The 72,089-nt window shown below is 35.9% G+C and overlaps 1 protein-coding gene and 6 pseudogenes across 1 annotated transcript; 6 read left to right on the top strand and 1 right to left on the bottom strand.

Moving 5' to 3' along the window:
• Positions 1-7,688: 7,688 nt before the first annotated feature.
• On the top strand, positions 7,689-8,621 carry LOC140694384 (olfactory receptor 2G3-like; annotated as a pseudogene).
• Positions 8,622-16,135: 7,514 nt separating this feature from the next.
• LOC102532433 (olfactory receptor 5AR1-like) lies at positions 16,136-17,065 on the bottom strand (annotated as a pseudogene).
• Positions 17,066-30,888: 13,823 nt separating this feature from the next.
• Positions 30,889-31,845, top strand: LOC140694503 (olfactory receptor 5AP2-like). The gene has a single exon (XM_072957720.1). The coding sequence runs from the start codon at positions 30,889-30,891 to the stop codon at positions 31,843-31,845; it is 957 nt and encodes a 318-aa protein (XP_072813821.1).
• A 5,542-nt stretch (positions 31,846-37,387) lies between these two features.
• Positions 37,388-38,328, top strand: LOC102534157 (olfactory receptor 5AP2-like; annotated as a pseudogene).
• Positions 38,329-44,551: 6,223 nt separating this feature from the next.
• Positions 44,552-45,479, top strand: LOC140694543 (olfactory receptor 5M10-like; annotated as a pseudogene).
• Positions 45,480-54,827: 9,348 nt separating this feature from the next.
• Positions 54,828-55,759, top strand: LOC140694270 (olfactory receptor 5M10-like; annotated as a pseudogene).
• A 9,347-nt stretch (positions 55,760-65,106) lies between these two features.
• On the top strand, positions 65,107-66,038 carry LOC140694271 (olfactory receptor 5M10-like; annotated as a pseudogene).
• Positions 66,039-72,089: the final 6,051 nt, after the last annotated feature.

The following is a 72,089-nucleotide window of genomic DNA, read 5'->3' as shown; positions in this document are numbered from 1 at the left end:
ATTATGCCTCTATTTAGTGTTGTGGCTTACTAAGATTATTTATAAGCATATTTGTAATCTTTTTGTGTTTTAGTAATATTATTTGGACTTTCCCTGTAGTTGAGGTGAACTTACAAGATAAAAATGAGTAAAAATCTTCACAGGCTAGCAGTGATTTCTTATTTGGAAAATCAACCAGTTTTCCTAAAGTAAATAAAACAGGAGCAATGTATCAAATGGTTAATTTTTTTAAAATAAAATTTTAAAGTCAATCTAACTTTTATATCCACCATTTTAAACAAAATTTTGCTTTTTTGTACAATGATTTCTCCCACTGAAATTGTTTTTTAATTCTCAGCCAACATTAAGAAACCTGTTTTATGTTACTATTTTGTATTAATTTAATACATGAAAATTACTCATGAATAATTTAATCTTGTAATAACTTTATTATAATTGTAGAGCTTTATTCTAATAATTTATTAATTATTCTAATTAATTAATAAGTGTATTCCATCTTCATCTATTATATCAGAAATTGAGTCCACATAATTAGCTTTTATTTAGGAACTATTATCTAATAACTTTGTCTCAACTTGGCTCTTCTGTGTGACAACTGTTACTGATTACTATTAGTAGTATTAGTAGTAGCATTCATCAGTGCTGACTGTTCTTGTTTTTTGTAGAGCTTCCAGTTTTACTGGAACTGCTTGGAAAATGGGTCTTTATATTTATGATTTGCTGCTTATGCCAAAAAATTAACGTATCTGTATTTATTTGAATTTCTGTTTCTATGTACTATATATTTAGTCCAAACACACTTTTAAAATGCAATCAACAGGGAAATACATACAAGGTCTTGTGGTAGCTCACAGCGAAAAGAAAATGTGACAATGTTTATGTATAACTGAAAAATTGTGCTCTACACAGGAATTTGACACAACATTGTAAAATGATTATAACTCAATAAAAAATGTTTAAAAATGCAATCAAAATGAAATAATCTACCATATTTACCTTTCTTATATTGTCTGTGTACATTTTTCATTTTTTGAGAATCCTAGACATCCTTGGCTTTTTTTGGTTAATATATTACAACTGAAAATATCATTTTGGTTATTATCATGATTTTATGTATATATATATATATATACATATATATCTCCAGGACGTCACAACGTCACCAGCACGAGACTCTTGAAGTTAGTTTCTTTTGTTCCTGACTCTATCATTTGTAGAAGCATCCATGTTTTGTAGACACAACAGAATATTTAGGCACATACTACTTGTCCTCTCACACTAAAACACGATCTGAGCTGTCTTACAAGAATCTTTTATTCTTTTAGGTGAGTGGTATTAGGGATACAGATTAAGGACCCAAGTTTGCACTTGCATCACTTCATGGAGTGCCATGGGTCATCTCTGTTTAACACAGAAGAAGGGTAGTCTGAGATGTGCAGATGTTTTCTTAGTTTAAGGCAATCTCACCCATGTTTATGTGTTTTTCACATCATTTATGAATGACACAGAACAGGCCAATTGATCTGCCCCTTTGAGGATTCATCCTAGCGGAGCCCTCTCTGTTTCCCGGAGTCATGAGACTCACATGAGAAAGCATCTGCTAAAGGACGCCACATCTGCCACGTGCTGTTTCCCCTTTGCCCACTGAGCAGCTCCTACCACAGTACAGCCTCAGGGGGATGACACCCAGTGGGGATCCAGTCCTGGAGTCTCAAGCCTCGTGAAGAAGGCAAAGTGGAACTGGACGTTCCAAAAAGGCTTCAGCAGATGTTGTAAATTTTAGATTGTTTTCACACAACAGTTCTTAAAAGTTGGAATAATGTAGGGAAAAAATGGAAGTAACAACACGGAACTCCTTAAAAGAACACAGATTTGGGTCTTAGGTTTGTCTAAATCCACAATTGTGTCCTTTTCCAGTAGAAATATTGGGAAAATAAGGTTTCAAGGGCTCCCCTGGGGAGCTTTGGGAAAATACATATATCAGAGTTCTGTCTGCAGAGGTTCTAATTCAGGATAAGTCCTGGGTATTGATATTAAATAAATAAGGGACAGCAACCAACTCCATTGCATCCAGGATTTTAGAATATTGAGATTAAGTTACACTGTCATTTGGAGGCATTATTTGACTCAGCTGCCTCTTTGTACATTGAAAAGGCTTAATTAATATTAACCTTTTGCTTTTTATTCCCTTCCGTTCTTTCTCCTTTTCTTCCCTTGAGCTCCATGACAGGGGCACAATGCAGTGGTCTAGATACTTTAACACCCATTTGAAAAATGAATAAACCGAGGCTTATGAAAGTGACATGATATGTTTGAGCTCACCAAACTGGTAGTGCCCCTTCTGGCCTTACTGTTTCCTTATAAAAAGTTTGTGTTTGCTAGCTATGCAGTTGAAGATGGTTCCAGAGTTTGCTGTGATCTGGGAGAAGAGACCCTAGGGTTTGAATTTGCTATGTGGACAATTGAATGTATACAATGATCATAACCATCTCTACCTTCCAGGATGAGAACACTGAGGTCACCTGGAAGGCATGGTTTAATCATGGCGAAGGTTCACACTCAGGGGAGGGAGAAAAGAGGGAGCAAGTAACACCCACATCAGCCAGGAATCCCTCAGAACAACTCATTACATTTTAATTACTGGTCTGGGACATTGTCTCTCAACAATCTAAAACTCAGCCTAGCGTCCTAAAATGAAACCCAAGTGACTTAGGGATTTTACTGGGTATGCATTCATTAACTCTCTTTTTAATCTAGAAAAGGGCTGAGTTGTATTATAGCAGTATCTCATTTGTGGTTATTTTAGGAGATTTATTTGTATCTCTATGAAATTATATGTTTTTTGCATGTGGATATCATGTTTATTCTGTCTTTCATGGGCTTTTTTTTTTGCATGACTATGTGGTAAATACAGGTATGAAACAGATTATTTCTACACATCATTTATGACATTAGGGTATTTTTTATCTCTTGTGCCTATGATTACAATTGCTTACTAAAATATTACAAAAATAACAGTAATAGTAAAATAAAACTACCAGTTATTTAACTAAAGGACATTTTGAAAATATTTCAACTCAAGTAGAAATTATGGCTTTGCCATGTGTCCTGACTTTGGGACAGGTGTATAATCTCTAGGATCTTCAATTTTCTCATATTTAAAATGGATATACATACATTGGAGTCATTGTAAAGATGTGATTTACTACCAGCAAAGTATTTACACACCTTTGTCATGTAATAGAGAAATATAATAGGTAGCATTTAATTTCTTTTGGTGACTTTTTTTTTTCCTTTCCACAGAGAAAGGTTTTTTCTTGGGACAAGAGGGTGGAAAGGTGATTTTATTGTCTCTACTAAGCATCAGAATTGATTAACTTTTATCATGTTTTGCCACATGGCATTGTTGGCCTCTCTTAGAGCAGGGCCTTCCAGGAGCCCCTGCTGTCATAGTTTCCTTTTTCTGTCCCATGTGCTGTTAAAACCAGATCCCAATCTTTTATTCAAGAGGATTTGTGAAACTAATTCACAGTAAGTGGTACATTATCATCTACGGTGCAATTTAATTTTTTTTATTTAAGTACAGTCAGTTTATAATATTGTGTCAATTTCTGGTGTACAGAACAATGCTTCAGTCATACATGAACGTACATATATTCATTTTCATATTCTTTTTCACCATAAGTTTTTACAAGATATTGATTATAGTTCCTTGTTTTATACAATATAAAATTGTTATTTATCTTTTGTATATATATTAGTTAACATCTGCAAATCTTGAACTCCTAATTTATCCTTTCCCACCCTCTTCCAGTCTGGTAAACATAAACATAAGTTTGTTTTCTATGTCTGTGAATCTGTTTCTGTTTTGTAAATAAGTTTGGCTTTTTTTTTTTTTTAGATTCCACATATAAGTGATATTATATGATATTTTTTCTTTCTCTTTCTGGCTTAATTCACTTAGAATGACAATTTCCAGATCCGTCTATGTTGCTGCAAATGACATTATTTTATTTTATTATTTTTATGGCTGAGTTTATTCCATTATATAACTATACTACAGCTTCTTTATCCAATCATCTGTTGATGGATATTCAGGTTGTTTCCATGTCTTGGCTATTATAAACAGTGCTTCTATGAACATTGGCAATTTATAAACACTGTAAGTGGTATTTTTATTCAAATGATCATCCCTTTTCTAGAATATTTTCATAACTCAGAGGTGGATTCATTAGAAAAATATTTAGGGTCTTTCTGATAGTCTTACCAATTATTATTCCTTAGTAAGGGAGGGAGCAGAATCGTCCCTATGCTCTCTTTACTCTTAGTCCTTAAACTTCTTAGTCCTTATGTTGATTTTTTTTAACAATAAGTTTCATTGATTGATGAGCTGATAACCAATGAAATCACAAACTTTGGCAATACTAAACACATGTATGGAGTGTGTGAGTTTGTGCAGGCTCTGAACACCTCTGCAGTGATAAATCAAGTACTGCTGATGTATTGTGTCTAATATTCCTCTGCTCTTAGAGCACAAGTATATTTCTAGCAAACCGTGTAATGTGACATTTATGTAATATTGTTACTATAATATTTTCACTGTGTCAGATACTGTGGTGAATTACTAAATGTACTTTCTAGTGTAATCTTCAAGACAATTCTGTGGATTAAGTATTAGTATAGTTCCCATTTCACATGGGAGAAAATGAGGTTTAGAGAAGTTTGGAAACTTACAAACTGACCCAGCAAAGAAATGGTGAAGCCAGAATCATATTCTGATTGTCCTTGTCCAGAGTGTTTACTATGTACTAGGGAATGGAAAAAATATAAATAAGACTTACAGGATCCCTAGAAACCCAAAGTCAATTGGCAAGATCGACTAATACATTTTTACTCACACACACCCCCACATGTACAACAATGGAGTATGTTAAAGGGTGGAAGTGGTTCAGCAGAGGGGACTCTGATTAACTCTGGGTGAGTTAAATGAGGCAGAGTTTCAAAGAGGATGTCATGCATGCCTAGTATGTAAAATATTCAATAGGAGTTTTCCAGACAGACAAGAAGGCATGTGGCAACAGTGGCTTTCATCTTGTGAAGTGAAATGGAGGGTGTACAGTTTACTCAGTGATTCCTGTTTGATTGAGATGATTATATAGAATCTACTGGTAATTATAAATCATCCAGGGCTTCTGCAAGCCCATATTTAATTTGGTGGGCTTGCTTTGTACTATGGGCATTATATTTACTTACAAAAGTGTCTTTATTCCTCTTGTCTTTATGAGGGAGATGCAGTTCTGTGTGTTCTTATAGAAACAAAAACAGATTTATATCCTGAAAAACTGACAATTGAATAGAGTCAAGCTGACTTTGAGGAGTTTTAGCTGTAAAGTGACTAAAAATGTTCTTTGAGGAAACTGTGCATTTAGAGGAACCATGAGACTATCTTTTTGATTGAGTCATCAAACTACAGAGTGTTTAAATGTTGAATCAATATATTTATGTTCCTTCATGGGAACGTATTCTACATAAGCATGCATGCCTCTGGAACCAAGACTTTATTTTTGTCCTGGTTTTACTACTATTGAAATAAATATAGATATATTATATACATGTTTATTGTGGGTGCTTGCATATATATTCAGAAATTTTTTAAGTGATTTTGGACAAGTTGTTTACTGTCTTAAAGACTTAGTGTCTCCATCATTGGCCTGGGGAGGGGATGAGGAGTGCCAATAATTCCTGTTCTGCACACATAACAAAGATCCGCTAATGAAGGGGATCTTTATTTTTAGGTTATTGGACTTTACGTGTGTTACCTCATTTACCACATCCATCAGCTCTGTGTATGAGGATGTCACTCTTGCTCCCTTCCTGCAGGTAAATAAAGTTAAGCACAGACTGGCCATGTGACTTGTGCAAGAAAAGTCTCCCAGCTGGCACGTGATGGAACTAGGCATGTGATTTCGGCTCTTCAGATTCTGCGTGCTTCCCCACTAGTCCCATGATCTGATGGGACCTGATGGCGTGCCGCCTTGTTGTCAACTCAGAAATTCACTGTGGATATCCTTTGCTGTCATCATAATCACCCCTAAACATTACTGAAACAGCTTTTATTTTCAGCAGGACTTTCTAACCATTGTTTGGAGGTCCTGGAAGGGAGTTCCCTAACCACCCTTCCTTCCTACTCTTGATGTAAACAAGACTGTGACTTAACTCCTCTCTCCTCTCTCCAGGCCCATCCCTCCTTTACTCCTGGACTTCGTATTTTAGATTACTTAGTTCACCAGTTCATGATTTATTTGATTCAAAAATCCCTGTTTAAGTCAAAAGATAAGGAAGCGCTCTAAAATATATTGTATGCATATTAATAGTATTTGAAAAATGATGCTTTGCATGAAGTAGTCTTTTTCATGACCTGCACCTACTTGGTTCTTCAAATGTCTTCTTCCTAAGAGTCCCTGTTCCTTCAGGAATCAGAATGCTTCCTTCATCACAACTTTCCATGGACTGTGAGGTTTATGAGAGTATCAAAATGTCTGTTGTGTTTATCAGAAGAGCCCAGCATCTGGTACATACTAGATTACCAAAAATATAGTTTTTGAAAGGAAGAAAGAAAGAAAAAAGAAAGAAAGAAAGAAAAAGAATGGACAAATGAATGGATGAAAGATTGGCAGCTTCTTTTTGCTCTTACAGCTCTGACTGCCTCCAGGGCTCTTCCTCACCCCATGTCTTTCTAATTTCCTGCTTTCATCTGCTGAAAGCCAGTTAACCAAACACGTTAACTCTGCCCCTAAACTAAATAAGCAGGCACAGGGTGGGGTCTAAGACGTGCTCAATGACTAGACCTGGTAACTTGTCTGGATCTTTTTTAATGATCTTTTTTCTCTGAAATGGTTTTTATCAGAGAAGTGAATTCTGGCTAAGTGTAGCAATACTGTGTGTTACTAGGGCTATAATAATAGTTGTTATTTGTGGGTTGTTCCCTACGTGTAAGCATTGCCTTAAATTCTTTATACACACTATTCAATTTCACCCTCAAAAAATTGGTTCTATCATTATCCTTATTGTAAATATAATAAAATCATCAACGACCCCTATTGCATGGAAGTTGTGAAGCTGGGAGAATCGGCACTTAGTGTGACCCATCACGGGTTTTGCTGTTGGTGTGCACAGTCTTTGTTCTTAGGGTTTCAGCATGTCTAAATACTAGAAAGCAGAAAATTGCATCAGGGTGATACAGGAGCGCAAGCCTCTTCTGGCCTTTATTTTTAAGTTCATGAACAGCACATCAAACAGTGTCTTTTTTGGCTTTTACTTGAGTTGTTCTGTGTTGGGTGTCGAACAAAAACATAATCAGATCTTTCTGAATAGGTGAGCGTGAGCAAGGCTTTGAAGACTGCATATGATTTGAAAAGATTATGAGCAGCCAAGAGGGCCTCCCCTCAGAGTAAAGGCTAGAATATCTGTTTAACTTAATCAGTGTTTGAGTTTGAATATTCTTTTGGAATATCCCCTTCAATAGCAGAGAGAAAGCTTTCTGCTTGTAGTACAACTCAGATACTCAAGATATAATCTCCTTGCTATGTTATTTTTATCTTGAATTTTCAACACTGTGATGTATAGGGCATTTGATTTTTTTTTCTTTAGGTGAGTGAATGGTTCTATGAGAGGGAGGTGACCAAGAAATGAATCTGATAAAAACAAACTTCACTGTGACTGAATTTGTGTTACTGGGGCTCTCATTTCAGCCAACGATAAAGCTCATTCTTTTTATTATGTTATTGTTCTACTATTTGTTAACAGTGGTGGGGAATGTTATTATTATCATTATTATCCAGATAGAACCATTTCTCCAAACCCCCATGTACTTCTTCCTCACTAACTTATCCTTTCTGGACATCTGCTATACATCCACCAATGTCTTACAAATTCTGTCCAACATGGTGGGGAAAAGGACAATCCTCTTCTCCAGCTGTGATACTCAGATGTTCTTCTCCCTCTCCTTTGGAATGATTGAATGTGTTCTTCTTGGTGTCATGGCTTATGACAGATATGTAGCTATTTGTCATCCCCTTCATTATACTCTCATTATGGACCAGAGCACCTGCATCCAGTTGGCAGCCATTTCTTGGTCCAGTAGTTTCCTAAGTTCCATGGTCATCAACATCCTCACCTTGAGTTTGCCCTACTGTGGGCCCAATGTCCTGAATCAATTTTTTTGTGAAGTTCTTTCCATCCTGAGGTTGGCTTGCACTGACACCTCAGTTACTGAGATGGTTGTCTTTATCTTCAGTGTCATCATTGTCTTCATTCCTTTTCTCTTCATTGCTGTTTCCTATACCAGAATCCTTCAATCAGTCCTCAGGATTTGATCAGCCTCTGGGAGGCACAAGGCACTATCCACCTGTGCTTCTCATCTGACAGTGGTGGCCTTATTCTATGGAACTGCCATCTTCATGTACATGAGACCCCAGTCGAAGTCCTCCAGGACTGGGGGCAAGATCACCAAGGTGTTCTATACTGTGGTCACACCCATGCTCAACCCCTTGATCTACAGTCTAAAGAACCAAGATGTAAAAGGAGCTTTAAGGAGAGCTGTTGTAAAACAGAGGACATGAGACCTCTTAGTGTGATGCTGAGGTTAACTGTTAACCTAAGATAATGGACTTTCCAATATGAAATGATAGAATAAAAAGTGGCTGGGACAGTCAACATCTGCCCTATCATTCATAAAAGACACTTGGTTCCAGCTGCAGACTCAACAAGAAACATGTCTCCCCCAAGGGCAAACCATAAATTTCAGAAAAAGCATCCTTTATTGAGTGACTACTAATTTCTCACTCCTTGAGAAATCTTGGTTCTCTAAAATCACAGACTCTTTGAAATTAATTGCTCCAAATTATATCAGTAAGAAGAAACATCTTACTCCTGCTTGAAGGATGTAAAACACTTTGGTGGGGAGAAGCATTCTCAACTTTCAACTCAGGTGCAGAACTTCAGATAGGGGTCTTTGGTTGCAACATACTGCATCAATCTTAGTTTTGTAGTTTCCGAGGAGACAGGACCCTGCATCTACTTTGTGGTTTAAACCTAATTTTGACCCCTTTATACATAGCCCTGCTTTGCAATGAATCTCTCAAAATGTTGCTTCATTTAAATTTTATCTTAACTCCACCCTCCCCCCAAATCCTAGTGTGTGGTATTTTTCTTTGCAATGGATTAATAAATCTGATTTTATGTGACTTATAGGCTTATTCCTGGTGGTCTTAGGCTGATTGTATGGACGGGGGATAGCAATGATTAGAAATGGAAGATTTGGTCAAGGATTAATAGATTAACTAATTCATTCACTACATATTGTTGAAGGGCTATAGAATAGAACTTTAAATAAAATAGAAATAATTTCTTTATATATAGATATTTGTAATATACATATACTATACACACTTCCATTGACAAATTGTGATAATGGATTAAGGGACATGATTATCAAGGGGTGGTGACAGACAATAATAGGAAAGATGACCTTCTCTGAGGAGGCTGCACACAAAGGAAGGAGAGGTAGGAGTCAGATCGAGAAGAGCTTCTGTTTGGAGCATGGTTGTGGACAAAGACTGGAAATGTGAGATGGTTTGTTCATTTGAGGGAATAAAGGAAACTATTGAGAAACAGGAGATGTGGCTGGAGAGGCAGACATGAGACGGACTATGCAGGGCAAAGCTGCTTATGGTCAGGAGCAGGGATGTACTCTCCGCAAAGTGTAAGCGTTATAAAGAAGGGTGGTATGACACCACTTATGTTTTTGAGAGGTTTTCCTGGATGCTGTGTGGGAGACAGATATACATATATGTGTCACAAATGTGTGGAAAGAAATATGTCCTCTGTTTTGAAGCTTTTCAACCAGTGGTACCTTTAGTAAAGAGTTATTCTTCAAATTAAGAGAATAGCAAAATATAACTTGAGATTAGTCTACCTAATAAACTTAAATATGGCCTTTGACTAAATTATTACATAAGACATAAGCAATTCCTAAAATTTTCTCACTTGTTTATTTCATGATTTAGATAAAATAGAAATCATATTTCCCCTTTTGCAGATATCCAACAGTTAAATGCCACCATTTCTTCTAACTGCATACAAAGGTTGTATACAATCAGCAAATACATATGTGAAGTCTCCTTAATGAGATAAGTAATGTAGACATCACTGGTTTAGAATTGACTTAAAATGTAAAAAGCAAGCAATCAATCATCTATCTTTATCTAGACATCTCTATCCTCTCTAGAATAGAGTTATTATGAATTGATGATAAAGTTTATATATTATAAACCTGTCAGAATTTCTTCAGAAGTTGCTTTCACTTTTTGGACATGGCTGATTAATTTTAAGGACAATAATGCAATATTGAAACGTTGTAATGTCATCATTGTAGGTATAGAGGATATAAAAAACACTACAACCATACATTATGTTACCAGCTTTCCTAATGGGTGTCTTTCCCTTTAAAGTGAAAAACATTAATTCAGCATTCCAGTTAATAAGTATGAGGATTGTAAAATATTGAAAAGGAAGAAAGTCCTGGTGAAGCTAATTATTCCTCATTAGTACCATTCTTGCAGCATAATTGGAAAGCTGAACTGCTTCTTTGCTATCATCTGTTTTACCTCTTGCCTTCATTTATTCCTATAATAGTGCCTTTTTTAGGCTATTTGAACTTGCTGTGAATCAGCTCACCACAGTCACAGGCAATGTGAGTCTTCCATCAAGTGCTTCACAGCAAAACACCGTCTAAATTCTGACTAATCAAAACATCATGCTGAACACAGCCATGGGCCAGACACTTACAGAGCTTCCCTAATCACTTCCCCAGTTCTAGTTGTGCCTGCCACTTTCTACCATGTTGCACACTTCCCTGTTTTACAGAACACTGGACTAGGACTCAGCAGAAGTAAGCTATCATACTCATAAGGGGTGTATGTTTTAATGTTATAGTGGATTTACATGTGAATCTAGCCCAAAGGACAGCTGCCATTAATTAAGCCCCAAAGTGCTTAAATACACTCCTTAGGATTTTCTCATATTTTAATATCTGGATTAGAGCACTTTTGAGAGTGAAATGTAGCACTGCTGATACTTATCCCAGGACAATGGGCAAAAACTCCTGAGCAAGGGGGGCCATTGGCCATGGTAACACTCTTGCTTAGTTCTCACAGAAATCCCACACTGTAGGCATTACTGGTACCATTCTGCAGATGGGAAAACCCAGAAAGTGAGTTCAGGAATGATTTCTAGAAGTGATGGTTGATTTGTGACATAAAGCAGAAGCAAGTGTTTTCTAGGTGGGTTAGTGGTGTTTGAAGCATAGACTCATGTAAGCAAAAGTATGCAAAGAGAGGAAGTTTAAGGTGTACTTGAGCTCGACGTAACTTGAACTTCTGGGAGGTGGGATGTGGGAGGAAATGACTAAGATGAAGCTGAAAATGTAGAATTTCACATGTCATCCATGGGTGGCATTCATGGTGTTGATTTCATCATGGGCTCCCATTCCAGTCTCCAGAATAAGGCTCATTATTCTCACTAACTAACTTTGCTCTAACAGAGCTAAACACACAGATACCAACACACCTGCTTCCAAAGCCCCTCACTGGCTGCACATTTTTGGTGTCTGACTGTTTGAAGCAATCTGGACACCAAACATTTCATCTCACTTCTTTCTTTTCACAAACTTCTTTTAGTGTTCATTATGAGTTTGCTGTTGTGAGAGGGACACCAGGTACATCTCACACAGTGTCTGCATTTTAGGCATTTAGACGTGTATGTGCATAACTATAACATCCACACACAATCAAAAGAAAGTTACAAATGAAATGATTTTGCTGTTCAGAAGAGTAAGTTTTTTTACCAGCCCAGTAGGTCAGAGAAAGAGGGTGTCTGGAGGAGTAGTATTTAGCTGGTCCTTGAAGGAAGAGCCAAGTTTGGATGTTCTGAGACATGGAGTTGGGATAATCAGGGAAGCAGGGAGTAGAAAGAGGAGAGAACTGGTGAAAATACAGAGGTAGAAAAATGTCAGGGCCATTCAAGAAATAGCTTTATAGGAGAATTTGTTGCACAAAGAGATCAGGGAGAAATAATACCACGTGGTGTTTAAGGAAGAGGACTTGGAATGCCAAGCAAAGGACTTTGGCAATTTTATAGCTTCTGTGTTAGGGAATAGGGGTAACTGTGGAATAGGACAAGGAATCTTAGACCCTAATTATTCCAGGTAGCCTCTCTATGGCAGATACTGAAGGGAGAGACTTCAGCTTACATTCCTCCGCTGGGAGAAGACCACACATAATTATGGCTAAAGGTAAGAGTTTTATTCAAGTTTTATTAAGAAAAGCATACCATCTTATGCCACTAAACCTATCTGAAGTAGCCAATGTCTACTTGGATTTACCCACCTAAAGACTGTGTTGCTACACTGGTTTCTCCAAAGGTCTTTCTGTGGATGGATATGTGACAGGACTTCAGGGAGCAAAGAGGTATCTTCTCCAGAATTCATGAGTGATAAACTCCCTACACTCCAAGTTACAAATTCCCTTGTCCTTAAATTGGTGCCAGATCTTGAGCTACATTCCAGCTTTGCCATCAAACCTTCCCACTGGACAGCTGGCCAAAATGGCCCATGGAACAGTCCCATGGTTTCCAGCCTCTGTACCTTTCTTCACTATGTTTCTTCCTTCTGTCATTCCCTATTGGTTTGCTTTCCTGTTTAATTTCTGGATCTTTCTTCAAAAACAACTCACATGCCCCCTCCTCCATAAAATTCCCTGATCTCCCAAAAGGAGGTGCTGCCTTTAAGGTGTGACTTCCCACAGCACTTTGTCTGCAGTCCTCTTCTCGTATTTATTGTTTTGTTTTCCTGTAATACATGATATATGCATTTAATTTATCTCCCTATGCATGTCAACTCAGTAAAGACAGAACATCTATATCTGCATTGATATGTACATCTACATCTACAAATCTACCCACCAAGTCTTAAGTCTTAAACACAGATTGTTTAAAAAAAGTCACCTGAGATTTTTCTTGTGTGTGGAAGAAGCAGAATTTAATTTCAGCTTTTTCTCATTCTGATCCCTTCCATCTTAACCACATCTGCACTGATTTTTGCCTATTATAACTCCTAGTGCAGTAGTTACCAACTCGTTTCTGATTAGAGAAAACAGCAGTTCATAAGATTTTTGCAGTCTATTATAGAGAGTATGATTGAAATGTCTGCTTTTGCTATGTTTTTAGTACTTGCTAAAGTTTTTAATGTATAAAGGAGAATTCAGGCCTTTTCAAACATCAGACATTTATTTACCACTTATTTGAGCAAATCCAAAGGATAGATGAGGTGTAAATAATAGCCCTTAGTTCATTGATGAATAGATTAAAGTACAGAGACATTATGGGACTTATCCGACATGATTACTGGCAGGACTGGGACAAAGACTAACATGATCCAACTTCCATCCATTTTTTCTCTTGTCATTTCAAGTTGATATTTGTGCTTCTAAAACCAATTACATGGGGAAAAAATGGCTTCCTCATTTTATGACAACACATTGACCCAAGATGACAGATAGTTAAGATGTAAATGAAAGAAAAATAGAAGGAGCTACTGTTTATTAAATATCTCTTATGTGACAGATTCTTTACAAGGATTACAGCATATCATTTGAAAAATGTTAAAAAGTAAGTTATTCCCATTTGTAAGATGAAATTAAGGCTTATAGAGATTAAGTAACTTGCCCAAGGTCCTACAGAAAGAGAGACCAGAATCTGAGTGAGGGCTTCTTTCTAAATAGTCCAAAGCCTGAATTTTGTCATAAGTCAGAGTGGAGAGTGCAGCCCCTGGGTCAGTTTTTGGTTTTACTACTTAACTTTGACAAGTTTTTTGTTGACTTTTCTATATGTCAGTTTTATTATCTTTAAAATGAGAATAATACATACATCTAATGATTGTGGTAAGAACCTAAACAGATTTAAAGTGTTTTGTTTATTGACTGGATACAACAATAAATTAGGAAAAAAAAAGTAGTCCTTTAGCAACAAGGTCAGTGAGTAGAGATACAGAAGTGGGATTCAAAGATCTTCCTTATTCTGAGGCAACTGCTCTTTCAATTAAGACATAGACTACTTGGTTCATAGTTAATGAAAATGGAAAGTCCTACCCTAATTTCTTGTTTTTCACACAGCATATAGATTTACACATTAGATTATATTTTTAAAAAACCTGAAGGCTAAATCTCTGGACTGTTTCAGGACTGACCACTCCACACCTGTCTATTAAGCCCTTTACTTTCTCCATAATGTGACATCAGGGATGTTTTTAGGAATTCATAATATGACTGAGTGATTTTGAACCTGGTCAATTTCTACTCATATATGACACCCATTAGAAAGTGTGGTGAATCCTGAGTCTTTTATCTCTAAAACTCTTTAGTACCTTTCATGATGAATGAGGTTTCTCTTACACTTCAGGGCAACCACTGCATTTCCCTGACCTTTGACTATACTGTGTGAGAGGAAAGGCTGAGACAAAAACATTATTGTCAGTATTTGAAACAGATGGTGTGATGGAATTTCAGCACATCTGAGAAAACCTTAGCTCTCCTCAGTTCTCAGTCTGCTGCCTTTACCTGCTGCTGATACCTGGCAGTCCTGTTTTTTAATTCAAGATTTATAGCCTTGAGACCATGCAAAAAGGAGTTACATCCTCCTCTGTTGTCAGTCATTGCTACATCAAGGTTAATGAAACTATGCTTTGAGAAGGGCCTGGGGATGATGGTGGAAAGCATGAAGACACTTAACTGCCATGGAAAAGGCTAGGGTTTCATTGAGATTAGAAGAGGGGGAGAGAAAGGCATAGGGGAGATTGGGGATTGATCAGGACAATCAGTCCTGTATACATTACAGTCTTGCTAAAATTAGCCTTAGGGATGGATCTAAACTTTATCTTTCTTACAAAAAGTTCCAGAGTCCTAGAATCCTAGGGCTTCCCTGAGGGCTGCGAGGAGGTCAGTATGTGAGGTGGACAAAAATGAGATGACCACCCCTTTTGAATAGACCAAAGGGTCCAGTGATTATAAGGTGAAACCAACCACCTGACATAAGAGAAAACTGAGGACAGAAAAAAAGGGTGCTGTCAATACTCACATGCTTAGTTAGCAGAGCCTAATCTCAGCTCTTATTCTTGGACTTTGCGTGGCTATTGATTGTATTGGTGGCAGCAGCTTCCGAGAGATAACAGAGTAACTGGAAGCACATCAAATTCCTATTGTTGGCACAGGTGTGTCTTACATTTGTGTCCTCTGGAGGCACAAATCTAGCATTTGTAAGTTTTTGCTGAATACACACGTGATTGGATTCTGGGATACATTAAGTCACTACTCACACCAGCCCCATTCCCACGTGTTTAACTAAATTTTCTCCGACTCCATTTCATAGTAGATATCTTTTCAACATTTGGGTCTGTCATTCCTCATGACCCTGAAAACAAATACGCTTTAGAGTGAGTAGCTATTTATTGCCCTTCTCAAGTCCTGTCTCCATTTTTTATTGACATGTGAGCCAATTTTAAATAAAAAAAAAATAATTAATGCATCTCACTCAGCATGACTTTCAGAAATACTAATTTATATTTGCTTCACACCATAGAGTTAAATTTTCCTGAAAATCCTCAAGAATTTAAGATTGACTTGCAGGGTGTTATGCTTAGTGAAATAAGTCAGACAGAGAAAATGATTGTACGATATCACTTATATGTGGAACCTAAAAATACAACTAATGAATGTAACAAAGCAGAGTAAGTAAGCTATAAGGACATACTGCACAGCACAAGGAATATAGCCAGCATTTTATAATAACTATAAATGGAGTATAACCTTTAAAATTTTTGAATCACTATGCAGTATACTTAAGAATTATGCAATATGATACATCAACTCTACCTCAGTTAAGAAAAAATAAGATTGATGCAGCAGGTAGCTGGCACCTAAAGTAGTGTTTATTGGAAAGTTATTTGCATTTTCCACCTTCTGCCATCATTTTTCTACCACTAATTTTTACATGTGGTAATAACAGATTTTCCCCTTTTTTGTTTTTATTGAGGTTTTTTTCTAATTAGATTTTTGAAAGCAGCTTTCACATCCTTGTTTTGTAAACTGTAGATCAAAGGAATCAACATGGGGATGATAACAGTGTAGAACACAGAGGCCCACTTGTCTTGATCCAGGAAGTAGCTGGATGTTGGCCTCAGGTACATGAACATGACCGTGCCATAAAAAAGTGTGACACCAGTGAGGTGAGACCCACAGGTGGAGAAAGCCTTAAGGCGGCCTTCAGCAGAGCGCATTCTGATAATGGTGATGAGGATGAAGGCATAGGAGATGAAGATGAGGATGGTGCTGAATTCAATGAAGCCACACACACTGAAGAGCACGATCTCACTGATGTAGGTGTCTGAGCAAGAGAGGGCTAGAAGCAGTGGGATTTCACAGAAGTGGTTTATGATACTGGAACCACAGTAACTCAAACTGAAGGTGAGGGAAGTGTGGGCAACTAAAATCACCAGACCAGCCAGGTCAGAACCCAGCACGAGAGCCAAGCAGTCTTGCTTGCACATGAGAGTGCTGTAGTGGAGAGGTCAACAGATGGCCACGAAACGGTCATAGGTCATGGCAGCCAGGACATAGCACTCAGCATCCACAAAACCTACAAAGAAAGCAGACTGGGTGGCATAGCTGGAGAAGGAGATGATTTTGTGCTTTGCTAGGAAGTCAGCCAGCGTCCTGGGGGCAATGGCTGAGGAGTAGCCCAGGTCAACAAAGGAGAGGTTGCAGAGGAAGAAGTACATGGGTGTGTGAACCTGGGTGTCTGTTATGATCAGGGTAATCATACTAACATTCCCCACCGTGTTGACCAGGTAGACCAAGAGGAAGACCACAAAGAAGATGATCTGCAGCTGAGGGTCGTGAGTGATGCCCATAAAGATAAACTCAGTCACCACTGAGTGGTTTTCTTTATCCATCTTTCCAATTTTATGTGTGCCTGGGTTTGCTTTATCATTTGCAGTGATTCTTAAAAAGTTTCCCAGTAATTAGATTCTATGACCCATAGAGTAACTCAAATGACTTTGGTAAGAGCGACGGTCATTTGTCTTCTCCAGAAACCCAGTCAAATAGGAGAAGATGTTAGTGTCTTAGGGATGGCAAATTCTGCTTCTCTGAAGAAATTGGTGCCCTGTTGTCATTTATCACATGGTACCAAATGTTTGAGCTGATCTGTGCAAGTATCTCCCAATTAATTAGTAAAGAATAACAGATTTGAGTGTCTCTTCCTTCTTTCTAAAACAAAGCAGATAATGGATAAACACTAACTCTCACTACAGATAGGCACACATAAAAAAGGAAAGATCCAGTGGTCTTAACATGTAACATATCACTCACACACACATACACGCACACACACAGAGAAAGAGAAATACTTGGAGCAGAGGGTGATAAATATTAGAAAAAGTAGTGAATAATAATAATTTTTAAAAAGCCAGGAGTTAATGGAATATCAACTATATGGCAGAATTTTTAGTGCTTTCATACATTACATAATTTCATAGTCACTAGAACTATATTAAGTAAATGCCAGCATTATCTCCATTTTATATCTGAAATGAACAAGGCTAGATACTAAGTAACTTTAGCACAGTCAACAGGCAATAAACAGCAGAGCTGGGTCTGTCTGAGTGTCGAGTCTACTTCACTTTATTGTCTTCTGTGAATGTGTGATTTGATGGAGTTGATGTATCTTTATTTTTGTGTCTGTCCTTCTTTTTTCTGCCTTGCCTTTTATGCATGGACACAGAATTAGTCTCTGGTTTCCCTGATCTTTAGAAACACCCAGAAGTTTGGCCTGAAGCATAATCAGGGTGAAGACAGAGCTGTGTCTTTGGACAATCTTATTGCCTAGCCAACAGTTCATTGCACAGCTCAGTTTGGGGTTAAGACTCAAGGGTCCCTGTCTCAGGGGAAATAGAGAAAGTGTTATCCAACTCTGTGGGCAAAAGAAACATGGATTTGGTAAACTTTTTCTCTTTGATTGGAGGGATATCTGGTCCATTGAAGAATTCTAAGAAGGAAGTGGAAAACCAAACCAAACCCAATCAAACCAAACCCAAACATGAAGTAAGTTTGTAATAAGTAGCATCCTCTACCTAAACCTGAAAGGAGAAGTCATGCTGTCTCTTCTCTAATTGGTTTACTGCTTGAGAAAGACAAGAAAGCAGAGTAGTATAATGCATCTTTCATGGGGGTGTGGCTATCTTAAATCCTGGGATGATTGATAGTAGTGCCCCCATCCTTAAGTTTCTGCACAGAACACAAGCAGCTGCAACAGAGAAGCTGCTCTAAAAATGAGTAATCAAAACCATACATTTGTCTGAAAGTTTATAATTTGTAAAGTACTTATATTTATCCCTATTCAATTCTTTTTTAATATGTTGTGAATGTGTGCATCATTCCATCATACCTTAGGTCAATTAGGAAACAGAGAATGAAAAAACAAACCATGGAAAAATTATTTGAAAAAATACAGTTCTCATAAAGAACTTGTACCCACAATATAGAAAAAATTTAAAATTTAATAATAAGAAAATAACCCCAAAAGAATGGGCCAAATGTTTAAACAGACACTTCACCAAAGAAGATGTTTGAATGACTAATAAATGTATGAAAATGCTCTAGTCATTTGTATTAGGAGCACACAAATTAAATTTATTGTTACAATTTTATTAGAATGGTTATTGCTAACTGAGCTTTTCCTACACATTTATTAGAATGGTTAAAATTAAAAACATGTGGGTCATACTGATCGTTGACAAGAAAATGGAAGGACTGAAAATTTCATCCCTGTTAGTGGGAATGTAAAATAGTGCAAACACTTTGGAAACCTCTTGACAGTTGATACTTGCAACACAATGGATGAAACTCAAAACAGGAGTACCTTATGTGATTTCATTTCTAAAAATCTAGAAACTGCATGCTATTCATTAGTGATAAATAGTAGATCAATGATTGCCTGGGTACAGGTGTGTGGAAAGAGAAGGAGGAAGGGATTACCAAGGGGCATAAGGAAACTTTGAGGGAAGGTGGATTAGTTTACTATGTTGATTGTGATGATGGTTTCATGGGCATATATATGTATTAAAATATATTAAATTTTATTCTTTAAATATAAACGATGTATTGTACATCAGTTATACCTCAATAAAGCTGTTAGAAAAGAACAAACTACTTATCTCCACTTCATTTCAGCTCATTCTTACCACATGTGATTGCATACATTATTTCATAGGTCATATTAATGAGGAAACAAAAACAGGCTGAGATAACTCACAAAGTCACACAATGAGTTAGTTGCAGAACAAGCAATGGAATCAGAAGCTGCCAGTTTCATCTATAGCAAAGTGTTCTTCCCCACCATCCAACTGCTTCACATAGGAATATAAAAATAACTCACTATGAAAAAATATAAAAAGTATCTACCATAGTCCTTCCCCTATCAACTTGTACTTCCACTTTAGCAAGAAGGAAAATAATCCTGTTGTTGACACTGGAAATACTCCTTTAGTCCAGATTCATAGTTTTATAAATGAGGAAACAGATCTAGACATCAAGATTCAAAACACAAGGGTGATACCCGGCTATAGCAGTTACAGGAGGGTGAGATGCCTGGTAAGAACACAGCCCGGGGAGTTAGGACTGATCCAGGGCTGAGAATGTGCTGATCTATTCATTCCATTCAATTGGAAAATGTGATTAGAAAACCATTCTTTCCTCCCTTGTAGATTCAATGTTCCAGTTAAGTGAGGAAGTATGTGAGAAGGTGTTTCACCAATTGTAAAGCACCCAGCTCATTTTCTCTTATAGTGAACAAACAAATCCAGGTCTTGCTACTTTCTGCTATTAATTTCTAGCACACTACTTACCTTCTTGGGGTCTTGGTTTTTTTCATTTGTTAATTAAGGTTAATAACTTTATGAAAAATGGTTAGATTATACATACATATTTATTCTGTCTCTTTCTCTCTCTCTTTCTCTCTCTCTCTCCACACACACACACACACACACATATACACACATATATGGTGTGAAGTTAATGAGTTGTGTTCAGTGCTAATGCATTTGGCAGTTGTGTGTAAGTGAAAGTGATTTAATTCAGTAGATGAGTGTGTACTCATGACTCCCTGAAATAAAAAGATTCAATGCTTATTTCATAAAGGTGATGTTTCATGGACTGACTTAACCTTTAGGAAAGGTATGACCTTAATTCTGTAGCATTTCCATTGAATAATAAAACAAGTAGAGATGAGGCTAGAAAAATTCAAAATCAAAGCAGTTAAGACAAAAGAAGAGAAAATAAAACTTTCTGTATTTTTCTTTATAGTTTCATGTAACTAAAGTTCAACTGATACAACTCTTGAGGAAATGGTCAAACAGTGATTAAATAAGCATTCATGGTTAATAATAAACTCTAATATTTAAAAAAGACCAGCAAAAGCATTGTCTTACAGAAGCAAATATAGGCAAATATATTTTAGATTTCTATGTATTATCTGCTTTTGCATGTTTATATGAAAAGAATACTGGGATTATAAGAGTGTGGAATCCTGATTATAGTACCATTTTTCCTACAAATTAATTGTTCCAACTTGATGAACTGCTATGTGAGATGAAGCTTCCTTGTCTATGAAATGAATGGGACAATGAACACTCTATAATAATTTCCAATTCTAGCATTTTTTTGAATTTTGACTTATAATGAGACACCCAAAAGCCAAGCCCATGGTCAATGACTCTTTTTGAAATTTTAAGATGGTATGAGCCTGGTGCCAAGGAAATCCATGCCCAAAGGAGCACTGGGTAGTATAATGCTCCACTGCCAGTAGGTCATGTCTCTTTCTCTTTCTGGCCCAAATACTGACCTGTTTTTCACCTTTAGGGAGAGGTCAAATGTCTCCTCTTCTCTTAATGTGCTGTGCTGAACAAATATTCTGAGAAGAATCCAAAGACAGTCAATCACTCTAGTAGTTGTCTCTGAGCCACTTGCTCATCCCACCTTTGCTTCTGTTTGTGGGAGGCATTTAAGCTTCAGAGTCACAAATCATCCCCTGAGAAAATGTAATGAAATGACTTCTACACTCACAGGAGACTCAAGGATTTAATGAACTGTCATCCCCTAAGGAATTTCACTCTCACTTTCTTCAACATTAATGATAAAAGAAGGAAACACAAGGGAATTCTTTTCTCCCTCTCTAGTTGTGATGGTGGAGTCAGTAATGAGTGTTGCATGCATTATTTTCACAAGCCCAAATCTGCCTTCATGGTGTGATTTTAATGGCAGTTTAGAAAGGTCTGGTTGCTGATGCCTGAAGTCTTTTCAAAGAGGATGATGATACTTCCCATGTTATATGGAATGGCCACTCTATTTTTTTATTTGAAATACAGTCAATTATGATGTGTCAATTTCTGGTGTACAGCACATTGTCCCAGTCATGCATATACATACATATATCCATTTTCATATTTTTATTAAAGTTTATTACAAGATATTGAACATAGTTCCCTGTGTTATACAGAAGAAACTTTTAAAAAATCTATTTTTATATATAATGGCTAACATATGTAAATCTCAAACTCCCAAATTTATCCCTTCCCACCCCTTTTCCCCAGTAACCATAAGATAGTTTATTATGTCTGCAAGTCTGTTTCTGTTTTGTAGATGAGTTCATAGTATATATACATATATATATATTTTTTTATATTCCACATATGAGTGATATCATATGGTATTTTTCTTTCTCTTTCTGGCTTACTTCATTTAGAATGACAATCTCCAGGTCCATCCATGTTGCTGCAAATGGCATTGTTTTATCATTTTTTATGCTGAGCAGTATTCCATTTTATAAATATACCACAACTTCTTCATCCAGTCATCTGTTGATGGACATTTAAGTTAAATTCTGTTTTAACCGGAGAGAATCTGGCATAAGGGACTGAAACTTAACATAAAAAACTAGTGAGACTGATCTTTTTTGAGAGGCTGATTTGGTGGGCAGGAAAAGGAACAACTGGGGCTCCATGAAAATAACTTATTATTTTTTTAAAGGACATTTATTCACCAAAGGCTTTGTGGGGTACTTTCCACATGTGATCAACTGAGTCTTCTGATGATAACATTATTGCCTCTGGTTTCAGATGAAGTGAATGACTCATTGATTTATAGGTTAAGTGAATAAGTAATAATTGTTTAACTTTTCCAGGGCACACAACTTACATTAATAGTTTCAGAATGTAAACACTCATCTGTCTGAGTACAGTGCTCATGCTGCATTTCCTTTGATAAGAAGGGCGAGAAGACTGCCATTCATAAGGCAAAGATTCCTACCCAGGAATAGATCTAGGGCAGCTCTCCAGACACTTCCATTTTTTTACCCCTGGTATATATTCACAAACAAAACAAAGAAAGCAGGATGAAAGAAAGATAAGATTCAAATGCCAAAAACATGATTACATTCTTTAATTCTTTTTTAATTTCAAGAGATGGCATATAAATTTATTTCAGCTCTCCATTGTATAAAGAAAAAGGAAAATTAGTGGTTTTAAGAGTCTTATTGCCTACACAATTTTTTTAAAAGCCACTTAATTTGGAAATTCTATTTGACCTGAGATAAATTTTTATCCAAGGAGAAAACATTAAAAATAAAATCAAAATGCTAATAAAAAATCTTTGTAATACTTTTCCATTTCTTCACATTTAGCCTGTGTGTGTCCTTAAGGAACTCTTGTAGACAGTATATAGTTGAATCTTGTTTTCTAATATAGCTTCTTTAATTTTATTCTCAAATCTCATTTTATGATGAGAAATTAATTTCTAGTAATATTTACATATTTTCTTACTAATAAAATTTGTTTTAAGTCAAACTTTGATTTAAAATAAATATTATTGTCTCATATCTTCAGCTTCGTAGTAATCAATTGTGTGGCTGTACCATTGCCTATTTATCAAGCATCCTGTTGACAGACATTTGAGTTGGTTCTGATCTTTTGCTATTGGAAGAAAATAATGCAACAATAAATAGCCTAATGCATATGTTTTTTCCTGCTTTTACCAGCACATTAAGTGAGTGGGCTCTTAGAAGTGGGGTTGTTAGGTGAAAGGGAAATTTAATGTGCAATTTTAGTAATATTATAGTTTTCCCCTGGCAATGTATGAGAGTGCCCATTTCCCCACACTCTTCCATAAAGTTTGTTGCCAAATGTTTGTAATTATTTCTCATCTAAATTTATCTATCTATTCTCTCTCTAGTTCACTATCTATCTATATTTGCCAATCTAAGAGTTGGCAAAATAAATAAACTCAACATGACTTAAAGACATCAACATAAGACAAGACATCATAAACCTCCTAGAAGAGAATATAGGCAAAACATTCTCTTATATAAATCATAGCAGTGTTCTCCTCAGCCTACCAAGGCAATAGAGATAAAAGCAAAACTAAAGAAATGGTACTTAATCAAGCTTATAAATGTTTGCACAGCAAAGGAGACTATAAACAAAAGGAAAAGACAGTCTATGGAATGGGAGAAAATATTTGCAAGTGATGCAACTGACAAGGGCTTAATTTCCAGAATATACAAACAGCTCACACAACTTAATATCAACAAGAGCAAGAAAAAAAAAACATTCCAAAAATGGCCAGAAGACCTAAATAAACATTTCACCAGTTAAGACATACAAATGGCCAATAGGCACATGAAAAAATGCTCCATATTGCTAATTATCATGGAAATGCAAATCAAAACTACAATGAAGTATCACCTCACATCAGTCAGAATGGCCATCATTAAAAAGTCCACAAATGATAAATGCTTGGGGGGCTGTGGAAGCAAGGGAACCCTCCTACATTGTTGGTGGGAATGTCATTTGGTGTGGCCATTATGGAAAATAGTACAGAGATTCCTTAAAAACTAAAAAATAGACTTACCATATGATCTAGCAATCCTGGGCATATATCTGGAGAAAACTCAAATTTTTATAAAGGTACATGCACCCTAATTTTCATAGCAACACTATTTACAATAGCCAAGACATGGAAACAACCTAAATGTCCATTAACAAATGACTGGATAAAGAAGATATGAAATATTGGAATATTACTTGGCCATAAAATGGAATGTTTTTCCACAGTGGAAAATTATTCAGCCATAAAAAATGAAATAATGCCATTTTGCAGCAACATGGATGAGCCTAGAGATTATCATACTAAGTGAAGTAAGTCAGACAAAGACAAATACCAAATGATATCATTTATATGTGGAATTTAAAAAGTGAGACAAATGAACTTATTTACAAAACAGAAGCAGACTCACAGACATAGAAAACAAGCTTATGGTTATTGGGAGGAAGTGGGTGGGGAAGGATAAATTGGGAGTTTGGGATTTGCAGATATTAACTGCTATACGTAAAATAGAAAAACAACAACAACAAGGCCCTACTCTATAGTACAGGAAAGTATACTCAATACATTGTAATAGCATATAATGAAAAAGAATATGAAAAGGATTACATATGTATAATTGAATCACTATGCTATACACCAGAAATTAACACAACATTGAAATCAACTATACTTCAATTTAAAAAATCTTAGAAAGTATCCTCTCAGGGTAGTCATATTAATATTTTTTTCTTATTAGGAATAATATCATGCCAGCATAAATTTTTGGTCTCTCAGCTCCAAAACCATCCATCTCTGCTTTGCTTTGTTGATATTGGACCTCATACTATGAACATTTCCCCTTCTCCAGCTGGACAGTACTATGCTAGTCAGCAGAGAATGCTGGAGGAACTCTGCTGGATAAAAAGCCTCTCTTTTTGATACTGTTATGTTCTTTCCTGTGGCTGGATGATGTGTGGTAGCCAGCAGCATATGGGATACTCAGTGGTGTGCACCATTCATCAAGGTTGACCAGCACTCCCGCAAGTAGTTTCCCATCAAGTTTCATTAGCACCACAGGGGTGGATTTCCAGTAAGAGTTGGCGGGAAACCATTCACTGATAGTTTCAGTGTAAGCCTACTGAGATATTTCTTGATCAGTAGACCCAGCCAGAGAGTGTCTTGGCCACATAGTGAGCCATAGGCATACCCAGCACAACCATGTCCAAAGAAGCCTTGGAGATGGGGGCCTCTTCCAAGTCTGTTCCTATCTTCATGTGCTGCCTCAGCTCCAGAGGTAGTGGCTGCCCTTTGTATCCATTCTTCCTGTATACTTTAGACTTTTCTTGATCACTCAATAGTAGTTAATCCCATTACCAGGTAATAAATGTTTATGTTAAATTTTACCTGATATAATTACTGTGCGGTTTTTCTGTTTCCTGATTGGATCCTGGCTGATAGAAAGGGTGAACATATTTTCATATATTTAAGAGCCATTTGCATTTCTACTTTTGTGAAATGTTTATTCATGTCTTGTATCCATTTTTTCCCAGGGCATATCCCTTCTGTATTTTGATTTATTCACAGATTCTTTTATTTATTAGTTTTTAGATATTCTTTATATATTGGAGACATGTTCTGTTTGTCTAGTATATAAGGCGTGAGTTTTCCACAGTTTATCATTTGTCTTTTGATTTTGCTAAGAAATTTATTACCATGAAATAATTTTCTTTTTTTCTTTCTTCCTTCCTCCCTCCCTTCCTTTCTCATTCTTCCTCTCCTTTCCTCCTTCCTTCCCTCTCTTCTTCCCTCACTCCTTTCTTTACCTTCCTTCCCTTTATTTTTGTCAAATTTATCATTTTCAATTTTACTATTTCTAGATTTTGAGTCCTATTTATACTGTATTCAGATGCAATTAAATTTAAAAATCGGTGTATTTGACAAGATAAAATGAAAAATAACTGTTATGTATTGTTAAATTATGCTTCTGTTTACAAAGGACTGCACCATGTTTTCTCCTAGTTCTTGTGCTATTTAATGTTTTTAAATTTTTAAAATCATAACTCATTGAAATTTTACAGGGTCTAATAAGTAGAAAATATCAAGTTTTCTCTTTTTCTATAAGGCTATCAGCAATTGTTGTTAAAAAGTTTCCTTTCCCCACAGTTTTGAGATGCTATTATCATATATTGGGTTTTCATTTCATTTTATTGGGTCTATATCTGTATTTTTCTATTCTGTTCCTTGTCCTTTCACCAATTCTGTAAAATTGATTTATCAGTAATACACTGCTTTAATTATAAGCATCCTTACATACTTTGCACCAGTAAATCAGGGCCCACCCCAATTTGTTTCCTTTTTTACAGGGGTCTCATGGCTATAATAAGAATAATATCAGTTTGTTCCTATGTAACAACTAATTCACTCTTAATTGAGGAAGGATATTTATTTGCTTATTAAATAAAATTCACTATTTGCCAATCATGTTTCATACTCTGTGTTCAGAAGAGCCTAATGTATTTTCCCTCCAAAATACAAAAAAAAATTTTTTTTAATTTTAAAAAGCAAGTGGTTAAGCATTAAAATAATGTGAATTTTGTCTGAATTGCTAGAGACAAATCAAGCTTTTGTGTCCCCCAGAATTTAGTGCAAACTTATTACACTGTACTGAGAGACAAATCAGAGTGTCTTCTCAAAGTGGCACAGATAATACAAATGCTCATCAGATGATGATCAATTTGTCTCAGACCCTGTACCTCTTGAATGGAAGATGTATTTAGGCAACAGGAAAGCTTGTAAGTCTCCATCTAGACTTCATTGGCTGATGACTCTTCCTTACTCTGGACAGTATGGAGGAGACTCAGGGTGGAGGGAAGTCTTATTTATTAATCATCTATCTATACTCATTTGATGCAATGATGCATGTTCTTTGATTTACCTATGGAGTCACCCTGTGAAGCAGGTGTCAGTACTCTCACACAGAAATGAAGAACCTAAGGCACAAAGAGATTTAGTGCGCTATCTAAAGACACACAACCAGAGAGGCACGGAGCCAGGACTGAAGACCAAGTCTGTCCTTGTCCTTGCTACATCCCTGCATCCCCTCCAGTTTGCCCCTCACTGTGATTCAGGCAGCATAACTTCTCATCTGTACTCGAAGTCCTTAGAGAAGGCAAGACCAAAGGCTGAGCAAACCTGCTCTGCTTTTGATTCTTTCAATGCATCTAAGGGGACCAGGCCACCAACTATTAGAAGAGACAGAAAACGAACATTAAATAATTGTTTGGAATATGGGACTGAAAATTCATTTTTCCACTGGGCCCAGGTGTCCTGAGGGTAAAGGAGAGAAATATGGAAAGACATGTGTTTTCCTTAGATTCAGAGGGAAACAAAAACAAGTAGATCAAAATGAGGTGACGTGAGGGATGAAGTCCACAGAGACCAAAGAACAAGAAGTGCCTCCTACTTAAAATAAGTCAGGATGCCCACTCCAGACACTGGTCCAGAGCCTCTGCAACCGGAAATAACCACAAACAATATCACAGCTGTACCGCAGCAATGTTTTCTGTGTTTTGAATTGTGTTTACCATGACATAACAGATTGGGAAAGTTTGAGGAAAAATGAAGGAGAAAAAACTCAATCTCTGCTGAATGCAGGTGCAACTCTCTTATGACAGGGAAGGTATAAAGCATTTCAGTTTTCTTACCTCTGTAACAAATGATGTCTAAAGTCCATTCCAACTCTGCCTGTTGCTTAACCTGGGAGAATTAGAGTGACTGCCTCCTCTAAGAAAAACATTTGTTTTTCTTTTTCTGCTTTTTTTTTTTTTGATGAATTTAAGCCTTAGACAAGAACAAGCAAAAGGATCAAAGGTAAGAAGATGATATAAAAAGTCCTGTCCATGTAATTTACTGACCTGAGGAAAAATTTAATATCCTGTTAATTTCTGCAATCTACCCATAGACCCAAAGTTCCAAGAATACCAAATGGCTAAGAAAGTATGTTAAATATTCTGTCCATTTTTATTAATTAAATTTTATTTGTCATTAGGAAGATTATAAGGATCAATAAATAATATGATTTCAAGACCTTTTCAACACCAGCAATTCTCAGGAAATCTCACTAATATTTTCACAAACTCCTAGAAATTGACAACCCAGTTGAAGGATCTCTGGAGTAGAGGCTTGACTGCAAAGTCTCAGGCTGGGGAAGGGGAATGTTTCAGAGAAAACAGGAAATGCATTTGCTAGCATAGAGGAAAGATGAAAGCATGTAATCCACAGCACTAGATGTAAAACAAGTGGTGTTTTGCTAAAAATACTATCTAATGAATGTGAGTTCTGAGAAAGACAGTTTTCAACCACTGTAACTGTATTTTCTCTTCAGGAGGTGTATGGATTTCTCCCAGTGTAACTAAGTGTGTTCTAGTGCATCAATAAGGTTCTGAGAATTACAATATCCATTGCTCTGTGCATTAGTGCTCACATCCATCACTGATGGGGTCCTTATAAATCACCTCAAGTGTTGCATTGGCTGGCTATACATCTGTAGGTGATCTCTGGGACTTTGGGCAAAGGTCACCAATCTTTTGTGCCTCCCATCTCCCATGTGCACAAAGAGGACTACAACACTGCTTATCTCATAGGATTTAAATAAAACAGTGCAGGAAGAATACTTAACATGGTGATTATGGAACATGGGAAATGCTCAGCACAGTTCAGTACTTGTTATTGTTACCCATCTTCGCCTTTCTTTGTGTGTCTAGCACACACGCAATGTCTGGGGCATTTTATTCTTTTTACTATTTCTGAGAGAAAGGTACTCAGAGGGAAATTTTCTGGTTGAAGATGAGAGGAAAAGATCTATTTCTTTTTTCTAATTCTTTCTGCTCTTCTTTGAAATTCAAACAGCAAGCGTTTTCCAAGGAAGAGGACTAGGCTGCACCTCTGTCCAGGGAAATCTGAAGGGAGACAAGGTAGTGTTGGGGAACAAATAATGTGGCATCAAGACACCCAGGGTTCAAAATGTTATGGTAGCTCACAGAGAAAAAAATGTGACAATGAGTGTGTATATGTCCATGTATGACTGAGAAATTGTGCTGAACACTGGAATTTGACACAACATTGTAAAATGATTATAAATCAATAAAAAATGTTAAAAATAATAGACACCCAGGGTTCACCGCTGATTCGCTCCTCTACTTCATTGACCTCCCCTAACAGAAGGTCATCTTATTAACACTCCTGGACCCATGTGTATCCCCCTCACTGGTCTGTGGTGAGGCCTAGATTAGATAATGAGTGCAATGACACTTTGAAAAGTACTGTAACACTGTACAAACATGCCAGGTTCTGTTGCTGGTGAGGGCACTTAGCCCCTACCCAAGGGGGAAGCAGGTGGAGCAGAGTGCGGATAGGCACTTCTGTGTGTGGCAGTGTCTGTGAGCCTTCGCCCCAACTGTGCTCAGTAGATCCTTTAGCTCCGATGTTAGCCCACATAGTGGGTTACTTTGATCCCACATTTAAATTTGAGACAGTATCAAATAAATTCCTGCTGTAAATGATAAATGATTTAATACTTTAAGCTATAATTTGGCAGCTAGATTAGCACCATTTTATCTACTGTTTAATAATTTGAGGTCATTGAGGTAGGGAGTTAGGCTGGAAATGGAGAAGAACTCCCCTGGAGCTGTTGCCTAAATTTTACTTGAGAGATCTAAGCTGGACATCTATTTTGATTTTCCTTCCTTCCTTCCTTCCTTCCTTCCTTCCTTCCTTCCTTCCTTCCTTCCTTCCTTCCTTCCTTCCTTCCTTCTTTTCTCCCTCCTCCCTCCTTTCCTCCCTCCATCCTTTCTTTCTTTCATTCTTTCATCTTTTTCCTTGTATCTTTCTTTTTTCTTTAGTCCATGATTTCACTTCATTACACTCTGCAAGGGGTGAATTTTAGTTCCAGTTAGACAACCTAGTGTAAAATTATTCCCCAGAATGAATACAGTGGAATATTCCACATGCTGGTGGTGATGTGTTCTGGTTCTGTGGTGATTCTGTGAATCTGGGTGTTACGTAGGAGTTTTCATTGCTGTATCTGATCTATTACTTTCATGTGGGATGTCTACTCATTCTTACAACTTGATTCTCTAGATATTGAAGGCAACTATCCAAAATGCTCAATATTTATTTAACTTTTTTTTTTCTGTAAATGCTGATACTGGGAAATTAGGGTAGGGTCAGAGCCATGCTAGCTGTATGGGAACTGTCTTCTGGCTTGGACTTCAGTTTTTAAAATTTCTCCCAGGCCCAGGAAGTTCAAACTTCTTTATTATTATTATTATTATTATTATTATTATTATTATTATTATTATTATTATTTAGTTTAGTGACTTATTATTGTTTAGTGATGTTTATTAATTTTACTAACTTTCAATATTTTGTATACATTCCATTAGTAGTGTGGAGGAATAATCAGTGGCCTGAATACATTTTGATCTTTTTTTTTCTAGAAGTTGTGTCTAAATGGTATATTAATATATCACTTAATTTATTTATCATAAATAATGATGCATCTAAAGGATAAGTTCCTGCAATTACCCAATAAATAGTTAATGCCAGAAGTGACCTTGGTTAATGGATATTAAGTCACTCATGTCAAGGTCATTTCTTAGTGTGCAACAAACCTAGAACTCAACTGTCTTTTCATGTCTTTTGACTTGGCATCAAGTCCAACACACTTCATAGTAAGTTTTTCACTTTGCTCTCTTCTGTTAGAATTTGCATGTGTACATACCAGTAAAATGATGTTTATAGCTCTGTCATGTATCCATCTGACCAAATGCCATGTTCCATCTTCTCTCTTACTGCAGCTCAGATGATCAGGCATATGAAAGAGATCCAAGGTGAGAATCAAACAGAAGTGACAGAATTTATCCTCTTAGGACTCTCAGACAATCCAGATCTACAAGTTGTCCTCTTTGGATTGTTTCTGTTCATCTATACGGCAACCATGGTGGGTAATTTGGGGATGATTGTGCTAATTAAGATTGATCCCTGTCTCCACACCCCCATGTACTTCTTTCTCAGCAGCCTCTCCTTTGTTGATGCCTCTTACTCTTCTTCTGTTACTCCTAAGATGCTTGTGAACCTCATGTCTGAAAATAAGATCATTTCTTTTAATGGATGTGCTGCCCAGTTTTACTTCTTTGGCTCCTTCTTGGGGACTGAATGCTTCCTGTTAGCCATGATGGCATATGACCGCTATGCAGCCATTTGGAACCCTCTGCTGTATCCAGTTCTCATGTCTGGGAGAATCTGCTCCTTGCTAGTGACTACCTCATTCCTAGCAGGCTTTGGGAATGCAGCCATACACACGGGAATAACTTTTAGATTATCCTTTTGTGGCTCCAGTAAGATCAACCACTTCTACTGTGACTCTCCACCCCTGCTCAAACTCTCTTGCTCTGACACCCACATCAATGGCATCGTGACCATGGCTTTCTCCAGTTTTAATGTCATCAGTTGTGTTGTGATTGTCCTTGTTTCCTACCTGTGTATCCTCATTGCCATCTTGAGGATGCCCTCATTAGAGGGTAGGCAGAAAGCGGCCTTCTCCACCTGTGCCTCTCACCTCATGGCTGTCACCATATTCTTTGGGACAATTCTCTTCATGTACTTGCGCCCTACATCTAGCTACTCAATGGAGCAGGACAAGATTGTCTCTGTCTTTTATACAGTAGTGATCCCTATGCTAAATCCTCTAATCTACAGTTTGAAAAATAAGGATGTGAAAGGGGCCCTTCAGAAGATCTTACAGAAACAGATACTGTAAAGCCATATTACACATCACCTTGTTACGTAGAAGAAAATATGTTTTCATATTAATTGTATCGTCAGATTGCTTAAGCTGTTTTTCTGTGTTAAGGTAGATTGTTTAAAGTGAGGTATGCTTCTTAATCTCTTGGTGTCTTAAATGTGTATTCATGGACTTATAGGATGAATCAACATAGTGGGGGGCACGGTGTCTGGTAAAGTATCAATACTTGGAATTGGCTGACCTGGGCCTAAGTCTCAATGCCAATATTTGGCTTTTTTCACTCTCAGTTTTGTTATTTACAAATATTGGTGTCTTTGATTGGGACCTGGGCAAACAGACTGTGAGACAGATACTTGCATGCAGGGAGTTGATTGGAAAGTGTTCCCAGGAATAGTATGTGTAAGGGAGTAGGAAAATCAGGGTTGGGTAGAAGTTGAATTGTGATGAAGTCACAACAGAGTACCTAGCCAATTCCACATAGAACTCTGGGGTTGAGATGATCCTTTAGATATATTCCAAATTGTCAAAAAGGGGCCAGGTATTTGTAATGCCACAATGACCAGTTTTGGATACGGGTCCCCCACTGGAAGGGGGTACAGTCTTGGGCATGACAATTCCATGCAGCAAAGATTACTCCGAGTGGAACTCAGCTGTGAGATATCAGTTGCCAATACACTTAGAAGCTGGGGGAATAAATACTTCAACCCTGAAAGGCAAATCTGGACACTGTATCTCAGCATCCATTATAAATAGTGACACTATTCCCCTCACATGAATGTCAGGAGTACCAAACAATACACAAGAAAGAGTGTTACTGGGTCTTATAGTAACATGGATACCACACCAATAGCAGGGGAATATTTTACTGACTTTGTGAATTGGAATATTTTGAGGGTAGTGATCTCAAAGTTAAAGCACTTTAAAATTTTATGTCTAGCCTTGTCAAAGTTTAGATAGTTTTCAATAAACATTTATCAAATTAACTTATCTATCTATAGCTTATTATTATAAAGCTGGGGGCTGTCAATCTTACAGCAATGGGAAAAAAAAGACTTCTTTGATAGTATGGCATACTGAAGAAGGACTAAATAATGATTTGGAATCAGGTAAATGTCTATTTCCTATTTCTGTTCACCCCACTATCTACAGAAGACAAGAGCAGAGAACACTAGTGCGCCACATGCTCCAGGTAAGACCACCTCATCCCTGAAAAACTTCTGAGAGAATACAAAGGAAGAGATAACTCATCCTATTCACCCAGAACAGTTTTCTGGTCTCCCTACAGCTTCCTCTGTCAACTACTAACCATGGTTTCTCTCAAAGATATTCAAAACTATCATGGCTGGCACCTTCCTCCCTGCTCCCTTTTATTCTAACTCTTCCAGTATAATATCTATCCTTTAAATGTTTCTTATTCACCAATCTAAAAAAGGAAAAGGTGATATTTTGTCATTATTCCTATATCCACATTTCATTGATTGCCCAACTGAGATTCCATGGTCCATTATATAATGACTCATTCTCAATCTCTTTCCATTCCATGGTTCTACATTTTCTTCATGTATGTATCTGATTGAATCCCAACCAGTTAAACTTAATCGTTAACTTCTCCATGTCCTCCGCTTAAGCTACTTAGTGCAGTTAGAGAAAACCCTTAGTATTCCAATTTCTATTGCTGATCTTTGAGTGGGAGCCAGTGCTGGGTGGGGTTACCTGTGGGTGAGACAGGATGGGAGCCAAGAAGGGTGCTAGTACTGGATGGGGCTGCCTGCAAGCTGGGGTGGAACAGAAGCTGGATTAGAGAACCTGTCCATGGTAGGGGGCTTGAGTGAGCTGGTCCTCAGGAGAATGCTGGGGAAGGGTGTGTGTTGTTGGTTAGGTTGATGGAGAGTGACAGAAACAGTCCTGCCAGCACTGAGCCAGGTAGGTGGAGGGAGAGAAAAAAAATAGGTGCCAACTAGCACTTTCATTACTAGGGAAAGTTTCACTAGATCCCTGCCCCTCTGGCACATATTGTAAAATTAATCAATGGATCTTCTTCTCATGTGTCTCTGACACTTTTCAAGCTGCTGCCTCTGTACTGGGACTTAGTAGTGAGTTTGTTGCAAGCCCTTCAAGAATGAAATTTCAGTTTCCCACAGCTCTCTGGCTCTCCCAGACCTCAGCCCTGCTGGTTTTCAAAGACAGATGTTATGGTGGCTCATCTTCCTAGTGTAGGGCCCCCATGCTGGGGAGCCAGATGTAAGTCCCAGACCCCTCACCCCTCAGACTGGACCTTTGAGGTTGTGATGTCACTCCTGCTTCTGGGTCTCCACACCAGAGTGTGGGTTCTGACCAGACCATGACTCTGCCATTTCCACCCATCTCCATGTAGCCTTTTCTCCATATCCTTAGTTGTAGGCAGTCTGCTCTGTTGGTCTTCGGGTCGTTCTCAGAGACAGGTGTTTTGCTGTGGTTGTAGTTTTGGTGTGTCTGTGGAAGGATGTGAGCTCAGCATCTTCCTACTCTGCCACCTTGATCCAGACACCTCCCCACTCCACTCAACAACAACAACAACAACAAACTATTAGTGGAAAAATCAGCATGTAATACAAACTGAAGATATACAGGTGAGAAAACAAAGTTTCTCATTTCATGAAACCTGTATTCAAATGAGGAAGACATCATTGTACTTAATTTGTGTTTATGTGTGCATAGGCATTTATGTGTGTGTGTGTGTGTGACATGGATGTGAGTGGTGCTTTAAAGAAGTTAAAGCAGGCAAGAGAATAGGGACTGGTTGTGTCAGAGATGAGCTCACTGTGGAAATGATACTTGAGCAAGGCCTGAGTAGGGTGAGCATCACATGAATGTCTGTGGAAGAGCCTTACATGTATAATTACAGTGAATACAAAGGCCCTGAGGCAAGACCCTGTTTGGTTTACAAAAGGAATAATAAAGAAAGCTGATAAATAGGCCTTGGACTTTATTTTTTTCATATCACTTTGTAATAGCTGCTTTCCCCCACCCCAGACTGAAAACTGCATGAAGAAATAAACAAGATTGACTTTGTTGACTACTCTATCAATACCAAGGATGCTTCTGCTACATAAAACACATTCACTAAATATTTGTTGAATGAATTAATGAGTGCGATGTGAATTATATTCTAATAGAAAGGAGTAGACATTTTATTTTAAGTGCAATTCTGAAATTTAGAGGCAGGATCTAATCAATCCTGTACCATTTAATTCAATGTTGTGCACAATGGAGGTTCAAGACTGTAAAAGTGATTTTGTATTTCTCTCAATGCCTAAGTTACTCCCCAGAGTATAGATGGTTCATTGAGGAGAATGTAGTTCAATTATCTGAGTGAAAAATAAATGAATGTCTTAATTTTGGATTAGCACATTTCAAGCTTCAGACTTTTTCCTGTTTTGCAGAGATGATTAAATCTCAAGAGCATTGTCACAAACTTAATAGGCTGACCTTCTGCCTCAGATTCAGAAGCAGCATTGTTTCTACTCCTTTTACTCATGCTTAATTTCATAACTATGCCTTAATTCTACCACAGCTGAATATGTGATGCCACTTCCATTTTCATCAAAGCTATGAATTTCACATTGTAAGGAAGAAAACTTGTATTCCTCCAATACCCAAAAAATAAAACTAAACTAAATAGACACCACTACTTTGGGAATATTGTTTTAAGGACAAAAGGTAAGATGATTTAATTTATTTCAAAGTGTTGAGGTATAGAATTTTCCAGGAGGACTCAAAAAACATTCAAGTAATTAAGATTAAATATCTTAATTGCAATATGTTTGAAACACTGAATTTAATAGTATCAACTGAACTAACCTGGATTTTTTAGAAGAGAGAAATTTAGGATGACTAATAACAGATGATTTTTTTTCAAATATTCAACATGTGCATACACATACATATATGAATACATGCATATGTGTGCGAATATATGTATATGTGGTATGAATTTGTGTGTGTGTATAAAGCAGGAAAATTTAATTAATTTTGTGCGGAAGGAGCGCCAAAATACCTGGCATGTGTGCGTGTAAGAGCAAATTATTTTATGCTTTTTATGCACCCGTTGAGAAAATGACTGCAATTTTCAGCCTTTATCTACATATACACAAACACATATGTATACACATACACATACATATAGGATCATATATATCGTATAGGCTAATATTCCATTTATGTCAATTTATATGTTTGTTACATATAAAAATTGTATTTGTATATTATGCATAAAGTAGAGCTTTATAAAATGGTTGTAAATTTTTAAAAGTGGTATTTTACAGGATAATATTTTAGCCAAGTTTAGGGATAGAAAGATCAGTCAAAAGACTATTGTAGTTATGTAGGTGGAAGATGATGTTGGCTTGAGCCTTCACGATAGGAATGGAGGTGGTAGGAGGTTGTTGGATTCTTGATATAGATATCTTGAAGGTAGGGACAATATAATTATCTTAGAGACTGGTTATAGAGTGTGTGGGAAAGAAGAAAGAATGATTTCTCTAGTATTTATTTATTTATATTTAATTTTATTTGGACAAATATGAGTGGAGAGCTGTCACTGGCTTGAGACAGGGAATGCTATACTTGGAATACATTTAAGGAGGTCATGAGCAAATCAGATTTGGGTCATGTTGAGCCACTATTCAATATTAATGTGGAGACATTAGTAAGCAACTAAATTGTAAGTTGAGTTTGGAAAAGAGGTCAGGGTTAAATACGTACATTCAGGAGTTGTAAGTACGTAGGCAGAATTTAAAGTCATGAGACTGAGTAAGATCAACAAGGTAGAGTGTAAGCAGGACAGAGAAGAGGGTCAAGATGTGAGTTCTGAGTGACTCCAACCTTAAGAGTCAGAGAAAAGAAGAGGAATAAATGAAGACTGAGAAGGAACAACCACATGGTAAGAGGGACACTCAGAGTCTGGTGTCCTGGAAAAGAAGGAACTTTTTCAAGGTGTAGTTAGCCATCACCTCTGCCCAATGTTATGGATAGATCAAAATGATGGCTGAGAATTGACCACTGGGTTTGGCAACATAAAGACTCCTGATGACTTTGAAGAGATCAGTTTCTGTGGAGTGATGGGATGAAAGCCTGATTAGAGTGGGTTTAGGAGAAAACAGGAAAAATAGAACTGGATACAGCAGGTCTATTCAACTGTATCATACATTTAATTGCAAGAGGAATGCAGAGGAATTGGATGACAGGTAGTGAAGGTAGTATGATCAAGAGGGGAGGAGATAAAATTTGAGCAGTAGGTTAGGATATAGAAAGATAGACTATCAAAGCCTTCACACAAACATGAGCATAAATATTCATTTTTAAATAAAGTAAGTTACTTTAGTGTTTAGTTACCTTGTTTTGTTGTTGTTTTTTGATAGTAAAAAAGAAAAGAGGTTTTTTCATGTTCTTAGGACATCTTGGAAATAACCTTACCTACAGCAAAAAACAAGCTGTTTGATTCCCCTGATATTTTTGTGTAATTTATTTCCTTGGTTTCTTATCTCAGCAAATGAATCATCTATTCAGAGACAAAAGTATGAGCAACCATTCAACAGTGACTAAATTTATTCTCTGGGGATTCAGTAATCATTCAGACCTACAGTTTCTTCTTTTTATGGTATTTCTAGTCATCTATATGATCACTGTGCTTGGAAATCTTGGCATGATCCTGTTAATCAAGATTGACTCAAATCTCCACACGTCCATGTACTTTTTCCTCAGCAATCTGCCCCTTGTTGACTTCTGTTATTCTTCTGTCATTGCCCCTAATAGGCTAGTAAATTTCTGGGTGGACATCCCAGTCATTTCATTCAATGAATGTGCCACTCAGTTCTTCTTTTTTGGTTCTTTTGCTGGCATTGAGGGCTTCCTGTTGACCGTGATGGCCTATGACTGTTATGTGGCCATCTGCTAGCCTCTTTTTTACACAGTCACTATGTCCCCCCATCTTAATATCATGCTGGTATTGGCCACATATTTTTCAGGCTTTATAAATGCCACCATTCACACTGGCCTTACCTTCCAACTGTCTTTCTGCCACTCAAATGTCATCAACCACTTTTTCTGTGACGTTCCACCTGTCCTGAAACTCTCTTGTTCTGACACACATGTCCATGAAGTTCTCATTTTTGCTTTTTCCAGTTTTAATGAACTGACAGCTGCCTCCTGACTATTCTCACTTCTTATCTCTACATCCTCATGGCCATCTTGAGGATCCATCCAGTGAACAGGAGGTACGAAGCCTTCTCCACCTGTGCTTCCCACTTGATGGTGGTCACCATCTTTTTTGGCACAATCCTGTTCATGTATCTGCAACCCAGCTCCAGCTATGTGATGGACAAAGACAAAGTGGTGTCTGTGTTTTATGCAGGGGTCATCCCCATGTTAAAACCTCTCATCTATAGTCTGAGAAACAAGGAAGTCAAAATTTCCTTAGGTAAAAATTTTAAAACAACCTCTTTTTGCCTCTGTACTTAGAATCATCAAAGCATGGGATTTTAGGACTTGGAGGTAACTTAGAAATGACCAGTCCACTTCCATTCACCCTGGGTCCATTTCATTCTGTAGTGAGGCTTTTTAAATTTTTCTTTTCCTTTTTATGTTTTGGGGGAGGTAATTAGGTTTATTTATTAATTTTTTAACCTCTGGAGGTAGTGGGGATTGAACCCAAGACCTCGTGCATGCTGGGTAGGTGCTTTATCCCTGAGCTGTGACATCCCCCAGTGAGGCTTTTTATCTGATAGCAGAGTTGGACCAAATGTCTCAGGCATCCTGGGGAATACGGTCACTCTGCATAAATCCCACTTATTCCACAGAGCTTACATGCTTGAAAATAACCAAATATCCCATTTCAACTCCCTGTTCAGAGGTATAAAACCCAGTACTGGCATACCTCAGAGATATTGTGAGTTTGGTTCAAGACTACTCTAATAAAGTGAATATCACAATAAAACAAATCACATTTTTTGTGGTTTCCCAATGCATGTAAGAGTTACATTTATACTATAGTCTATTAGGTGTGCAATAGCATTATGTCTTTAAGAAACAATGTACATACCTTAGTTAAAAATATTTTATTTGGAAAAACTGTGAAGCATCATCTGAGCCTTCAGTGAGTCATATTTTATTGCTGGAGGAAAGTATTGCCTCCATGTTGATGATTGCTGACTGATAAGGATGGCAGCTGCTGAATATTAGGTGGCAATTTCTTAAAATGAGACAACAATGGAGTTTGTCACATCATTTGATCCTTCCTTACACAAACAATTTCTCTGTAGCATGCAATCCTGTTCCATAGCATTTTATCCACAGTAGAGCTTCCTTCAAAATTGTAGTCAGTCCTCAAAAACTCTGCCACTGCCGTTTCAACTAAGTTCACGTAATATTCTAAATTCTTAGCTCTCATTTCAACAGTCTTCACAGCATCTTTACCAAGAGTAGATTTTATCTCAAGAAACCACTTGCTTTGCTCATCCATGAGAAGCAGCTCCTCATCCATTAAATTCTGATCATAAAGTTGTAACAACTCAGTCCCACCTTCAGGCCCTACTTCTAATTCCAGTTCTCTTGCTGTTTCCACCACATCTGCAGTTATTCCTCCACTGTAATCTTGAACCCCTCAGACTTGTGGATCCCTTGAAGGTTGGGATCCATGTTTTCCAAACTCCTGCTAGTGTTGATATTTTGACATCTTCCCAAGAATCACAAATGTTATTAATGGCCTCCAGAATGGAGAATCCTTTCCAGAAGATTTTCAGTTTCCTTTGCCCAGATCCATCAGAGGAATCACTATCGATGGCAGCCATAACCTTACAAAATGTGTTTCTTAAACAATAAGACATGAAAGTCAAAATGACTCCTTGATCCTTGGACTGCAGAAAGGATGTTGTGTTAGCAGGCATTAAAAACAAATTAATCTTGTTTTACATCTCCATCAGAGTTCTTGAGTGACCAGGTGCAACATTGCTGAGTAATCATATTTTGAAAAAAAAGTTTTTTCTCTGAACAGTAGATCACAGCAATGGGCTTAAAATAGTCAGAAACCACACTGTAAAGCGATGTGCTGCCCTCCAGGCTTTATTGTTTCATTTATAGAGCACAGGTAGAGTAGATTTTGTGTACTTCTTAAGGGCCCTATGACTTTTGGAATGGTGAATAAGCATTGGCTTCAATTTTAAGTCACAAGCTATATTAATCTCTAACAAGGAAGTCAGCCTGTCACTTGACACTTTCTGTTTTTTTTTAATTTTTTATTGATTTATAATCATTTTACAATGTTGTGTCAAATTCCAGTGTAGAGCACAATTTTTCAGTTATACATGAACACATATATATTCATTGTCACATTTTTTTCTCTGTGAGCTACCATAAGATCTTGTGTATACTGTCATTTGACACTTTTAAGCCAGAGACTTCTCTCTAACCAGGAAAGTTCTAGCTGATATCTTCCAATATAAGGATGTTTCATCTACACTGAAAATCTGTTGTTTAGTATAGTCGTCCTCATTAATTACTTTAGCTAGATCTTCTGGGTCTGGTGTTATTGTAGGGTTATTAGCTAACTTAATTCCAATATTGTTTCTCAAGGAATGGGAAGCCCTAGTAGAGGGAAGGAGATGGGGAATACTGGTTAGTGGAGAAGTCGGAGCACACACAATATTGATTAATTTTACTTATATGGGAACAGTTTGTGGTGCCCTGAAGCAATTATAGTAGTAATTTTTTGTGTCACAATATTTTTTGTGTCAAAATTAATGCTTTTTCTGTCCTTCCTAAGAAATTTTTGAAAACCTCATGATTATAAAGACTTTCTTCTATTTTTCCTTTCCCAAGAGAACTTGTAGACATAGCATTTACATTTAGTCTTATGATTCACATCAAATTAATATAGAAATATTTGATTATGGTGATATAGGGATTGAAGTTAATTTTTTTCTATATAGATATCAATTATTCCAATAACATTCTCCATTGAAATACATTTATACTTTTGTTCTAAAATCCATTCACTATATATGAGTGGACATATTACTGGATTTTCTATTCTGTATCATTAATCTGTTTGCTATCTTTGGATCTGCACATTGTTTTGAGTACTGTAGTTTCTTGTTAACTCTTAAAATTAGATAGTGTGAATTATTTAATAATTTTTCTTCTCTTTCAAAATTGTTTTGATGAATATAAATCTTTTTTATACCTCTATATATTTTACAATCAGTTTATCCATTAAAAATAAGCCAATTGAAATGTAGACTGGACTGGCATTAAAACTATCAATCGATTTTGGAAAAAATGGCAACTTAAAAATATTAAATATTCTGAACAATTAAATATATTTTTCCATCCTTTAGGTCTTCTTTAATTTCTCTCTGCAGTGTTTTATAGTTAAGTTTCTAACTCTTCCAGTTTTTTAATATTCATTTTAAGTGGTTTATGCTTTTGTTGTTATTATAAGAAATATTACTTTTTTTTCCAGTTGTGGTTGGTTTCTACATAATAATGTAAATAATCTATGTATATTGATCTTGTAGTCATGTGACCTTCCAAAACATACCCTTAATTTTACTTTTGCATATTAAAAAATATTCAGATGTATAACATGATTTAATGTTAGTATATATTGCAAAATGTTTAGCACAATAATTCTAGTTAATATTTCTTTTGCTTATTTTAAAAGGAGACTCTATGTAAACTCTCATGTGACCTGTGAATAACATAATTTTGTTTTCTCCTTTCCAATCAGCATAACTTTATTATATAGATTAGAGCTTCCAGTACAATGTTTAATCTGCTACAACTCAAAACATAAGCCAATTAAATAATCACAAAAACACAAGTAACAAATTTACAATGGCAGTGGGATGTTTCCAACTATAAGGCTGCTGCTGTGACATTCATGTAGCTAAAGTCATTAAGTGTTCTTTTAACAGACACACATCAGTTAGTCATTGGAATTGAAGCAGAGTGATATTAAGGAAGGAATTCATGTCTTCAAGTATAATTTAAACACAATCATCTGGAGACTTTCTAGAAAATAAAATGAGAATGAATAAAACCCTTTTTTTGAGTTAGCATCATACATTTGGGTAAAGTCTGTGCCCTCTAATCTTATTCATCATGATATATAAAAAAATAAGCATCAAATTCTTGTTGTGGATTTCTGATAAGGGATCCCATACTGAAAAATATTGATACTTTGCCCTTCCAGATCTGAAAGAGCAAATACACTACCTTTCAGCTACCCATTCAATTACTATCGAGTAGTCCTATCTCTTGTAAAAAGCTTTTGTAAATGTTATGATTATTGTAATGCTATTGTATTTTAAAGCATATCAGAAAACACATACATAAGTACTTTAGGAAAAATTTTCCTTCAAACTAAAAGCTGACATTCTGCTTAAAGATGGACCAAATCTTCAACTTTTTTTTTTTGTAAAACAAGGACTCTCCATGTTAAGGGAACAGGAAATGTGCACTTTACAATCCTATAATGAGCTCTAAAATCAAACAAAAAACTGTTATTTCATGGGAATCTTTAAGCAATAGATTTTATTCTTTAAATTGTATTATTTTATATTTACAAAGAATCAGGAAAAAGCACATCAAATTTGAGATACAGAAGTCTTTCCACCTCAATTTGAAAAATACATGGTACTGCTCAAATTTTCTCTGATGTGGTACATTGGTAAAAATCTACATTTTTGTATTGCTATACAGCTTTATCTCACTGGCTGCTTTCTTACAGTGTAACCCATCATTTGGAGATCTAACATAATTAAAGATTTCTCTCTTGTCTTGGTGAGAGCACACTTTTAATTCCTATGACTGTGTTGACTGGAATTAACAGTGCCTTGGAAGATACAGACTAGCCCGGTCATCTCTCGATTCCTTATTCTCTAACAAACACGGTGCCAAGGAATTGATACTGTCCAAATAATCTTCATTCCACTTTGAAACCTCCTCCTAAATCACCAGCTTTATGAATCATCAATTTTATGAATGATCTTGATACTCAAACCCATCTTTGTTTCCTAGAGTACTGATGAAATCAGCTCATTAGGGCAGATTGGTTTCAGGATAAGCCCATGATGCCACTCTCCAAATGAGCCTTCCCCCTGACTTCCTTCCTCCCATGGCTCACTTTTCTGTTCCTCACACTCTGCTCCTCAAATCTTGCATCTCTTTCATATTCTTACTTTTCAGTCTTATTAGATGACTTTACCTCAGTGTTTATGGAGAAACACTGAAGCCTTCTGATGAGGATACTCTCATTTTTATATACTAAAAATATATAACTTATCTACCCACATTCTCCTCCTCCCATATTCCATAAAACTGATGGCTGATTTCTCAATCTGTGTTAAAGATCTCAGGTGCTAATAGTGAACAGAATACACAGATGTTTGGCAGGGATTTTGGCTTCAAAGAAGAATCTGAGGCCTCAACACATCAAAGGTTATATCCTTGAGAAATATAAACTACTTTAATTGGCTTTTTAAATTTATTGTAAAATACTCTAGCGAATGTTCCTAAGAAATGTATTATAAATCTTCCCACCTTGTTTTTAGAAAATATAGTAAGTCAGCTTTGGCAGGCTTTTCTGATGTATATGTGAAAACTAAATAAAATAGCATTAGGGTGAAATTATTAATGCACATTTTTTTCCAGTTATATCTTATTTTCTTCAAAAAAAAAAACTAACAAACCGGAGACAGTGGATACAGCTGGGAACTAAGTCCATGTTTAAACATTATCCTAATGTGCATCCCTAAACAAATTTCTTTTATGTTAGTTGCAAAAAAAGGGGACAAAGAAAACTTCCACATTTTTCTCCAGATACTTGAATTCTTTATTTACTGTTCCATTTCTGCCTTCTCAGAGAGACCTTTGCTGAATGGCCATCTGAAAGCACCCCACATTTATTTTTCTTCATAATATTTTCTTCTAACTGAAATTCTGTGGTGAATCCTTGGCTGTGTGTTTAGTATCTATTCCTTCCCCTACAATATATGCTTATGAGGCTGGGGAATTTCTTCACTGCTGTAACCTCGGAACTTAGAACAGAAAAAAAATCAATATTTGCAGTGTACATAAATAATGAGTGGGTGAATTTACCAAGCAGAGAGAACAATTCTTCATTCTGTACCTTCTTGGCCATATAGCAAGAGATAAATTTACTAATTCAACATCCTCTGAATGCAATTAAGCCAGACAAATATGAGTTTCAAGTGAAAATGCTGTACTTAGTGTGTCTTCTATTTTGTATCTGAAACACTAGTCTATCAAAGCTGGAGGGAACCTAGAAATTCAGCTCCCTTCATTTGTCCACTTGAATGATGCAAATGATCTGCTGCTTTTCATATCTCATTTTTATTCCTTTGGCTTTCTTTTTCACAAAATTTGAAAAAATACCAAATATGAAGCTCTCCAAGAATACAGGTAAAAATTGTACACACACACACACACAATTAAGACAGAAAGAGTTTGGAAGTGTGTGTTTGAGATATATAGAGAGAGTTAACACAGAGACATAAAGTGAAAATAATTATGGAAACATTCTGATGCATTAATTGAGAAGAGTAATTTCCCCAGAGATAAATAGATCAAAAGTAAATGATACAAGAATGGAATAAATGCAGAGTCTGGGTTAGACAGAATTCTTCATCTTTTTTGTCTATTCAGTTTTTCAAGGGACAAGAAAATGTCTTCCCCAAACCACACTCTGGTGACAGAATTCATTCTCCTGGGACTCACAGACAACTCAGTGTTACAGAAGACCCTGTTGGGGTGTTTCTGGTGATCTGCCTAGTCACACTGGCAGGGAACCTGGGCATTATCGTGCTGATCAGGACCAATGCTCACCTCCAAACCCCCATGTACTTCTTCCTCAGCCACCTGTCCTTTGTAGACATTTGCTATTCATCCAACATCACTCCAATATGCTATACAATTTCCTCTCAGATCAGAAGACCATCTCCTATGCTGGATGTTTCACACAGTGTCTGCTCTTCATTGCCCTGGTGATCACAGAGCTTTATATCCTTGCATCAATGGCGTTGGATCTCTATGTTGCCATTTGCAGCCCTTTACATTACAGCAGCAAGATGTCCAAGAGCATCTGCCTCTCTCTAGTCACTGTCACTTACTCTTGTAGCTTCCTTCATGGGCTCTCTCAGGCACTGCTGACTTTCCACCTGTCCTGTGGCTCCCATGAAATCAACCATTTCTACTGTGCTGACCCTCCTCTCATGATGCTGGCTTGCTCTGACACCTGAGTCAAGAAGATGGTAGTGTTTGCAGTTGTTGGTTTTACCCTCTGCAGCTCTCTCCTCATCATTCTCCTGTCCTACATTTTCATCATGCCTGGCATCTTGAGGATCAGCTCTACAGAAGGCAGGCACAAAGCCTTTTCTACTTGTGGTTCCCACCTGACAACAGTCACTATATTTTATGGAACCCTCTTTTGCATATACTTAAGGTCCCCATCTGAGAATTCTGTCAAGCAGTCCAAAATAATCGCAGTCTTTTATAGTTTTTTGAGCCCAATACTGAACCCGTTGGTCTACAGTATGAGGAACAGGGATGTCATCCAAGCCTTACAGCAGATGATTAAGAGAAATCTTTCATAAAATAGCAGTTTAAGGATCTGCTCATTTAAAATGACTAAGTGTCTGTGACAACTTAGTGTTTAGAACCTAGAAATGAGTAACATTGGATTCTGTCTGTGATAGAGTTCCCAGTTTCAATTTTTGAGGATCAACATCGTTTAGTGTGGGACATTCCTTTAACTTATAACAAACTTCCTTTTGGCTAAGCAAAGAGTTGTGTCTTATTCTTAGCAAACAGAATGTTCTCATATCAAGATTTATAATCCTCTTTCAAAATGTGTTTTAAAATCACTGTAAAGTACTTACACATTTTGCTAATTACTTACATTTTGTGTAAATAATTATGTGCTTTCTTTTATTTTATAGTTCTGAGAACCACTGTGACTTTCAGGACTCAGATTTAAACTCAGTTTTGGCCACTGTCTTAATCAAAATGCTTGATCTGTTTGTGGTCTCTCCTTTTTATATATAGATATCTTTGCATTTTTTTAAATTGAAGTATAGTCAGTTCACAATGTTGTGTCTGTTTCTGGTGTAAGGCATAATATTTTAGTCACATATGAACATGCATATATTCATTTTAATATTCTTTTTCACCATAAGTTACTATAAGATATTGAATAGAGTTCCCTGTGCTATACAGTATGGACTTGTTGTTTATCAGATTTTGTGAGAATCTTCCTGTATTTTAAAGTGAGAGACACTGCCAGAGTTCAGCAGGTGTTCTGTGTGATTCAGTGGATTTGTAGATGTAATTCTTGGAGTATTTGTGGGAGAGGCTGAGCTGTGAGTCTCTCTACTCTGCCATCATGACAGCTCCCCTCTGTCTTTTTTAAAATATTCTATTTATTTATATCTATTTGTGATTTAATTTTTTTTTTATTTTTAGGTCTTTGGGTGGAACCAGCCTCATAAATTCTTCAGAGATAGGATAGAATATAAATCAATAGATTTAAAAATAATCATAAGTAACACTCAATTATAGTTTAGTGCTCACTTTTACATCACTGCATGTTTAATCCTCAAAGAAATTAGTGAGAAGATTATTGTCTCCATTTATAGCATTTGGAATCCTAGGCACAGAGAGATTAAATGACTTACCCAAAGTCACTCAGCCACTTAGTAGTACAGAGTCAAATCCCTTGATTCCAAATTTTCTCTCTTTCTAATTCACACTGCAGTGATTAAACCCCTTAACACTCTGCAAATGCTGGGATGATAAACTGATGAGGTTGTTGCTATACATGTTCATGGTGATCATGATGAGAGGATATGACTAGTAACCCCTAATGTGGGTTTCCTCTGACATTTCAGGTAAACATGATCATTTGTCATCATTATAGTAGAGTTGTCTCACTGTTTCATGTAAAGCAGGCAATTTTGATATTTGGAAAATCTATCTAGACTGCATTTTATGAATATGTTTTCCAGATTATAAAAGCACACGTTTATTATAAATAACTAGACAATACAAAGAGATGTGAAAAAATAACTTGTATGAGTCTTATGTCTTAAACCAAAAGATTATTTATGTTTGTGTTTTTTTATATTTCTTCTCAATATTTTATACACATATATTATTATAATTGATAAAATAAAATTGTAATCATGTGCTGTATACAAATTTGAACATTGATTTTTACTTGATAGTACAAGGTTTATGTTTCAAACAGACTATTTTTGTGAACACCATTTTAATGCCATTAATATTAATAGTTAAATCATACTTAATTACAAAAATAATACATATTGATTATAAAAAACAAATACTGAAAATATATAAAAATATGTAACTTTTCCCCTGACATTTTAACCTATTTCTTCCTGCTCTCTTTTAAGCAGCCCTTTATTTTCTCACCAATTTGTGATGTTACCTTTCATTGTACCCTAAATGAATCCATTTCTGTTAATTTTTTTCTTATTTTTTACCAGTTTGTTTATGTATTTTAAGCCAAATTCTTATCACTAATGTAGATTTAAAATAAGTTTTAATTTCTGATAGAGAAATTCCATCTTTATTATTTTTGCTTCCAAATTCATCTTAGGAGAACACAAATCAGATATTTATAGCTATTCAGTACATTTACCTAAGATATTATGCATATGAGAGTTCAATCTAGAAAGTATATGCACATACAAGCATGAAACTCCAATCTAGCATTCCATACATTACATATCTATTATAGATTATTTGAAAAACATGGAAAAATATCTTAGTAATGTTGTTCTAGTTTGGTCCCCAAGTCTGATGGGAGATGTATGCAGTGGAGCCCACAGAGATGGGATGGAAGGTGTAGGAGAGTTAAGTATTTTTGGCTGGTAAAGTGACCCACAGTCAAGGAGAAAAGCATTTAACCTGTGTACATTAATACTGTGTATTTATTAACTTTTTACACAATCAGTTATTTTTGCACTTTACCTTTTATTAGACTTCCATTATGCAACATTATTTTCCCACAAAAGTGTATAAATGTAGACTCTTACCCCTATGTTGTCCTTTGCCAGGACTTGTCCTCCAAATATACATATTCCCCCACTGTGAGTAATTTCAAAAAACTGAGAAAAAATTCTATATTGATCCAAGTTAAAATATGTCTTAAGTTTTTAAATAATCAGAAGGAAATATTTCTGAGCGTCACTGCAGTGGAGAAATGCACAGTGGAAAAATCAGTCAAATTTGATGGTAAAAGAGACAGCTAATACCTTGGTGAAGTATTTGCCCCAGATAAAGTAAAGTAGTAAACTTAATGTATGATAAGCTCATAGAAATCATATGAAGTACAAAAAATGTTATCATATAAATTAATGTTGAAGGCTAAATATAAAAAATTAATAAAACCCCAAATGCTGAAATCAATGAGTAAAATTATTAATAATCACAAATATGAAATTACATACTGTTTTGTGTATCTATATTTAAGGGAGTTCAAAATGACTGGCACTATATACTTTGTGTCAGGAAAAATAATAATATACAGTTTTTCTGGAGATCAATTTAATGTTGTTTTCAGAAGTCTTAAAATCATTCTATACTTTTACTTTGTAAGTCCTATTTTAAAAATTTTACTTTGTAAGCTCTATTTTTTAAAAAATGTGTTGCAGGCATACAAAGAAATGTAGATAAAATTTTCATAGTAATATTTGTTTTATAGCTGAGAAGAAGGAAAGAAGTGATGTATTCATTCAGGCAGACCTCACTTGGCACGATCTCCTGCAACTGAAGTTGGTGGAACTTGGAAATGTCTTTGCTTTGTGTGGATCTGCATGGCCACAATACTGTGCAAAGTGGGGTCTTCCTGCATTCAGTACAGTTAGGCATAGACATATGCAAATAGAACTGAGGTTGGCTGTATGTAACTAGAAACCCTGGAAAGCTGTGTTGCTTGTGATCATAGAGGAAAGTTTGAATATTATGTGACAGAGTTTGCATTAGAATATATATAGACAGTAAAATTAAGAAGATCCCAGTTAAGGGAAGGGAAAATCACTTTGCATAGCTCTTTTTGGAAAAAGAAGTGTTCGACAGCTTTGTAATATATGAGAATTAAGGAAACATAAAACTTGTTTTTTATATCCATGTACCGATTTTCCATGATAAACAATTCTTTCTTATATAGGCAAGAAAACAAGCAAACAAAAACTTACGTATTTTCAATTCATCCAGATCCCAAGATGCAAAGTTAAAGGGTCTTTATTTATTATTAGAATTTAAATGTGAAAGTAGGAAAAAGCAGAGTTTCAAAACCTGTTCTATGAAAGTGTTGAACCAAATGGTCATCCAGGTGTCTTCTAATTCAAGCTTCTATTATTTTCCCCCTTAAAACTGTTGTGCTCCTGAATAGGTTGAATTTCTTCGGTTGTAAACAAAGCTATAAGTTTATATTTGTTATGTAGGCGATGGGGCAAGTAAATCATTCTCTATCCATAGTGTTTTAATCTGGAAAACAAAATTTTTCTTTCATTCAGAAGTTTACTTCTCAAGAGAAAATTCATCCATAAAGGTTTTTTTCCCATCTCCTCAAGCTTAAACATCATTGTCAGTTTCCTAGCATACGATGACATCGAGATGAAGTGGCACACATTAAAGCTGATTTCCAATAAATAATGTCGATGGATCAATTTTTTCTGTGTTGAATTTATATCTGCTTATATATTCACACATGTACACAATGAAATGAAGACTCTCAACAGAATGAGTTTCACTGAGGATGTAGGAAAATTTGAGTACTCTTAACTGTTGGTAATTTCACACATCACTACATCCAAAAACAAATAAATATAAGGAGAAGTAAAAATAAAACTTTAGAAATCTGCCTTAACAAAGTTTATGATCAGAAATAATAACTTATATGCTAAAGATTTTCTTAAGGAAGGAAAAAATTAAAAACTCCCTAAATTTTAAAAGGAGGTAATGTCATAAAATGTCACATATCAATGTGAAGCCATATTATGCTCTTCAATAAAGACCAGTTTCAAAGAATATCTGGCACTCTGGAACATGCGTATGCTGCTATTTATTTGTAAAACACTAAAACCTAATCTTCACGTGTACTTGAGCAGCAGCTAAGTCAAAACTCTTTGTGGGAAGATAAGAAATGAAAGGTAATATGTAAAATATAAGAACAGTTACTAATGCTGTAGGGACAGATGATATAAAACTCTTCTCTAAAAAAGGAAAATTCTAAATCAGAATTGGGTATCCTTTATTGAGAAAGGAATCTGTTTTGGTTGAAAGAAACCAATGAAATAAATTGTGGAATCATTAAAAAATATACACTATCAAGTTCTTTGTTGAAATAATGAAACATATATAGTTTTATATTCCAAAGAAACAGACCAAGAAATGTACCAAAAGTGCAGTAAAAAAAATGATCAAAATTTGAGATTTGAGTTTCTTTTGAGAAAATCAGTTTCTAGGAAAGGGACTATGTATATATCCAGTGAAAGTAAATCATTTTCATATTCGTAAAATACATTGCAGTACACTTGACTTTGCTGGTAAGGGTGGCTCAGCCAGGCTTAATTATTGCTGACCTAGGAAGTGAAAGGAAGAAACTTTATGCTAATTAATCTACCAGAATAAGTTCTTGAGTGAGACTAAAACAATGACTTTGCTTAAGCATAAACAGCTCATTTCTGATGCTATGCTTCCATCAACTGTCATTTCCAAACAATTTTCTCTTTCATTGTTTCAATTAGACTCACCTGATCCCAAACTCTGCAAACATATATATTGTATGACTGTTATCCCAGAGAATTACATTCAGGCAGATCTAAAAGGTGTTGCAGAAAAATGTGTTACAGCTCGGTGTTACAGCTCAGTTGTGACAGCATCCTGGATCCGGGGGAGACCAAGCAGCAGAGTTGGAGAACTCAGACTTACTATGCCATCGGGCCCAAAGGAGTTAACACTTCAAGCTCTAGACCCCATCTGTAGGTTTACACAGGCTTTTTATAGGCTGCCAGTTTTACACTTTGCAACATCATATGCAAATAAAGTACAACAGAAATTGACCAACCAGGAACAAGCTTTGTAGAAATAGACCAATCAGGAGTGAGCTCCATGCAAATGAAGTACTACAAATGGACCAATCAGAAGTTAGGGAAGTGGACCAATCAGAAGTGAGAGTAATAACCAATCAGAAGTGAGAGTAATGACCAATCAGAAGTGAGAATACTAACCAATCAAGAGTGAAGGAAAGTGAGCTCAGGGAACCAATAGAATTCTAGGTGTAAGTTAGTCACTTTAGAGTCAAAAAGTGATACAGAACCTCTGGGCCAGGGAACCGGATGGTGCTAAGAGGAGAGCAGCGGCCCTGCCCAGGGGTCCTGCTAGTCTTTTTATGGGGCTTCCCACCTCAAAGGGATAGTTTTTTTTTATTGTTTTAGACTTTTTTTTTCAATTGGGAGCCTGTTGAAATAGAGTTTTTCCCCATTATAACAAGGTTTCTCATAAACATTCTTCTTAAAGCCTGTTTCACATCCTTGTTCCTAAGGCTATGGAGAAATGGATTCAGCCTGGGACCCACAAAAATGCAAATGCTACCACAGTTTTCACTTGTTCAACAAATCACTCATTTAGTGGTCTTGGATACATGTTTCTATAAAACACACTGACAGCTGTCAGGTGGGAGCCACAGGTGGAGAAGACTTTGCTCTGCCTTTCATTGGAATAAACCTTCATAATGGTGATAAAAATGAAATGTAACAGATGAGTATGATGAGGAGGGAACCTGTGAGGTTAATCCCTGTGGGCAGAAACAGGGCAGTTTGCTTCATTCAGTGTCAGAACACGTTAACATTAAGAGGGCTGGTCAGCACAGTAGAAATGGTTGATGGCGTTGGGCCCACAAAAAGACAAGCAAGAGGTCAGTATCACCTTCACTGTGGCCACCATGGACCCCTAGAGGTAGGGGAGAGTGACCAGGCAAATGCAAAATGGCCTGGACATTCTGCTGTTGTAATGCAGATGATCATGGGCTGACCATATCCATGGCACTGAGCAGTTAAGACTTGGTGAGGAGCAGAGTCATGAATGTTCAGAAAGAAGTCTCCTAAGTATTCCTTTTGCCCACTCCAATTTGCTACTTACAACTTCTCATCTAAGCCCTTTTCTCCCCCTCCCTCTCACTTCCCCTTCCCCTTCTTCTTCTCCTTCTTCGTCTCCTCCTCCTCCTCTGTCTTCCCCTCATCCTCCACTCCCCTCCTCCTCCCCCTCCCCTTTTTATCCCTCCTCCTCCTCAATCTTCTTCCAGGCTTTCCTGATACTGGAAACAAGTAAATGAGTGGAGATCAGAGATAAGCCAGTTAGCTTTTTGAATTCCATTCTTAATGTAATTTAAAAAAAAAAAACTGTTCAGGTGAAGAATCAGCTTGAAGAAAACCTGAGATTTCAATGCTTAGCTTCTGACTTGTTTTAATATAGCTAAGAAGATTCCTGATAACATTGTGCCTCTATTGTATATTAAGAGTACTTCAGTATTAAACATCTAGTGAATAATTTGATCTGCTTGACTTCGATGAAAGTAAAACTTACCTTTAAGTCAATTTTGGTGAGGTAAATTTACTTAGAATAAAATGTAGAAACGTTTAATGCAGTTGGACAGATGTGCACAGACATGCAATCATAAATCAAGTTTTCAAGGCTGCTACACGGGTAGGGAGAGGGCGTGGGAATAGGGTGCAAAAAAAAAAAAACCCACAGAACTCACTCAGTGAGATTCTGATATTTTTAGTTGAATAAATACTCCTAGGATTTTTTCAAGCCTTCAGTTACTATTCAGAATTCTGAAAAGTTAATTCTGACAAGTTTTGCCAGTGTGTTCGTGGAAGAGCAAATTTTGGGAGGCCATCACACTTCATTCAGAAGTTAACTCCTTCTAATACAATGGTTTTGAGATTCATTTAAGTTATATTATTGCTTTGTTCATTTTTTATTTCTGTGTAGCGTTCCATTATATGGATGTATCAGAATTTGTTTATCTATATATCTTCCAACATGTGAGTTTCTTTGTGGATATATATATTCTTTGTTCTTGGATAAAAACCTAATACTTTCTGGGTCATAGTTGTATAAGGGACTAAAACACTTTAAGTAATTTTAGAAGAAGGAACTTGTTTTCCAAAGAAGTTGAATTATTTTACACTTCATCAAGTGATGTATTATGACAGTTATTTAAATTGTCATTGTCAATAGTTGGGCAATTTTTTAATTCTTTAATTGATGAGGTTGTGAAGTGGTATGTCTAGGTAGTTATAATTTATATTTTCTTGACAATTATAAATATTGATATTCTTTTCATATGGTTATTGGATATTCATGTTTTCTTTTATGAAGTATCTCTTCACATCTTAGACTTGTTAAAAATTAGTCTGTTTGTATTTTGATCAGTGAACAGTGGAGGGACTTTATGTATTCTGAATAGAAATCCTTGTTAAAATTACTGAATATGAGTATTTTTCCCTAATCTGTGGCTTTCCTAGACTTTCTGCTCCTCAAATCTCTTTCATACTTCACGTTTCTACTTCTCAATTTCATCAGGTGACCTCATCTTAGTGTTAATAAACAAAGCTTATGGTTGGAATTCCCTCTTCCTTACTATAATCTAAAAACTAAACTTCTCTACTCATATTTTCTTCATCCCATGGTACTAAAATTAATGGCTACTCTGTCTGTGCTAAATATTTCACACCTAGTATGAAGCACTGTAAATATATGTTATGCAGTGATTTTGGCCTCAAAGGAGAGTCTAGCTCCCAAAGAATCAAATTATCATTATGCTTTTGAGAATCAAAGACAATTTTAATTGTTTTCTAGGATGATTTTTAGAATAGCCTAGGGAATATACTTAGGAAATACATTATAAATCTTCCCACATTGTTTTTTCCAAAATATAGTAGGTCCACTTTTACAGGTAAGTCATTTGTTCATTAAATATATGTTTTGTTCTTATGTGTGGAATTTAATATTTCACCATGTGGAAAACTTGCATCTAAAAGCATCTCACTTGTATTTTTCTTCATTGTACTTACTTCTAACTGATGTCGTGTGATATATCTGTATCTGTGAGTTTAACATCTATTCCTTCTCCTACAATATATGCTCCATGAGGTTGAGGGATTCGTTCATTGCTGTAACACCAGACACTAAAACAGGAAAAAACAATTCAATCTCTGCAGTGTAAAAGAATAAATGAGTATGTGAATTCACAAAAAGCAGAGAGAAAAATTCTTCATTCTGAAACTTTTTAGCCATATGTTGAGATAAATTTCACCAATTCAACATCCTTTGATTGAGATCAAGACAGACAGCAATGCGGTTCAGGTGAAAATGCTGTACTGAACATGAATCTTCTGTATGTATCTGAACAATAGGCTATCAGAGCTGCTGGGATCCTAGAAACCCAAACTCCTTCATTTGTCCATTTGAGTGATGCTAATGACCTGATGCTTTTCATAACTGATTTTCATTCCTTTGGCTTTTTTTCCCACAAAGTTTGAAAAAATATCGAATGTGAAGTTCTCCAAGAAGACAGGTATAAATGTATGAATGTATGTATTAAAATATGCAATATTCTTAGAGTATATTCATATATAGTATAATTGCATATTAATAATGAATTAATCCTATATATATATACACATAAGGGAGAGAAAGAGAGCCTGAGCTATAGAGAAGACAGCGATAAGCCAGATATACAGGAAAAATGTTTGTGTAGAAATTTTGATGTATTTGTTGAAAGAAAAGCATGATTTGTCATAGATTAATAGGCCAATGAGTAAATATAAAAGGGATGGAATAAATGCAGAAGCTGGATCAGACAACACTCCTCACTTTCTTTGTCACTTCCAGTTTTTAAGGCATAAAAAATGTCTTCCCCAAACCACACTCTGGTGACAGAATTCATTCTCCTGGGACTCACAGACAACTCAGTGTTACAGAAGACCCTGTTGGGGTGTTTCTGATGATCTACCTAGTCACGCTGGCAGGGAACCTGGGCATGATGTTGCTGATCAGGACCAATGCCCACCTCCAAACCCCCATGTACTTCTTCCTCAGCCACCTGTCCTTTGTAGACATATACTATTCATCCAACATCACTCCAAATATGCTGTACAATTTCCTCTCACACCAGAAGACCATCTCCTATGCTGGATGCTTCATACAGTGTCTGCTCTCCATTGCCCTGGTGATCACAGAGCTTTATATCCTTGCTTCAATGGCGTTGGATCACTATGTTGCCATTTGCAGCCCTTTACATTACAGCAGCAAGATGTCCAAGAGCATCTGCCTCTCTCTAGTCACTGTCACTTACTCTTGTAGCTTCCTTCATGGGCTCTCTCAGGCACTGCTGACTTTCCACCTGTCCTTCTGTGGCTCCCATGAAATCAACCATTTCTACTGTGCTGACCCTTCTCTCATGATGCTGGCTTGCTCTGACACCCGAGTCAAGAAGATGGCAATGTTTGCAGTTGCTGGTTTTACCCTCTGCAGCTCTCTCCTCATCATTCTCCTGTCCTACGTTTTCATCATGGCCGGCATCTTGAGGATCAGCTCTACAGAAGGCAGGCACAAAGCCTTTTCTACTTGTGGTTCCCACCTGACAACAGTCACTATATTTTATGGAACCCTCTTTTGCATGTACTTAAGGCTCCCATCTGAGAATTCTGTCAAGCAGTCCAAAATAATTGCAGTCTTTTATAGTATTTTGAGCCCAATACTGAACCCGTTGGTCTACAGTATGAGAAACAGGGATGTTATCCAAGCCTTACAGCAGATGATTAAGAGAAATCTTTCATAAAATAGCAGTTTAAGGATCTGCTCATTTAAAATGACTAAGTGTCTGTGACAACTTAGTGTTTAGAACCTAGAAATGAGTAACATTGGATTCTGTCTGTGATAGAGTTCCCAGTTTCAATTTTTGAGGATCAACATCGTTTAGTGTGGGACATTCCTTTAACTTATAACAAACTTCCTTTTGGCTAAGCAAAGAGTTGTGTCTTATTCTTAGCAAACAGAATGTTCTCATATCAAGATTTATAATCCTCTTTCAAAATGTGTTTTAAAATCACTGTAAAGTACTTACACATTTTGCTAATTACTTACATTTTGTGTAAATAATTATGTGCTTTCTTTTATTTTATAGTTCTGAGAACCACTGTGACTTTCAGGACTCAGATTTAAACTCAATTTTGGCCACTGTCTTAATCAAAATGCTTGATCTGTTTGTGGTCTCTCCTTTTTATATATAGATATCTTTGCATTTTTTTAAATTGAAGTATAGTCAGTTTACAATGTTGTGTCTGTTTCTGGTGTAAGGCATAATATTTTAGTCACATATGAACATGCATATATTCATTTTAATATTCTTTTTCACCATAAGTTACTATAAGATATTGAATAGAGTTCCCTGTGCTATACAGTATGGACTTGTTGTTTATCAGATTTTGTGAGAATCTTCCTGTATTTTAAAGTGAGAGACACTGCCAGAGTTCAGCAGGTGTTCTGTGTGATTCAGTGGATTTGTAGATGTAATTCTTGGAGTATTTGTGGGAGAGGCTGAGCTGTGAGTCTCTCTACTCTGCCATCATGACAGCTCCCCTCTGTCTTTTTTAAAATATTCTATTTATTTATATCTATTTGTGATTTAATTTTTTTTTTATTTTTAGGTCTTTGGGTGGAACCAGCCTCATAAATTCTTCAGAGATAGGATAGAATATAAATCAATAGACTTAAAAATAATCATAAGTAACACTCAATTATAGTTTAGTGCTCACTTTTACATCACTGCATGTTTAATCCTCAAAGAAATTAGTGAGAAGATTATTGTCTCCATTTATAGCATTTGGAATCCTAGGCACAGAGAGATTAAATGACTTACCCAAAGTCACTCAGCCACTTAGTAGTACAGAGTCAAATCCCTTGATTCCAAATTTTCTCTCTTTCTAATTCACACTGCAGTGATTAAACCCCTTAACACTCTGCAAATGCTGGGATGATAAACTGATGAGGTTGTTGCTATACATGTTCATGGTGATCATGATGAGAGGATATGACTAGTAACCCCTAATGTGGGTTTCCTCTGACATTTCAGGTAAACATGATCATTTGTCATCATTATAGTAGAGTTGTCTCACTGTTTCATGTAAAGCAGGCAATTTTGATATTTGGAAAATCTATCTAGACTGCATTTTATGAATATGTTTTCCAGATTATAAAAGCACACGTTTATTATAAATAACTAGACAATACAAAGAGATGTGAAAAAATAACTTGTATGAGTCTTATGTCTTAAACCAAAAGATTATTTATGTTTGTGTTTTTTTATATTTCTTCTCAATATTTTATACACATATATTATTATAATTGATAAAATAAAATTGTAATCATGTGCTGTATACAAATTTGAACATTGATTTTTACTTGATAGTACAAGGTTTATGTTTCAAACAGACTATTTTTGTGAACACCATTTTAATGCCATTAATATTAATAGTTAAATCATACTTAATTACAAAAATAATACATATTGATTATAAAAAACAAATACTGAAAATATATAAAAATATGTAACTTTTCCCCTGACATTTTAACCTATTTCTTCCTGCTCTCTTTTAAGCAGCCCTTTATTTTCTCACCAATTTGTGATGTTACCTTTCATTGTACCCTAAATGAATCCATTTCTGTTAATTTTTTTCTTATTTTTTACCAGTTTGTTTATGTATTTTAAGCCAAATTCTTATCACTAATGTAGATTTAAAATAAGTTTTAATTTCTGATAGAGAAATTCCATCTTTATTATTTTTGCTTCCAAATTCATCTTAGGAGAACACAAATCAGATATTTATAGCTATTCAGTACATTTACCTAAGATATTATGCATATGAGAGTTCAATCTAGAAAGTATATACACATACAAGCATGAAACTCCAATCTAGCATTCCATACATTACATATCTATTATAGATTATTTGAAAAACATGGAAAAATATCTTAGTAATGTTGTTCTAGTTTGGTCCCCAAGTCTGATGGGAGATGTATGCAGTGGAGCCCACAGAGATGGGATGGAAGGTGTAGGAGAGTTAAGTATTTTTGGCTGGTAAAGTGACCCACAGTCAAGGAGAAAAGCATTTAACCTGTGTACATTAATACTGTGTATTTATTAACTTTTTACACAATCAGTTATTTTTGCACTTTACCTTTTATTAGACTTCCATTATGCAACATTATTTTCCCACAAAAGTGTATAAATGTAGACTCTTACCCCTATGTTGTCCTTTGCCAGGACTTGTCCTCCAAATATACATATTCCCCCACTGTGAGTAATTTCAAAAAACTGAGAAAAAATTCTATATTGATCCAAGTTAAAATATGTCTTAAGTTTTTAAATAATCAGAAGGAAATATTTCTGAGCGTCACTGCAGTGGAGAAATGCACAGTGGAAAAATCAGTCAAATTTGATGGTAAAAGAGACAGCTAATACCTTGGTGAAGTATTTGCCCCAGATAAAGTAAAGTAGTAAACTTAATGTATGATAAGCTCATAGAAATCATATGAAGTACAAAAAATGTTATCATATAAATTAATGTTGAAGGCTAAATATAAAAAATTAATAAAACCCCAAATGCTGAAATCAATGAGTAAAATTATTAATAATCACAAATATGAAATTACATACTGTTTTGTGTATCTATATTTAAGGGAGTTCAAAATGACTGGCACTATATACTTTGTGTCAGGAAAAATAATAATATACAGTTTTTCTGGAGATCAATTTAATGTTGTTTTCAGAAGTCTTAAAATCATTCTATACTTTTACTTTGTAAGTCCTATTTTAAAAATTTTACTTTGTAAGCTCTATTTTTTAAAAAATGTGTTGCAGGCATACAAAGAAATGTAGATAAAATTTTCATAGTAATATTTGTTTTATAGCTGAGAAGAAGGAAAGAAGTGATGTATTCATTCAGGCAGACCTCACTTGGCACGATCTCCTGCAACTGAAGTTGGTGGAACTTGGAAATGTCTTTGCTTTGTGTGGATCTGCATGGCCACAATACTGTGCAAAGTGGGGTCTTCCTGCATTCAGTACAGTTAGGCATAGACATATGCAAATAGAACTGAGGTTGGCTGTATGTAACTAGAAACCCTGGAAAGCTGTGTTGCTTGTGATCATAGAGGAAAGTTTGAATATTATGTGACAGAGTTTGCATTAGAATATATATAGACAGTAAAATTAAGAAGATCCCAGTTAAGGGAAGGGAAAATCACTTTGCATAGCTCTTTTTGGAAAAAGAAGTGTTCGACAGCTTTGTAATATATGAGAATTAAGGAAACATAAAACTTGTTTTTTATATCCATGTACCGATTTTCCATGATAAACAATTCTTTCTTATATAGGCAAGAAAACAAGCAAACAAAAACTTACGTATTTTCAATTCATCCAGATCCCAAGATGCAAAGTTAAAGGGTCTTTATTTATTATTAGAATTTAAATGTGAAAGTAGGAAAAAGCAGAGTTTCAAAACCTGTTCTATGAAAGTGTTGAACCAAATGGTCATCCAGGTGTCTTCTAATTCAAGCTTCTATTATTTTCCCCCTTAAAACTGTTGTGCTCCTGAATAGGTTGAATTTCTTCGGTTGTAAACAAAGCTATAAGTTTATATTTGTTATGTAGGCGATGGGGCAAGTAAATCATTCTCTATCCATAGTGTTTTAATCTGGAAAACAAAATTTTTCTTTCATTCAGAAGTTTACTTCTCAAGAGAAAATTCATCCATAAAGGTTTTTTTCCCATCTCCTCAAGCTTAAACATCATTGTCAGTTTCCTAGCATACGATGACATCGAGATGAAGTGGCACACATTAAAGCTGATTTCCAATAAATAATGTCGATGGATCAATTTTTTCTGTGTTGAATTTATATCTGCTTATATATTCACACATGTACACAATGAAATGAAGACTCTCAACAGAATGAGTTTCACTGAGGATGTAGGAAAATTTGAGTACTCTTAACTGTTGGTAATTTCACACATCACTACATCCAAAAACAAATAAATATAAGGAGAAGTAAAAATAAAACTTTAGAAATCTGCCTTAACAAAGTTTATGATCAGAAATAATAACTTATATGCTAAAGATTTTCTTAAGGAAGGAAAAAATTAAAAACTCCCTAAATTTTAAAAGGAGGTAATGTCATAAAATGTCACATATCAATGTGAAGCCATATTATGCTCTTCAATAAAGACCAGTTTCAAAGAATATCTGGCACTCTGGAACATGCGTATGCTGCTATTTATTTGTAAAACACTAAAACCTAATCTTCACGTGTACTTGAGCAGCAGCTAAGTCAAAACTCTTTGTGGGAAGATAAGAAATGAAAGGTAATATGTAAAATATAAGAACAGTTACTAATGCTGTAGGGACAGATGATATAAAACTCTTCTCTAAAAAAGGAAAATTCTAAATCAGAATTGGGTATCCTTTATTGAGAAAGGAATCTGTTTTGGTTGAAAGAAACCAATGAAATAAATTGTGGAATCATTAAAAAATATACACTATCAAGTTCTTTGTTGAAATAATGAAACATATATAGTTTTATATTCCAAAGAAACAGACCAAGAAATGTACCAAAAGTGCAGTAAAAAAAATGATCAAAATTTGAGATTTGAGTTTCTTTTGAGAAAATCAGTTTCTAGGAAAGGGACTATGTATATATCCAGTGAAAGTAAATCATTTTCATATTCGTAAAATACATTGCAGTACACTTGACTTTGCTGGTAAGGGTGGCTCAGCCAGGCTTAATTATTGCTGACCTAGGAAGTGAAAGGAAGAAACTTTATGCTAATTAATCTACCAGAATAAGTTCTTGAGTGAGACTAAAACAATGACTTTGCTTAAGCATAAACAGCTCATTTCTGATGCTATGCTTCCATCAACTGTCATTTCCAAACAATTTTCTCTTTCATTGTTTCAATTAGACTCACCTGATCCCAAACTCTGCAAACATATATATTGTATGACTGTTATCCCAGAGAATTACATTCAGGCAGATCTAAAAGGTGTTGCAGAAAAATGTGTTACAGCTCGGTGTTACAGCTCAGTTGTGACAGCATCCTGGATCCGGGGGAGACCAAGCAGCAGAGTTGGAGAACTCAGACTTACTATGCCATCGGGCCCAAAGGAGTTAACACTTCAAGCTCTAGACCCCATCTGTAGGTTTACACAGGCTTTTTATAGGCTGCCAGTTTTACACTTTGCAACATCATATGCAAATAAAGTACAACAGAAATTGACCAACCAGGAACAAGCTTTGTAGAAATAGACCAATCAGGAGTGAGCTCCATGCAAATGAAGTACTACAAATGGACCAATCAGAAGTTAGGGAAGTGGACCAATCAGAAGTGAGAGTAATAACCAATCAGAAGTGAGAGTAATGACCAATCAGAAGTGAGAATACTAACCAATCAAGAGTGAAGGAAAGTGAGCTCAGGGAACCAATAGAATTCTAGGTGTAAGTTAGTCACTTTAGAGTCAAAAAGTGATACAGAACCTCTGGGCCAGGGAACCGGATGGTGCTAAGAGGAGAGCAGCGGCCCTGCCCAGGGGTCCTGCTAGTCTTTTTATGGGGCTTCCCACCTCAAAGGGATAGTTTTTTTTTATTGTTTTAGACTTTTTTTTTCAATTGGGAGCCTGTTGAAATAGAGTTTTTCCCCATTATAACAAGGTTTCTCATAAACATTCTTCTTAAAGCCTGTTTCACATCCTTGTTCCTAAGGCTATGGAGAAATGGATTCAGCCTGGGACCCACAAAAATGCAAATGCTACCACAGTTTTCACTTGTTCAACAAATCACTCATTTAGTGGTCTTGGATACATGTTTCTATAAAACACACTGACAGCTGTCAGGTGGGAGCCACAGGTGGAGAAGACTTTGCTCTGCCTTTCATTGGAATAAACCTTCATAATGGTGATAAAAATGAAATGTAACAGATGAGTATGATGAGGAGGGAACCTGTGAGGTTAATCCCTGTGGGCAGAAACAGGGCAGTTTGCTTCATTCAGTGTCAGAACACGTTAACATTAAGAGGGCTGGTCAGCACAGTAGAAATGGTTGATGGCGTTGGGCCCACAAAAAGACAAGCAAGAGGTCAGTATCACCTTCACTGTGGCCACCATGGACCCCTAGAGGTAGGGGAGAGTGACCAGGCAAATGCAAAATGGCCTGGACATTCTGCTGTTGTAATGCAGATGATCATGGGCTGACCATATCCATGGCACTGAGCAGTTAAGACTTGGTGAGGAGCAGAGTCATGAATGTTCAGAAAGAAGTCTCCTAAGTATTCCTTTTGCCCACTCCAATTTGCTACTTACAACTTCTCATCTAAGCCCTTTTCTCCCCCTCCCTCTCACTTCCCCTTCCCCTTCTTCTTCTCCTTCTTCGTCTCCTCCTCCTCCTCTGTCTTCCCCTCATCCTCCACTCCCCTCCTCCTCCCCCTCCCCTTTTTATCCCTCCTCCTCCTCAATCTTCTTCCAGGCTTTCCTGATACTGGAAACAAGTAAATGAGTGGAGATCAGAGATAAGCCAGTTAGCTTTTTGAATTCCATTCTTAATGTAATTTAAAAAAAAAAAACTGTTCAGGTGAAGAATCAGCTTGAAGAAAACCTGAGATTTCAATGCTTAGCTTCTGACTTGTTTTAATATAGCTAAGAAGATTCCTGATAACATTGTGCCTCTATTGTATATTAAGAGTACTTCAGTATTAAACATCTAGTGAATAATTTGATCTGCTTGACTTCGATGAAAGTAAAACTTACCTTTAAGTCAATTTTGGTGAGGTAAATTTACTTAGAATAAAATGTAGAAACGTTTAATGCAGTTGGACAGATGTGCACAGACATGCAATCATAAATCAAGTTTTCAAGGCTGCTACACGGGTAGGGAGAGGGCGTGGGAATAGGGTGCAAAAAAAAAAAACCCACAGAACTCACTCAGTGAGATTCTGATATTTTTAGTTGAATAAATACTCCTAGGATTTTTTCAAGCCTTCAGTTACTATTCAGAATTCTGAAAAGTTAATTCTGACAAGTTTTGCCAGTGTGTTCGTGGAAGAGCAAATTTTGGGAGGCCATCACACTTCATTCAGAAGTTAACTCCTTCTAATACAATGGTTTTGAGATTCATTTAAGTTATATTATTGCTTTGTTCATTTTTTATTTCTGTGTAGCGTTCCATTATATGGATGTATCAGAATTTGTTTATCTATATATCTTCCAACATGTGAGTTTCTTTGTGGATATATATATTCTTTGTTCTTGGATAAAAACCTAATACTTTCTGGGTCATAGTTGTATAAGGGACTAAAACACTTTAAGTAATTTTAGAAGAAGGAACTTGTTTTCCAAAGAAGTTGAATTATTTTACACTTCATCAAGTGATGTATTATGACAGTTATTTAAATTGTCATTGTCAATAGTTGGGCAATTTTTTAATTCTTTAATTGATGAGGTTGTGAAGTGGTATGTCTAGGTAGTTATAATTTATATTTTCTTGACAATTATAAATATTGATATTCTTTTCATATGGTTATTGGATATTCATGTTTTCTTTTATGAAGTATCTCTTCACATCTTAGACTTGTTAAAAATTAGTCTGTTTGTATTTTGATCAGTGAACAGTGGAGGGACTTTATGTATTCTGAATAGAAATCCTTGTTAAAATTACTGAATATGAGTATTTTTCCCTAATCTGTGGCTTTCCTAGACTTTCTGCTCCTCAAATCTCTTTCATACTTCACGTTTCTACTTCTCAATTTCATCAGGTGACCTCATCTTAGTGTTAATAAACAAAGCTTATGGTTGGAATTCCCTCTTCCTTACTATAATCTAAAAACTAAACTTCTCTACTCATATTTTCTTCATCCCATGGTACTAAAATTAATGGCTACTCTGTCTGTGCTAAATATTTCACACCTAGTATGAAGCACTGTAAATATATGTTATGCAGTGATTTTGGCCTCAAAGGAGAGTCTAGCTCCCAAAGAATCAAATTATCATTATGCTTTTGAGAATCAAAGACAATTTTAATTGTTTTCTAGGATGATTTTTAGAATAGCCTAGGGAATATACTTAGGAAATACATTATAAATCTTCCCACATTGTTTTTTCCAAAATATAGTAGGTCCACTTTTACAGGTAAGTCATTTGTTCATTAAATATATGTTTTGTTCTTATGTGTGGAATTTAATATTTCACCATGTGGAAAACTTGCATCTAAAAGCATCTCACTTGTATTTTTCTTCATTGTACTTACTTCTAACTGATGTCGTGTGATATATCTGTATCTGTGAGTTTAACATCTATTCCTTCTCCTACAATATATGCTCCATGAGGTTGAGGGATTCGTTCATTGCTGTAACACCAGACACTAAAACAGGAAAAAACAATTCAATCTCTGCAGTGTAAAAGAATAAATGAGTATGTGAATTCACAAAAAGCAGAGAGAAAAATTCTTCATTCTGAAACTTTTTAGCCATATGTTGAGATAAATTTCACCAATTCAACATCCTTTGATTGAGATCAAGACAGACAGCAATGCGGTTCAGGTGAAAATGCTGTACTGAACATGAATCTTCTGTATGTATCTGAACAATAGGCTATCAGAGCTGCTGGGATCCTAGAAACCCAAACTCCTTCATTTGTCCATTTGAGTGATGCTAATGACCTGATGCTTTTCATAACTGATTTTCATTCCTTTGGCTTTTTTTCCCACAAAGTTTGAAAAAATATCGAATGTGAAGTTCTCCAAGAAGACAGGTATAAATGTATGAATGTATGTATTAAAATATGCAATATTCTTAGAGTATATTCATATATAGTATAATTGCATATTAATAATGAATTAATCCTATATATATATACACATAAGGGAGAGAAAGAGAGCCTGAGCTATAGAGAAGACAGCGATAAGCCAGATATACAGGAAAAATGTTTGTGTAGAAATTTTGATGTATTTGTTGAAAGAAAAGCATGATTTGTCATAGATTAATAGGCCAATGAGTAAATATAAAAGGGATGGAATAAATGCAGAAGCTGGATCAGACAACACTCCTCACTTTCTTTGTCACTTCCAGTTTTTAAGGCATAAAAAATGTCTTCCCCAAACCACACTCTGGTGACAGAATTCATTCTCCTGGGACTCACAGACAACTCAGTGTTACAGAAGACCCTGTTGGGGTGTTTCTGATGATCTACCTAGTCACGCTGGCAGGGAACCTGGGCATGATGTTGCTGATCAGGACCAATGCCCACCTCCAAACCCCCATGTACTTCTTCCTCAGCCACCTGTCCTTTGTAGACATATACTATTCATCCAACATCACTCCAAATATGCTGTACAATTTCCTCTCACACCAGAAGACCATCTCCTATGCTGGATGCTTCATACAGTGTCTGCTCTCCATTGCCCTGGTGATCACAGAGCTTTATATCCTTGCTTCAATGGCGTTGGATCACTATGTTGCCATTTGCAGCCCTTTACATTACAGCAGCAAGATGTCCAAGAGCATCTGCCTCTCTCTAGTCACTGTCACTTACTCTTGTAGCTTCCTTCATGGGCTCTCTCAGGCACTGCTGACTTTCCACCTGTCCTTCTGTGGCTCCCATGAAATCAACCATTTCTACTGTGCTGACCCTTCTCTCATGATGCTGGCTTGCTCTGACACCCGAGTCAAGAAGATGGCAATGTTTGCAGTTGCTGGTTTTACCCTCTGCAGCTCTCTCCTCATCATTCTCCTGTCCTACGTTTTCATCATGGCCGGCATCTTGAGGATCAGCTCTACAGAAGGCAGGCACAAAGCCTTTTCTACTTGTGGTTCCCACCTGACAACAGTCACTATATTTTATGGAACCCTCTTTTGCATGTACTTAAGGCTCCCATCTGAGAATTCTGTCAAGCAGTCCAAAATAATTGCAGTCTTTTATAGTATTTTGAGCCCAATACTGAACCCGTTGGTCTACAGTATGAGAAACAGGGATGTTATCCAAGCCTTACAGCAGATGATTAAGAGAAATCTTTCATAAAATAGCAGTTTAAGGATCTGCTCATTTAAAATGACTAAGTGTCTGTGACAACTTAGTGTTTAGAACCTAGAAATGAGTAACATTGGATTCTGTCTGTGATAGAGTTCCCAGTTTCAATTTTTGAGGATCAACATCGTTTAGTGTGGGACATTCCTTTAACTTATAACAAACTTCCTTTTGGCTAAGCAAAGAGTTGTGTCTTATTCTTAGCAAACAGAATGTTCTCATATCAAGATTTATAATCCTCTTTCAAAATGTGTTTTAAAATCACTGTAAAGTACTTACACATTTTGCTAATTACTTACATTTTGTGTAAATAATTATGTGCTTTCTTTTATTTTATAGTTCTGAGAACCACTGTGACTTTCAGGACTCAGATTTAAACTCAATTTTGGCCACTGTCTTAATCAAAATGCTTGATCTGTTTGTGGTCTCTCCTTTTTATATATAGATATCTTTGCATTTTTTTAAATTGAAGTATAGTCAGTTTACAATGTTGTGTCTGTTTCTGGTGTAAGGCATAATATTTTAGTCACATATGAACATGCATATATTCATTTTAATATTCTTTTTCACCATAAGTTACTATAAGATATTGAATAGAGTTCCCTGTGCTATACAGTATGGACTTGTTGTTTATCAGATTTTGTGAGAATCTTCCTGTATTTTAAAGTGAGAGACACTGCCAGAGTTCAGCAGGTGTTCTGTGTGATTCAGTGGATTTGTAGATGTAATTCTTGGAGTATTTGTGGGAGAGGCTGAGCTGTGAGTCTCTCTACTCTGCCATCATGACAGCTCCCCTCTGTCTTTTTTAAAATATTCTATTTATTTATATCTATTTGTGATTTAATTTTTTTTTTATTTTTAGGTCTTTGGGTGGAACCAGCCTCATAAATTCTTCAGAGATAGGATAGAATATAAATCAATAGACTTAAAAATAATCATAAGTAACACTCAATTATAGTTTAGTGCTCACTTTTACATCACTGCATGTTTAATCCTCAAAGAAATTAGTGAGAAGATTATTGTCTCCATTTATAGCATTTGGAATCCTAGGCACAGAGAGATTAAATGACTTACCCAAAGTCACTCAGCCACTTAGTAGTACAGAGTCAAATCCCTTGATTCCAAATTTTCTCTCTTTCTAATTCACACTGCAGTGATTAAACCCCTTAACACTCTGCAAATGCTGGGATGATAAACTGATGAGGTTGTTGCTATACATGTTCATGGTGATCATGATGAGAGGATATGACTAGTAACCCCTAATGTGGGTTTCCTCTGACATTTCAGGTAAACATGATCATTTGTCATCATTATAGTAGAGTTGTCTCACTGTTTCATGTAAAGCAGGCAATTTTGATATTTGGAAAATCTATCTAGACTGCATTTTATGAATATGTTTTCCAGATTATAAAAGCACACGTTTATTATAAATAACTAGACAATACAAAGAGATGTGAAAAAATAACTTGTATGAGTCTTATGTCTTAAACCAAAAGATTATTTATGTTTGTGTTTTTTTATATTTCTTCTCAATATTTTATACACATATATTATTATAATTGATAAAATAAAATTGTAATCATGTGCTGTATACAAATTTGAACATTGATTTTTACTTGATAGTACAAGGTTTATGTTTCAAACAGACTATTTTTGTGAACACCATTTTAATGCCATTAATATTAATAGTTAAATCATACTTAATTACAAAAATAATACATATTGATTATAAAAAACAAATACTGAAAATATATAAAAATATGTAACTTTTCCCCTGACATTTTAACCTATTTCTTCCTGCTCTCTTTTAAGCAGCCCTTTATTTTCTCACCAATTTGTGATGTTACCTTTCATTGTACCCTAAATGAATCCATTTCTGTTAATTTTTTTCTTATTTTTTACCAGTTTGTTTATGTATTTTAAGCCAAATTCTTATCACTAATGTAGATTTAAAATAAGTTTTAATTTCTGATAGAGAAATTCCATCTTTATTATTTTTGCTTCCAAATTCATCTTAGGAGAACACAAATCAGATATTTATAGCTATTCAGTACATTTACCTAAGATATTATGCATATGAGAGTTCAATCTAGAAAGTATATACACATACAAGCATGAAACTCCAATCTAGCATTCCATACATTACATATCTATTATAGATTATTTGAAAAACATGGAAAAATATCTTAGTAATGTTGTTCTAGTTTGGTCCCCAAGTCTGATGGGAGATGTATGCAGTGGAGCCCACAGAGATGGGATGGAAGGTGTAGGAGAGTTAAGTATTTTTGGCTGGTAAAGTGACCCACAGTCAAGGAGAAAAGCATTTAACCTGTGTACATTAATACTGTGTATTTATTAACTTTTTACACAATCAGTTATTTTTGCACTTTACCTTTTATTAGACTTCCATTATGCAACATTATTTTCCCACAAAAGTGTATAAATGTAGACTCTTACCCCTATGTTGTCCTTTGCCAGGACTTGTCCTCCAAATATACATATTCCCCCACTGTGAGTAATTTCAAAAAACTGAGAAAAAATTCTATATTGATCCAAGTTAAAATATGTCTTAAGTTTTTAAATAATCAGAAGGAAATATTTCTGAGCGTCACTGCAGTGGAGAAATGCACAGTGGAAAAATCAGTCAAATTTGATGGTAAAAGAGACAGCTAATACCTTGGTGAAGTATTTGCCCCAGATAAAGTAAAGTAGTAAACTTAATGTATGATAAGCTCATAGAAATCATATGAAGTACAAAAAATGTTATCATATAAATTAATGTTGAAGGCTAAATATAAAAAATTAATAAAACCCCAAATGCTGAAATCAATGAGTAAAATTATTAATAATCACAAATATGAAATTACATACTGTTTTGTGTATCTATATTTAAGGGAGTTCAAAATGACTGGCACTATATACTTTGTGTCAGGAAAAATAATAATATACAGTTTTTCTGGAGATCAATTTAATGTTGTTTTCAGAAGTCTTAAAATCATTCTATACTTTTACTTTGTAAGTCCTATTTTAAAAATTTTACTTTGTAAGCTCTATTTTTTAAAAAATGTGTTGCAGGCATACAAAGAAATGTAGATAAAATTTTCATAGTAATATTTGTTTTATAGCTGAGAAGAAGGAAAGAAGTGATGTATTCATTCAGGCAGACCTCACTTGGCACGATCTCCTGCAACTGAAGTTGGTGGAACTTGGAAATGTCTTTGCTTTGTGTGGATCTGCATGGCCACAATACTGTGCAAAGTGGGGTCTTCCTGCATTCAGTACAGTTAGGCATAGACATATGCAAATAGAACTGAGGTTGGCTGTATGTAACTAGAAACCCTGGAAAGCTGTGTTGCTTGTGATCATAGAGGAAAGTTTGAATATTATGTGACAGAGTTTGCATTAGAATATATATAGACAGTAAAATTAAGAAGATCCCAGTTAAGGGAAGGGAAAATCACTTTGCATAGCTCTTTTTGGAAAAAGAAGTGTTCGACAGCTTTGTAATATATGAGAATTAAGGAAACATAAAACTTGTTTTTTATATCCATGTACCGATTTTCCATGATAAACAATTCTTTCTTATATAGGCAAGAAAACAAGCAAACAAAAACTTACGTATTTTCAATTCATCCAGATCCCAAGATGCAAAGTTAAAGGGTCTTTATTTATTATTAGAATTTAAATGTGAAAGTAGGAAAAAGCAGAGTTTCAAAACCTGTTCTATGAAAGTGTTGAACCAAATGGTCATCCAGGTGTCTTCTAATTCAAGCTTCTATTATTTTCCCCCTTAAAACTGTTGTGCTCCTGAATAGGTTGAATTTCTTCGGTTGTAAACAAAGCTATAAGTTTATATTTGTTATGTAGGCGATGGGGCAAGTAAATCATTCTCTATCCATAGTGTTTTAATCTGGAAAACAAAATTTTTCTTTCATTCAGAAGTTTACTTCTCAAGAGAAAATTCATCCATAAAGGTTTTTTTCCCATCTCCTCAAGCTTAAACATCATTGTCAGTTTCCTAGCATACGATGACATCGAGATGAAGTGGCACACATTAAAGCTGATTTCCAATAAATAATGTCGATGGATCAATTTTTTCTGTGTTGAATTTATATCTGCTTATATATTCACACATGTACACAATGAAATGAAGACTCTCAACAGAATGAGTTTCACTGAGGATGTAGGAAAATTTGAGTACTCTTAACTGTTGGTAATTTCACACATCACTACATCCAAAAACAAATAAATATAAGGAGAAGTAAAAATAAAACTTTAGAAATCTGCCTTAACAAAGTTTATGATCAGAAATAATAACTTATATGCTAAAGATTTTCTTAAGGAAGGAAAAAATTAAAAACTCCCTAAATTTTAAAAGGAGGTAATGTCATAAAATGTCACATATCAATGTGAAGCCATATTATGCTCTTCAATAAAGACCAGTTTCAAAGAATATCTGGCACTCTGGAACATGCGTATGCTGCTATTTATTTGTAAAACACTAAAACCTAATCTTCACGTGTACTTGAGCAGCAGCTAAGTCAAAACTCTTTGTGGGAAGATAAGAAATGAAAGGTAATATGTAAAATATAAGAACAGTTACTAATGCTGTAGGGACAGATGATATAAAACTCTTCTCTAAAAAAGGAAAATTCTAAATCAGAATTGGGTATCCTTTATTGAGAAAGGAATCTGTTTTGGTTGAAAGAAACCAATGAAATAAATTGTGGAATCATTAAAAAATATACACTATCAAGTTCTTTGTTGAAATAATGAAACATATATAGTTTTATATTCCAAAGAAACAGACCAAGAAATGTACCAAAAGTGCAGTAAAAAAAATGATCAAAATTTGAGATTTGAGTTTCTTTTGAGAAAATCAGTTTCTAGGAAAGGGACTATGTATATATCCAGTGAAAGTAAATCATTTTCATATTCGTAAAATACATTGCAGTACACTTGACTTTGCTGGTAAGGGTGGCTCAGCCAGGCTTAATTATTGCTGACCTAGGAAGTGAAAGGAAGAAACTTTATGCTAATTAATCTACCAGAATAAGTTCTTGAGTGAGACTAAAACAATGACTTTGCTTAAGCATAAACAGCTCATTTCTGATGCTATGCTTCCATCAACTGTCATTTCCAAACAATTTTCTCTTTCATTGTTTCAATTAGACTCACCTGATCCCAAACTCTGCAAACATATATATTGTATGACTGTTATCCCAGAGAATTACATTCAGGCAGATCTAAAAGGTGTTGCAGAAAAATGTGTTACAGCTCGGTGTTACAGCTCAGTTGTGACAGCATCCTGGATCCGGGGGAGACCAAGCAGCAGAGTTGGAGAACTCAGACTTACTATGCCATCGGGCCCAAAGGAGTTAACACTTCAAGCTCTAGACCCCATCTGTAGGTTTACACAGGCTTTTTATAGGCTGCCAGTTTTACACTTTGCAACATCATATGCAAATAAAGTACAACAGAAATTGACCAACCAGGAACAAGCTTTGTAGAAATAGACCAATCAGGAGTGAGCTCCATGCAAATGAAGTACTACAAATGGACCAATCAGAAGTTAGGGAAGTGGACCAATCAGAAGTGAGAGTAATAACCAATCAGAAGTGAGAGTAATGACCAATCAGAAGTGAGAATACTAACCAATCAAGAGTGAAGGAAAGTGAGCTCAGGGAACCAATAGAATTCTAGGTGTAAGTTAGTCACTTTAGAGTCAAAAAGTGATACAGAACCTCTGGGCCAGGGAACCGGATGGTGCTAAGAGGAGAGCAGCGGCCCTGCCCAGGGGTCCTGCTAGTCTTTTTATGGGGCTTCCCACCTCAAAGGGATAGTTTTTTTTTATTGTTTTAGACTTTTTTTTTCAATTGGGAGCCTGTTGAAATAGAGTTTTTCCCCATTATAACAAGGTTTCTCATAAACATTCTTCTTAAAGCCTGTTTCACATCCTTGTTCCTAAGGCTATGGAGAAATGGATTCAGCCTGGGACCCACAAAAATGCAAATGCTACCACAGTTTTCACTTGTTCAACAAATC

The sequence above is a fragment of the Vicugna pacos genome, unplaced genomic scaffold, assembly GCF_048564905.1.
Source record: "Vicugna pacos unplaced genomic scaffold, VicPac4 scaffold_21, whole genome shotgun sequence".
Lineage (NCBI taxonomy): Eukaryota > Metazoa > Chordata > Mammalia > Artiodactyla > Camelidae > Vicugna > Vicugna pacos.
Note: the sequence above shows the minus strand (reverse complement) of the source record. Positions and strands in the feature narration are given on the sequence as shown.

Coding starts and splice junctions, on each gene's coding strand:
- LOC140694503 (XM_072957720.1), top strand. CDS start 30,889: ATGATCAGGCATATGAAAGAGATCCAAGGTGAGAATCAAACAGAAGTG.